This window comes from Rosa chinensis, chromosome 5 (assembly GCF_002994745.2).
Source record: "Rosa chinensis cultivar Old Blush chromosome 5, RchiOBHm-V2, whole genome shotgun sequence".
NCBI lineage: Eukaryota > Viridiplantae > Streptophyta > Magnoliopsida > Rosales > Rosaceae > Rosa > Rosa chinensis.
The window spans coordinates 72,670,995-72,734,280 of record NC_037092.1 but is presented as its reverse complement, the minus strand read 5'-3'; the positions used below and the strand labels follow the sequence as shown (position 1 = coordinate 72,734,280).

At 36.4% G+C, this 63,286-nt stretch overlaps 4 protein-coding genes, 1 long non-coding RNA gene and 1 pseudogene across 8 annotated transcripts; 2 read left to right on the top strand and 4 right to left on the bottom strand.

Annotated features, from left to right (window-relative positions):
* Positions 1 to 12,583: 12,583 nt before the first annotated feature.
* LOC112201411 lies at positions 12,584 to 13,988 on the top strand. The gene is made up of 3 exons (XR_005800752.1): positions 12,584 to 12,762; positions 13,320 to 13,840; positions 13,939 to 13,988. It is a non-coding gene; the product is annotated as an uncharacterized LOC112201411 (long non-coding RNA).
* Positions 13,989 to 21,391: 7,403 nt separating this feature from the next.
* LOC112164001 lies at positions 21,392 to 37,351 on the top strand (annotated as a pseudogene).
* Positions 24,056 to 24,597, bottom strand: LOC112201408. Its single transcript, XM_024342283.2, has 2 exons — positions 24,249 to 24,597; positions 24,056 to 24,151 (listed from the first exon to the last, which is right to left on the bottom strand). Exons 1-2 carry the CDS (start codon positions 24,563 to 24,565, stop codon positions 24,079 to 24,081), a joined length of 390 nt encoding a protein of 129 aa, XP_024198051.1. The 5' UTR covers positions 24,566 to 24,597; the 3' UTR covers positions 24,056 to 24,078.
* Positions 24,834 to 26,483, bottom strand: LOC112201406 (replication protein A 70 kDa DNA-binding subunit B). The gene is made up of 7 exons (XM_040506810.1): positions 26,336 to 26,483; positions 25,964 to 26,237; positions 25,768 to 25,870; positions 25,556 to 25,680; positions 25,322 to 25,403; positions 25,097 to 25,226; positions 24,834 to 24,997 (listed from the first exon to the last, which is right to left on the bottom strand). The coding sequence occupies exons 1-7, from the start codon at positions 26,474 to 26,476 to the stop codon at positions 24,839 to 24,841; spliced, it is 1,014 nt and encodes a 337-aa protein (XP_040362744.1). The 5' UTR covers positions 26,477 to 26,483; the 3' UTR covers positions 24,834 to 24,838.
* On the bottom strand, positions 31,782 to 35,458 carry LOC112201409. 4 transcript variants are annotated; one of them, XM_040506811.1, is made up of 7 exons: positions 35,124 to 35,458; positions 34,166 to 34,285; positions 33,968 to 34,051; positions 32,930 to 33,049; positions 32,750 to 32,833; positions 32,002 to 32,052; positions 31,782 to 31,923 (listed from the first exon to the last, which is right to left on the bottom strand). In XM_040506811.1, exons 2-7 carry the CDS (start codon positions 34,281 to 34,283, stop codon positions 31,874 to 31,876), a joined length of 507 nt encoding a protein of 168 aa, XP_040362745.1. In that variant the 5' UTR covers positions 34,284 to 34,285; positions 35,124 to 35,458; the 3' UTR covers positions 31,782 to 31,873. The 4 variants fall into 4 exon arrangements, 2 of the variants coding, with proteins under 2 accessions (XP_040362745.1, XP_040362746.1); XM_040506812.1 differs by having other exon boundaries at positions 32,774 to 32,833; XR_005800232.1 differs by lacking the exons at positions 31,782 to 31,923; positions 32,002 to 32,052; positions 32,750 to 32,833; ... (1 more) ...; positions 33,968 to 34,051; positions 34,166 to 34,285 and adding an exon at positions 34,538 to 34,606.
* A 1,405-nt stretch (positions 37,352 to 38,756) lies between the features above and the next one.
* LOC112167004 (shikimate O-hydroxycinnamoyltransferase) lies at positions 38,757 to 40,276 on the bottom strand. Its single transcript, XM_024303940.2, has one exon. It carries the CDS (start codon positions 40,166 to 40,168, stop codon positions 38,801 to 38,803), a length of 1,368 nt encoding a protein of 455 aa, XP_024159708.1. The 5' UTR covers positions 40,169 to 40,276; the 3' UTR covers positions 38,757 to 38,800.
* Between the last annotated feature and the right edge of the window lie 23,010 nt (positions 40,277 to 63,286).

The window sequence follows — 63,286 nt, the reverse complement described above, 5'->3', positions numbered from 1 at the left end:
TTCTTTATTTTAAAGGGCCTTGGAGTGTCTATTTACGATTTCATTTTCATTCCATGCATTTAGGGGAAACAAAGAACAATACAGGAATACATACAAACAAAGAAACCTAGTTCCAACTTTCTGTAATCCACAGAAAATTATCAAGATCAAAACCCAATAACTAAATTTGCAAACCACCAAAAAACAAGACCCTTTTGTTTTGTGGAATGTGCAACCTCCTTTTGTTTTGTCATAATGATCTTTTAGGTCTTCCTCAGTTTCCTTTTTGCTAATTTTTTGTTATATTGTTTGTTGTTTCAAGAGAGGTTTCAGTTTGGTTCCCCTCACTTGTTTTTCTCTTTTTCTATAATTAATTCAATTGTGCGTTAGCAAGGTTGCTTCTCTCTTTCAATCATATTTCAGTAAAAAAAATGGGAAGGCACTAGCCAAGAAAATGCCTCATCCTTCCATTATGTTATTATGGCATTACCACAATTGATATTTTTTTTGTTTTTTTTTGTTTTGACAATTTACTACAATTGATTTGTACATATTAAGCTGAATATAAACTGATGTGTCATTGTCTGCATTGATGTGGTAGGATAAGCCTCCTCAGTCCTCACAATTGATTTGTATATGTTAAGCTGAATATGAACTGATGTGTCATTGTCTGCATTGATGTGGTAGGGTAAGCCTCCTCACAATTGATTTGTACATGTTAACATATAAACTGATGTGTCATTGTCTGCATTGATGTGGTAGGATAAGCCTCCTCACAATTGATTAGTACATGTTAAGCTGAATATAAACTGATGTGTCATTATCTACATTGATGTGGTAGGATGAGCCTCTTCACTTCATTCTTGATCAACCAATGTCGGCAAGGCAGAGGTGTATGCTTTTTTTGCAATTAAATAATTGGATTTATTTCATTTTACCTCCCTGGCCTTTACACATTAAATCAGTTGTGCTCCTGTACTTCTAATTTCATCACATGTACCCTTGTTCTCTCCAATTTAATCAATCTTATCTTTTTATTAGTTTTTCCGTCAATTATTTCGTAAATTAAAAACGTGGTTCTATCGGGCTCTTTTGTAGGATGATGATTTACAAACGTTGAATGCAAAATTATATTGTAAGTGAGAAGAATTTCGAAATATATTACACAATAGTTAGCAAAAAAGTTAAGAATTGGACAAGATTGATTGAATTGGTAAGTATCGGGGCAACCATGATGAAATTAAAAGTGCAGGGGCACAAGTGATTTAGGGTATAAAATTCAAGGAGGTAAAAAGAAATTTGTTCTAAATAATTACATAAAAAAAAAATCAGTTTTAAGAAAAGAATAAAATATAATATAAATTTTTGTATATTTCGGTGAAGACCATAAATGTACAATTTTTTAATTTTTTATTCAAGACCATAAAGACACATTGACCAAAACAAATAACTTAAGAGTGTGTTTAGATGAGGGAAAAAATGATGGAATTTAATTGAAAGTGAAGATTTCATGGTTCCTAGAAACCAATTCTCTCATTTGGCATTCTCAGATTGGAAATTTAAATTTCTCTGTGGCAAAAAAACGAAGGAATTCATTCATCTCTTTCGGAAAGCCAAGGTATTGCTCTTACTCTCATCTATTCTAGCTCCAAATTTTCAATGTTCTAAGTTCTAAAAGAAACATTGAAATGTACAGGGAGTACAGTGAGATTATAAGGAATGTTAGTGTTGGAGGTGCACAGAATGAAATAGAACTACCAATCTTTAGTTTAAGGAGTATATTAGCTACTACAAACAATTTCTCTTAAGCTAATGGGAGGATTTGACCCTGTTTATAAGGTGCCATTGACTCTTCATAAATTTGATAACATATTTTACTTATAGATAAGGAAATAGTTCTTTTTGTCACAGATTTACTTTCTTTAATAGGGGATTTTGCCTGAAAATCAAGTAGCCATAAAGAGTCTGTCAAAGAAATCCTAGCAAGGATATAAGGAGTTCATGAATGAGTTAAAACTTATAGCCAAGCTTCAACATACAAATCTTGTTAAGCTCCTGGGTTGCTGTATTGCAGAGGAGGAATTGATTATATTGATCTACGAGTACATGCCCACTCGAAGTTTGGACAAATTTTTGTTTGGCATGTTCTTCTACTGAAGATTAATTTTTGATGATATTGGTGATTTAGTTACGATTGTTAGTCATTCTTCATCGTTTGTCCAATCAGATCCATCTGAAAACACAAGATTGGATTGGAGTAAACATTTTCAAATCATAGAGGGTATTGCTCAAGGGGTACTTTACATCCACAAGCACTCCAGATTGAAAATCATTCATAGGGATCTAAAAGCTAGTAATGTCTTGTTAGATGGAGAAATGAATCCCAAAATTTCCGACTTTGAAATGGCAAAGATATTCGACATGAATCAAATCAAAGCAAACACCAATAGGGTTGTTGGAACAAAGTATGTATTTGTCGCACATGATTTCAATCATTTATATATCATGAAATCACTAATATTTCTCATTTCTCTACCATTGATTCATGTAGCGGTTACATGTCTCATGAGTATGCACGTTATGGCCATTTCTCTGAGAAATTGGATGTGTTCAGCTGTTGGAGATTATAAGTGGAAAAAACAATGGTACTTTCCATCATGTTGAACATTCACCAACTCTTGTTGATTGGGTAAGTGAAATTCTAGTTATTGTTAGACGCTGAAATTAGAAGTTTCACTATGCCAAAAACTGCATCAGACGACATGCCAAAACTGTGGTGTGATTTGGAGTGTCACCGTTGTAGAGCGAGCCGTTGTCTGATGTTTCATCAGACAACGGTGGAACACAGTTGTCTGAGAAACACACAGACAACGGGTATGTGTTATAACTGTTGTGTGATGGATCGGCAGATGCCAGGTGCAGCTGCACAGCAATTGAGGCGCTGCTTTCAGACAATAGAATTTGTTTAAAATCGTTGTTTGTTAAGCCTTGTCAGGCAACGGGGTTCTAGTGCTTTCTGTTGTGTGAGAGTAAATAAGAAGACTTATTTTTTGAAAAAACCATTGTCTGATAAATGAGAAATCTGTTATATGATCATTTAAACATTCATCTTACCTAATGAATAGTAGTGATCAAGTGGAAATAAAATCTGATGCAAACAATCAAATGAACTAATAGTACTCCAACCCATATTTTAAACTTCAAAGTACATTGGATCCACCAAGATACAATTAGTCATTGTTCCACAAAATCATGAATTGGTGACGATTTATTGTTTAACATTGCATCCTTGACAAAGACATTAGTGTGCTAGAAATGGATCATTGTTTATTGGACTATCTATGATTGCTTGCCCACTTCGGCCAAGACTAATGCTTGCTCCTGCTGCTCCTTTTTTTTCCCTTCTGCTTCTGCCACCACATCAACATGTTTCAAGAAGCTGCATACAATACTCCCACATCAAAAGCCACACTACCCATGAGCAACATGACAAAATGACACAAGCAAGAAGCTGCAGAGAAAGACAAAATACAAAGACTTGTATTTACATTTGGTATTGCAAACCCAAGTTTGGAAGACAGGTGATCTTTCAAAACATAACAATATAGTCACGCCTTGACAACATACCTTAATTAATAAGTCAAAATATCCCCGGAGATGTGAAACAAGATTCTGCTTTCCTTTTATACACAAATATATACTAGAAAAATGTTGCTCTTATGAAAGTTTTTGAAAAATGCAGTTAGTAGTTTGCTACACTGCAAGTACTTAGGCATTGCTATTTAGATTTGGCTTGGAATGTAATATAGTCTATTGAATAATAGAAACCTTCCAAAACCATAAGTCATAACAGCAAATTGAGACCTAAAGGGCTACAAAATTCCAGATATAAGAATTCTGAAGAGATGCAATCAAATTCTCACTATCCAATTAGTGGCTTTCCAACCAGATCCGAAGTCAAAGATCACTAAATGCAACCTCAAAAGACCATACTATTAAAATAAAAGCCAGGGTATTTACCGCAGGCACGCCTTTGCTGCTCAGATGTGTGACACGGGCTGCTTAGGATTGAAGTGCGTCGTTCTCAGGTTCAATAGATAAGGCAAACTTAGAGTTACTCTGTCACAAATGGTTGCCTCAAGTCAGTTCCCAGTTCTGAAATTTAAAACATTATATAGCTTACAGAAAACTGAAAAGGTGACATGACTAACCAATGTATATTCATGACCAAAGTATACTTCTGTATCAGCTAGTAAAGACATGATCTTTGTAAGGGAAGACTGCATCTATAACATACAATCAACTGATTAATAAACAGATTTTGAAACACACACATATAGTATATATAAAGTTGAACAAATGTAACAAGATAATCACTACTTCGAAGTGTTCAAAACCAAAGGACCACCTTCACTATTAATTGCTTTGAACGACCATTAGGTTGCAAAGCTTTGCTTTTTATGTTTTATCTCAAGGGCAAGCATTAATCACGTACAGAAGGCAAATGCAACACATAACTACAACATTGTTCTTTAATATTTACTGCAAAATTCTATAGGATAATGATTTCATCTTCAGGCAGTAACCCCTCAAACAAACTTCTGACAAAGAATCTCACTATTTTACAAGATGTTCCCTCCTCGAACTCAAACATAGCACCAGTTTTGACTAATTAAAAAGTAGTAAGGACATAAAACATAGGCCAAGAATTACCTAGTCAGGTGTTCCTTCAAACAACTTGCCACATGATAGGCTGAACAAAGTGTCTCCTGTAAATATTGACCACATAATAGACCTCCATACTGTTTCATGCACATCCAATACCTCAATTCATAATTAAAAAATACAAAACAAAGGAAGGAACATGAGAATATTAGGTGGCGTTCGGTAAGGTTTTCAAGTCATCTTTTTCATTTTATAAAATGAAAATGGCTTGAAAATGCGTTCGTTGGTCTGTTTTCAAAAATGCAGAAAATAATTTTTGAAAATAATTTTTTATTTTACTCGTAAAACAGGAAAACGACAAATAGACGTTTTCACCTTTTCATTCTCATATTTTAGAAAACATGGAGATATATTTTCCAAAACAAAGAAAAAAAAGAATGTGCTCTCTTCTTCCATATTCTCATGTCTCTATCTTCTTCTTAGGTCTTTCTCTCATCTCTAGTCGCAATCTTCTCTCGTTTTTGAAAATTGTTTTCGGAATAAGCTACCGGACACATTTTCTGATCTCAAAAATCCAATCTTGTTTTCTCGTTTTTATTTTCAAAATCGGTTTTTGAAAAATCATTTTTAAAAAGGTTACCGGACAAGCCCTTATAGCGCTTACAATAATATATCGAGTGCATCAACTCTATCTTTGCCAGAGCCACCGCCACCGCCACCGCCACAGGACCTAATAAAAATAAACCAAAAGTTCACTGAAATATCCATCTGAGTATATAACAAATCGAATTGAGGTTAAGCAAGTTGTATCTTTACACCTCGTTCCACTTTCAGTGCCTTTCCTTTGACATTCCACATTGTGACACAGCTAACTAATGTTAACAACATTCACTTTGAACAACTTAAACCAAGTTGTATGAAATAAATATAACTTCCGATTAGTGATGGCATAGCTATAAGGTTAAGCAAGACACATAAAAGTCATTCATAGACATCAGTTATTTGCATGAGCAAGGGACTGTATACCTGAAACGAGCATATGGGAAAGAGTATGAAAAGTCCAATCCTAAGTATGACCTGCAATTTTTCAGCAAAACACAAAGAAAAAAAGTAGTTAAATTTCCACATCCTCACCAAAAGAAAAACCAGATCTAGAGAGGTATTACACCACCAACCCCATAGCACGAAAATCTTAACCTTCTACTCAACATTTACAATAACAGCATAACATTCTCAATTGATCTTTTCATTCAAATGATCGTGCAACCCATCAAAAAGAGCACAGATCAAATTAACCAACCACAATTACACTCCCTGTTAATACAAAGACTGCAATTTACCCTAATCTATTCCCTAAAGTTAATTTTTCAGCAGCAAATCTAAGAACTTAAGCAATAAATCCTTGATTTTGAGATAGAATTGGAATTGATTTAGGGAAAATTAGAGGTTACCAAATGTCTTCGGGGAAGCCATATTTGATGAGCTCCTCGTTCTAGAACTTGTTGAGGCCCATGAAGACAGTGAAATCGCTGACCTTTGAAGTAGAATACCATCTTGTTCTTCTTCTTGGCTTTGGGGCTTTGGAAACTGATGCAACCATAGAGAGTACTAAGAGGAGCTATGAAATCAAGGGTTTCATTCCACCTTAGCAGCTATCGGTTCTTCTTCTTCTTAATTGCTCTCGAAAAAGCTAAGACAAACAAGTGGTTATAAACTTAAGCCAATAGAAAGCTCTTGAGCACCAAACAAACAAAGACAATGAACTTCTTCACAAAATTTAAAACCCAAAGCGGATTTGAGCACCAAACAAAAAAAGACAATGAAGAAGATCAATGAAATCCCAAATTTAACTCACCAATCGAAAGGATTTGAGCACCAATCCCTAAGCCCGTGAAATCCCATTTCCTCATCCTTTAACTCAAACCCAACTCGATTGGTGATAACTCAATCCCCCTTTTCAGCAGAACGAAAAACCCCCAAATCAAACCAAACTCGAACCCTAATCGAGTAGAGCCCAACTCGATTGGTGAGAACCCAATCCCCCTTTTCAGCAGAACGAAAAACCCCAAATCGAACCCTAATCCAGACTTGAAAGATGGTGAGAAGATGGTGAAGAAAAGCTCCAGGTTTGGCTTGAAGCCTTGAAATGAAGAAAAGCTCTTGTTTTTTCTCTCAAACATGAAAAACGGTCAAGGCAAACTTTGTTTGAGTGTGCCCTTGAGTTGCCTAAGACTCTTAAGGCATTAAGCATTAACTCTTTTTTTTTTTTTTTTAACTTACTCAGACAACGTATAGATACATTTACGTTGTCTGAATTGCTAGATAGTTGAGGGAAAAAAGATGGAAATTTCCCGCTTGTGCAATCAAAATGTCAGTTTTGGCGCTTAGGCTAGGCATTTCTCATTCACACAACAGAAATAGTTCATTATGTTGTAGGAACTTGCAAGCATGACAAACCATTGAAGCCGAATTTGCTCCTTTTTTTTTGTGGGGGGGGGGGGAGGGAAATGAATGCCATTTTGGAGACTTCTCCAAATTTGGCCACTCATTTGCACAACGGCACACTAAAAACCATTGTATGATGATTTGCAAGTATACTCCTACAACACAAGTAACTAAACTGTTGTAGAATTTTGTGGCATCTATGGTACAATTTGGAGCCAAATTTGAGTCCATCTAGGAGGGAAATCTGCCGCAATTTTTTTTTTGATTCACACAACAGATTATTCTTGTAACCATTATGCAATGATCTTCCAAATAAAAACTTCAGAATTTTAACCACCTTATACAACGGAAGTTTAGTAAGCATGTTGTCTGATGCACTTTCCTTCATCACACAACACTTTTTTTTTTCGTTGTGCAAAAAGTGTAGTGTGTTAAGGTTTTTGGCATAGTGTTTTAGTTTATTCACGTGTGCCTTAAAAACGAAAAGAAATGAAATTTTCAATTAGAATCTATAAGCAGAGGAAGCTAGTAGTTAGCTTTAATTACCACTACCTTTAACTTATTAGCTTTACCACTTCTCCTCTTCAAAGAACTTGCATATTCAACGGAGACTACTTTTGGTGATGTTGGTTCTTCTCCATCAAATAGAGTCACCATTACTATCTCAGAAGGTCGATAGAGGTTCGATATCTATTGGTGAAACAAGCATTTGGAAAACACACCTTCGGCTTTTCGACAATCTTGCAAGACATAGATCACTAGGCTCAAAATTCTACATATTTTTTCGTCAATCATGTATTTAGAGAGCATATTTTTTGGGTGAGGGTAGCGTTATTATCCATTTATTTTTTGTCACCAAGATGGCCCTTACAAAAAGCATTGTATCTATAATTTTTTTTATGTATTCATTTTTTTCTACTTCTTCTTCTTATTTATTAATTTATTTTATTTCAAAGGGGTGCAACACAATAATTTCATTTCTTTTTAGCATTTGGAGTAATGTGAAACCAAAATCAAATTACATCATTTCAACCATGAATTTGAAATCGTCATGGTGAGGTGTGATATACAAAATTGTGGTCTAAAGTTACCGGGATTATATGTGTTGCAGAAGCCTTTCGAAATTATAGGGGGTGAATGGATGAATGAGTTTTCTGTCAAGTTGGGCATTCGTCAAGTTGTTGAACTTTGGTGACTTCTAAAAGGAATGGTAATGGCTTGGCAGAATGGTAGTTGATTGTTGGAAATAGAAATGGATTCACTTGTTGCGGTAGTTGATTGTTGGAAATGGATGCACTTGTTGCTGTCAAGTTGGTTCTCCTTTGGATTGATCGTTTTTGTCATCTTTATAGTCTTGTGGCACACTGTCAGGAGATTTTGAGTAGGCATTAGAATGTGTCCGTTACCCATGTTTACAGATAGTGTAATTCGCTGGCTTGTTAGCAAATATTGATCATGGTTATGTTATGAGCCTAGCTGCAGATTCTTTAGTTCTTCCTTTGCTGATGTCGTTCCTATTTTGGAATATGATTTATTAGGCTTATGAGTGCTTATTTAAGCTAAGATTAATTGTGATTTAGGTTTCTTGTCCTGTGCCTTCAGAATTCTTTGTAATAATTTTTTTTTAAGGTGAAGCTATTTGCATCCCCCAGATAAGACTCATTACACCAGAATATTAATTTTATTTTCTTTAAATGTATCATCTCGTCTCATTCTATACTTCACAACCTTGAATTTGATACTCATTTTTTGACCTAGCATTGCTCTGCTAGGGTTTACTTTCTAGCGATCTGGAAAGCAAGATTTCTATTGCCAATTTGTCATGGATTTGGATATTCTAAGTTGGAATTGCAGAGGAATCTGCAACGAAACTACTACAAGGGCATTGAAGGATTGGATATCTCAAAATCGTCCTCAAATTATCTTTATCTGCGAAACCAAAATCAGTAATCTGTTTGATTTCAAAGCCTTGCACGCTGCTTTAGGGTTTCCTAATTCCCAGGAGGTTCTAAGTGATGGGCAGTCTGGTGGTTTGGGAATGTTTTGGAGCGATGATGTGAAAGCGAAGATTGGAACTGTTTCAAACCATCACATGGATCTGTTCATTGATGGTGGGATTGGAAACCCTAGATGGAGAATAACAGGGTTTTATGGCTATGCATGTACGGCTGAACATGATCGTTCCTGGCAGCTCTTACGTGATTTGCGAGATCTAGATGCAATGCCATGGGTTGTGATTGGGGATTTCAACGAAATCCTCAATAACAGCGAGAAAATAGATGGTCCGGTGAGGGCAGAACTACAGATGCGAGGTTTTCGTGACGCTTTCGGATATGAAGACTTACTCGATCTAGGGTTTCAGGGATCTCAGTCCACATGGTGGAATTCCACTACCCAACTCCGGCTGGACAGAGCGGTTTGCACACCTTCCTGGTTCGATATCTTTAGCCATGCTAGGTTGCGCCATCTATCGCCAAGTGATTCGGATCATGTCCCCATCCTGCTTCATGCGAGTACTGCACAGAATTATCACAGATTTAAATTTGAGTCGTACTGGCTACAGAATAGAGAATGTGATGATGTGGTGAATGCTGCTTTGGGTACTGATGTAGTTGGTTCTCCTATGTTTCAAGTGACAAAAAAGATCACCTATACTAGGTTGGAGCTCGATAAATGGCAGAAGATGACTTATAAGGGTAGGCAATTGCAAATGCTGGGCATTAGAGAGAGACTGGAGGAGCTTCTGGATGTTCGGTGTTCAGATGTAGTGACAGAAGAGAAGAAACAGTTGATGGAGAATTTGCACCGACTTCTTTCACAAGAGGAGAGCTTTTGGAAACAACGTTCTAAAGTACAGTGGTTAAAGGAAGGGGATCGGAACACAGGCTATTTCCATAGGAAGGCTGCTAATCGGAGAAGGAAAAATACCATTTGTGGGTTATATGATGAAAACAGTAATTGGTGTGATGATGAAAGAGGTATGGAAAATGTAATTACCTCTTATTTCTCTTCTATGTTCACTACAACTGATATTGACAATGAAGCTATGAATACTACCTTGGAAGCCATTCATCCTTGTGTTTCGCATGAAGTGAATCAAAGCTTGTGTGCACAGTATACTCAGGAGGAGGTGAAGTGTGCCCTATTTCAGATGTATCCAACCAAATCACCTGGGCCGGATGGAATGCCTCCCATATTTTTTCAGCATTACTGGGACACCATTGGGGCAGACATAACTGAGGCAGTAAATAATTTTTTACATACAGGTCAGTTACTGAGGCAAATTAATTTTACTCATATCTGCCTTATTCCAAAAGTGGCAAATCCTGAACATATGTCTGATTTGCGGCCAATTGCTTTATGCAATGTGATATATAAGATTTGTTCGATGGTCATTGCAAACAGATTGAAGCTTATTCTTCCTACTTTGATATCTCCGTTTCAAAGTGCTTTTGTTCCTGGAAGACTGATAATTGATAACATTCTGGTTGCTAATGAAGTGGCTCACTTTGTGCATAATAAAAGAGATGGAAATGAGGGTTTTATGGCTTTGAAGCTTGATCTTAGTAAGGCCTATGACAGAATGGATTGGATTTTTCTCCGTAAGGTGATGGAGAGGTTTGGGTTTGCTTCGAGCTGGATTAATATGGTGATGCAATGTGTCAGTTCTGTACGGTACTCTTTCTTGGTTCATGGGAAACCTCAAGGTTTGGTCATACCTAGTAGGGGATTGAGACAAGGTGATCCGTTATCACCGTATCTGTTTCTTATTGTGGCCGAGGGCTTTTCAGCTCTTTTACAACAGAAGCAGGAGTTAGGGTTTCTTGCTGGCATTGAAGTTTGTAATGAAGCCCCAGCCGTTAATCATCTTTTATTTGCAGATGATAGCATGATTTATGCTAATGCCTCTTTGGAGGATTGCTATCATATCCAAGATGTACTTGAGATGTATGGTAGAGCTTCAGGTCAGTTAGTTAACTTTACCAAGAGTTCTATTGTTTTTAGTAAAAATGTTCCAGAATTTATGAGAGAAGAAATTACTAGTTTTCTGGGGGGGGGGGAGAGGAAGTGGAATCTCATGTGAAATATTTGGGATTGCCAACCTATGTTGGAAGGAAGAAAACTTCTACTTTCCAATACATAAAAGATAATTTGGCAAAGAAGCTAGCACTTTGGCAAGGAAAGTTATTAAGCGGTGCTGGAAAGGATATTCTTATCAGGGTGGTTGCTCAAGCATTGCCTACTTATGCAATGAGTGTTTTCCAGCTCACTAAAAATTTTTGTGAGGACCTTGAGCAAATGTGTGCTCGTTTTTGGTGGGGGAGTACTCTTGATAAGAGAAAAATTCATTGGAAAACTTGGAAGGCTTTGTGTAACCCAAAGGAGGAGGGTGGCCTAGGGTTTCGTAGTTTATCAAATTTTAATACTGTAATGCTGGCAAAACAAGCATGGCGGGTGGTGACCAATCCGACTTCGTTAGTGGCTTGGATCTATAAAGCAAAATACTATCCGGATACTACCTTTTGGTTAACTGAGGCTTCTGCTTCTCCTTCTTTTTCTTGGAGAAGCCTGTTTTCTACAAGAGAATTTTTGAGACAAAGCTCATATTGGCAGATCGGTAATAGGTTGTCTGTTGATATTTGGTCGGATTGTTGGGTGCCTGGAGTCCCAGATTACAAGCCGGTTGATAATGGCATATCATCGTTGGAGGTTAGACAAGTTAGTGAGTTGTTGAATCAAGAAGGGAGGTGGAATGAACTATTGATTAGACGAATGTTTCCAATGGAGGAAGCTGAAGCTATTCTGAGTATACCTCTAAGTTCTGGAGTTGTTGACGATAGAGTGGTGTGGCGAATGGAAAAGAATGGTAAATTTACGGTTAAGTCTACATACCGTCAGGATTTTTCTATGTCAAACTCTAGGAGTCCTTTTCAAGTTTCGGTGGGGGTTAACTTTTGGAAGAAGATTTGGAAGCTTGTCATCCCTAATTCTGCCAAGGTTCATATATGGAGGGTTTGCCATAATATTTTACCTTCTCTTGAGAGACTTGCGTCAAAAAGAGTGGTGTTGGAAACATAGGTGTGTGTACTTTGCTCTTCTGCATTGGAGTCCATGTTAAATTTATGCCGAGATTGCTCATTCACAAAACAACTACCATTACAGGAAAACTGATTATTCACGACGCGAGATTTACGGCGTGCATTAAATGCGTGCCATGAATTGGTATCATTTACGACGTGCATTAAATGCATGCCGTAAATCTTGCACTATTTTTACAAAATCAAAGGCGTATTTGCAATGTACGCCGTAAAACTCATAGTTTTAATAGAATTTATGGGGTGCTTGTAGTGCAGCCGTGTGGAAATCCAGTGCGCCCCTTATTTTTAAGACTTCCCCAGTGAAAAATGAAGAGCTAATCGATCTCAAAAGACCTCTGTCTCTCTCAATCCTCCGCTACAAAATTCCAAAACCAATCTCATCAAATTCTCACTTCTCGCTCTTGCTGGTCTAGTCTCAGTCCACGGATTTCAGTCCCGGAGAAAATCAAGGCGAAGAAAAGAAGGAAATCTTCGTCGCCGCCAACTGAAAATCCTATATCTCCGCCAATCCGGAATGAAATCCTCCACCGCCGCTGCCGCCAAGGCCACGCCCAACCTGCTCTGTCTCGCCAAGGTACACTTTTTCTGTACTACTACCTCTCTCTCCTTCCTCCGCGCGTCCGTTAGCTTTTGTAATTTGTTGCTATCTGCTTCGATCATAGTGAATTTTGCTGAAGCTCAGTTAGGGTTTGAGATAGGAGCTGTTTGGTGTGGTTTACGGTGCTCGTTTGTTGTGAATATGCTGAATGTGGTGTTGTTTGGAGTAGATTGGGATTGATGAGTTGATTGTGCCTCAGGGTTTAAGAACCTGATTGGCTGGATTTAGTTTACTGTGTAGTTTGGTAGATTTTTTGTGTTTATCTACTTGTGAATGTGCATTGAGGGATTTTCTTTTAGATTGGTTTACTCACAATGTTCAAGTTGGATTCCTTACTGTGATTGTTGTCCGGCAGAAATTGACCGGAATTAAAGGTTTATCTGAGGCCAAACTTGATAAGATTTGTGACAGTGCCGAGAAGATAGTGGTTGTTGTTCAAACTTGCCACAATCTGAAATGTTCATCTAGATTTTCTGAAGTTTTTTGAATGATAAGTTACTTCTCAGTCTTCATTATCGTTTTTTATTTTTCAGAACTTTGGATATTACTGGAAGTGATGCTCTAACCAGAGTAAGTTTAAAATTTTTTGTGGTTTAAAGTTGCAGTTACCTTGTAAATAAGGGAATTGAATGCAAAGAACTGGTTACATAGATCATCAGGCTGAGTTTGTCGTTACTGTCTTTTGCTATGCTTGTTTCTATGCTGATACTGTTTTATCAGTGACAATGGATATTCTCAATATAATGGTATAATTATGGAAAATAATAAGATAGGAAATAATAATTGTGGGTTGGTGGAATAGGATATCTCAATTTGTTCTCCACAACAATCCCTGGCAAGATTTGGATATGAGAGCTTTTTCTCTCTTCAGCGCCTTCCATTTCCAATATGTTTCTCTTGTATCAACAGCTTAGACTGGTATAAATACTGTATTCCTAACCTTGTACTGCAACTCTATTAATGGGTTAACGGTTTTTCATGCAGGACGATAAGTGTATTGAGTAGTCTAGTTTTGCTTGGAAGAGAATGAGAGCTTGCATTTTGAATTTATGAGGTATTTGATATGATTGCTATTGATCTCTTTTTGTTTTGGCACTGATCCAGCATCTTCATCACATTCGTTCCTTGATATATGTAGTTTCTTAATTTCAGGGGTTACTTTACCTTTCTCATGTGGGATGGAAACAGGTTCAAGATGTCATAGGTATTGTTATCTTACCTTATAAATTAGTTTTACGGTCAAACTATTGATTGTCAATACCGTTTAAAGGTTGCTAAATTGTCTGACTAAAAGAACATTGCTAAATGGAGTTTTCTTATTCTTTTTATTGTTGATTTGGGTGATATGCAATGGTAAGTTTTTGCAGAAGATTCGGAAGTCATGTTTTGCAGGTTGAAGCCCCATTGAGAGGAGTGGCACCAATGTTGACAGCAATAGGTTTGGCTCCATCATTTCTGGCCATAGATTTGAGTTCATATGTTTGTTTTAGTGAATAGGTTGAAAGCTGGAATGCAGTTTTCGGTAGATAAGGATTAATAGGTATTGTTATTATGTATGTATCCTTACACTTCAAATGATTTTGTAATTGAAGGGGATTATTAATATTCAATGAATGGTTCATTTCTTTGTTTTACTCTTAGTTTTGTTATACATGTTTTCTTGGCCAGAAATTAATTGATATATTTTTTTAAAAATCAGAATGACATTTACGGCGTGCAATACGTGACGTAAATTCAGCTTATTTACGACATGCATAATGAACGCCGTAAATTTATGCACATCGTAAATTAAAAGTACCATTTACGACATGGTCTTTAAGGACCTGTTTTCGCACGCCGTAAAAAGTCATTTATGGCATGTTTTGCGCGCCGTAAATGACCTCTTTTCCTGTAGTGTACTTCAAACCAATGGGGTATTATCTCAGGTGTGTTACAATCCTCATGCTGCTCACTTGGATATTCTTGGTTGGTTGAGTCTTTGTGTTGATGCACTTTCAATTAAAGATCTGGGTGAGTTAGTTTATCTATTGTGGGGAATTTGGAAGGAAAGAAACTGTCGGATTTGGGATAATAAGAGTGTCACAACTTCTGAAGTGCTTCTTATGTCCATGACTAGGCTGCATGCCTTTAGATTTCATAACTCAAAATCTCATATTAGAGGTACTGTGAGGATGTCACGTTGGTCTTCTCCTCCTTTGGGATGGTACAAGATTAATGTGGATGGTTCCTACAATTATACTACAAAATGTGGAGGAGTGGGATTTGTAGTCCGGGATAGCTTGGGCAACTTTCTTGCTGGGGGAGGTAGGCCATTGCAGGGGTTATTATGTCCGGAGCATGCTGAGGTACTGGGCTGCAGATTGGTTGCGAACTTTGTTGTGGAGCAGGGGTTTGTTCCTGCTTTATTGGAGCTCGATGCTCAGGTGGTTCAGCAGCAATTGTTGCAGCGAAGTGATCCTAATACTTCGGTGTTGGGGAGAATTTATGATGATCTAAGGCTCTTCCTTGAGAGTCATCTAAACTTGAAGGTTATATGCGTGAATAGGAGTGCTAACAAAGTGGCTCGCCTTATGGCAGCACAAGCTAGTTCTGAAGCACAGGAACACTATTACTTTTCTTCTTCTCCTTCCTTTTTGCCTGCTGCTTCTTTGTTATTTTTCCCATAGTTCAATAAATTTCTGACCTCCTTTCTCTCAAAAAAAAAAAAAAAACCTTGAATTTGATGATAAACAAATACAATAGAAGGTTTGTCAAATTTTCATTAAAGCTATTTGATATAATTTTTTTTTTTTTTGATCGGGTTAGTTGTTAGTAACTCACACACCCATGCAGTGGTATCCCAGCGCCAGGACACCTGCACCGACATTGCGGCGAAAGCCGAGCAAAGCCAGACTAATCCACTGCACCGCAGACGCACGAACCCAAAGGGTCCCTCAAATCTGCTGGCCACGGGATGGAGCTGGGATTCGAACGCTAGATGATATAATTTGATAGATGATTATTGATTTTCAAATCTGAGAAATTATCTTCTTTTTTTTTTTTTGAAAGGAAGATGAGAATTATTTGAAAAAGAGAAATGTGTTTGGGCTGGGAGTCGCTTCATCAAAAAGCCCCTTATTCATTTGGAGTTTTGGACCCTGCTGACCGTTAAAACTTTCAACTCTCTCCGTAGAGTTAAAACTGAGAATCTCTAGAGAACAAGAAGCTTTAGAGAATAAGAAGCTTTTGAGGATTAATTCTCACACACCTTTCATTCAACATACAGAGGCATATTTATACTACCCTAATTCTAGACAAACAAGGAAAGTAATCAAATCACAATTACAATCCCGATTCTATACAATTAGTATAATTCTATTCCTAATAGTAATCCTAAAAAATCTATGACTCACAACACTCCCCCTCAAGTTGGAGCATACACATCTCGAATGCCCAACTTGTCAAGTGAGTCATGAAATGCTTTGACTGACACACCCTTAGTCAGAACATCTGCTAACTGCTCCTCAGTTGGTACAAATGGGAAGGCAATTAGGTTGGCGTCCAACTTCTCCTTGATAAAATGCCGGTCAACTTCCACATGCTTTGTACGATCATGCTGCACCGGGTTATGTGAAATTTCAATAGCTGCTTTGTTATCACAAAACAACTCCATAGCTCTTTTTGGCTTGAACCCCAAATCACGCAATAAATTACGTAACCATAACAACTCACATACTCCATGTGCCATACCTCTATACTCGGCTTCTGCACTAGACCTCGCCACCACCTTTTGTTTTTTACTCTTCCAAGTGACAAGGTTCCCTCCAACAAATGTAAAGTAACCCGAGGTTGACCTCCTATCTGTGATACAACCAGCCCAATCAGCATCCGTATAACCACTCACCTCTAGGTAGTGATGTTTTGAGAACATAAGGCCCTTCCCAGGAGCACGCTTTAGATACCGCAGGATTCGCACGACTGCTTCCATATGGTCTTCACTTGGGTTATGCATGAACTGGCTCACCACACTTACTGCATATGCCAAATCAGGTCTAGTGTGACCCAAATAGATTAATTTGCCAACTAACCTTTGATACCGAGCCCTATCAGTCGGGACTTGATCAGGGTACTCCGCTAACCGATGATTCTGTTCAATTGGTGTATCAGCTGGTCTGCAATCTAACATGCCAGTTTCTGACAGCAAGTCTAAAACATATTTTCGTTGGCACAAGAAGATGCTGCTACTCCCCCTGGCTACCTCTATCCCAAGAAAGTATCTCAAGTCACCAAGGTCTTTCATCTCAAACTCTGAAGCTAACTGCTGCTGCAACCTCCTAATTTCCTCTCGATCATCACCTGTAATTACCATATCATCAACATAGATGATTAACACCGTTACTTTACCCTTTTGATGTTTAAGAAAGAGAGTATGATCCGAGTTGCTTTGTTTGTAACCAAATCGCTTCATTGCCTGAGTAAAGCGCCCAAACCACGCACGGGGGGATTGTTTCAAACCATAGAGTGACTTCTTCAACCTACACACAACATCCGTTTTATTAGTGGTCTCATATCCAGGAGGTAGGCTCATATACACTTCTTCAGCTAAATCTCCATGTAGAAAAGCATTTTTCACATCAAGTTGCTTGAGGGGCCAGTCCAGATTAGCCGCCAAAGAGAGAAGCACTCTGATAGTATTGATCTTGGCTACGGGTGCAAACGTCTCATCATAGTCTACACCATACGTCTGTGTAAACCCTTTTGCTACCAATCTCGCCTTGTACCTACTAACTGAGCCATCTGCATCATGTTTAATTGTGTAGACCCATTTACATCCGACTGTTTTTTTTCCTTTAGGTAACCCTATCAACTCCCAAGTGTTATTCTTCTGTAGAGCTTCCATCTCTTCTTCCATCGCTTTTGACCACTTTGGATCTCTTAGGGCATCCTGCACTTTGTTAGGAATAGATACAGAGGAAATCTGATGCACAAACGACTCATATGACTTGGACAACCTATGTGTAGATACGTAATTAGCAACCGGGTACGTAGACTTAGCTTTAAGACTAGGTTCATATTTCTTTGGTGGTTTACCACGAGTAGAACGAGAAGGTAAAACAGACAAATTGGGTTCAGGTATTACCTCTTGACCTTCAGGACCTTGGAGAATTTGGCTCGAGGGGGGAGATGAAGGAGAGGGAGAAGTTTTGACTTCCAAGTCGGGTTCACTGATGTCTGAAACGACATCGTTCTGTCCTTGATCTGAAACCACATCGTTCTGTCCATAATCCAAAATGGTGGCGTTCTCCAGGTCACCGCAAACGACGTCATCGCCGTTCCCCGTCTCCAGATCGCCGGCGTCGTCCAGTTTGCGCCTGTCTTGAAACGGCGTCGTCCAGTTCACGCCCGTCTCCAGATCGCCGGCGTCGTCCAATGGCGGTCGTTCCTCCATTCCCGGCCGTCCGTCGTTTCCCTTCGCCAGACCACCGACATAGTCGTCGTTCCCCATTCCCAGATTACCGCCGGCGTCCAGTTCACGCCGGTCCTGATTTCGACCCAAAACAGGCAGTTGGTCCCCTTCTGTTTCGGCTCCTCCATCGTTCCTCTCTCTTCTTTCGTTTCTGTCTTTTTCTGTTTCTCTTTCTTTTGCTTTTTCTTCTCTTTCTGTTTCGTTTCTGCCCTTTTTTGTTTCTCTTTCTTTTGCTTTGTCTTCTCTTTCTGTTTCCTTTCTTTCTTTTTCTTTTCCGCTTTCTTGTGCATCTTCTTTTTCTTTAGCTTTTTCGTCTCTTTCTCTTGCTTTGTCCCTTCTTTCTGTTTCTGTTCCATCTCTGTCCTCTATATTGCTACCACTACCACTGACCATCTCTTCGAAATAACCATATTGCTCCCCCTGAAGAGAAGGATGAGTGGGAGAAAAATAACAGGCGTCCTCGAAAAAAGTGACATCCATCGTTACATAGAATTTTTTGGTAGGAGGATGAAAACACTTATAGCCCTTCTGATGTGTCCCAAACCCAACAAAAACACACTTCAAGGCACGAGGATCTAACTTCGAGCGTTGGTTCTTAGGAATATGAACAAAGGCAATGCACCCAAAGACTCGGGCAGGAAGATTATGGAAAGACGGAAGAGATACATGAGACGAGAGGACCTCAACTGGAATCTGATTTTGGAGAACACTAGACGACATCCTATTGATTAGATGAGACGCAGTGAGAACTGCTTCTCCCCACAAATATTTGGGCATATTTGCACTAAAGAGAATTGAACGAGCAACTTCAAGAAGGTGACGATTCTTACGCTCAGAAACACCATTCTGTTCTGGGGTTTGAGGACACGTGGTTTGATGTATTATACCCTGTGTACAAAGATACTCTTGGAACTCATTACTCATATATTCCCCCCCATTGTCAGATCGAAAGAGCTTGATCTGACCATTGTACTGTGTATGAATCATATTTTGAAAATTTTTAAAAGCTGGGAACACAGCATCCTTGGACTTTAGTAAAGCAATCCAAGAAACACGAGTATAATCGTCGATAAAAGATACAAAATAGCGCATACCAGAAGGAGTAGAATCCCGTGAGGGTCCCCATAAATCAGAATGAATCAATTCAAAAGGCACAATACTTTTATTTGAAATTCGCAAAGGGTAGCTAACTCGATGACTTTTGGCCAGAACACAAGTTTCACACTTAAAAGATGACTCTGAAATACCCAAAAACAAAGAGGGCATAGACTTTCTCATATTACTAAAGGAAGGATGACCAAGACGACGATGCCACAACCAGATTTCATTCAACCGCTGCTCAGAACTCGAAATCAAAGCTACTGGGGCCTTCTTCCCTGGTGTTATCCCCGCATACATCCGATCCAGATGAAACAATCTCCCCCTCAAATCCCCTCGGCCAATTATCTCCCTTGTCTGAAGATCCTGAAATACCACATACATGGGAAAAAAGGTCACAGAGCAATGAGATTCAGTATTTAATTGGGGAACAGAGATTAAGTGATGTGACAAATCAGGAACATATAACACATTCCTAAGCTCTAAGTTTGGTGTGACTCTAACAGTTCCTATTCCTAATACAGGGAAGGCTTCACCATTAGCATTAGTAACTTTGGACACTGGTGGGGTTGAGAGAGAGGTAAAAAATGATTTATTGTAAGTCATATGATCAGATGCACCAGAATCAATAATCCAAGTATCTTCCCCAACAAAGTCAGAGACAAATAAAGCCTTACCAAACTTACCTCTTCCAATGAAAGAGACTGAAGCATTACCAGGTTTCTGATAGTTTTCCTCCATACCCTGGTAGTCCGGATTCTGAATTAAATTTGCAGCAGTGGTACGACCATGTTGGTTAGGTCCTGATTTATTCCAGGTATTTTGTTGATGTGGATACCCATTCAATCGATGGCACTTAGTCCTCCAATGCCCATAATTCTTGCAGAAAGTACAATACGGCCGTGTTCCTCCTTGAGAACTTGGTTGTAGTCGAAGTTGTTGAGGCGGTGGTACATACTTTGATGGTGAGGGCTTGGTTTGGACAGTGAGACTTGATAACTCCGAATGGATTGCTTTGGTACTATCAAGTTGAGTCTCATCTTTGCGTATATATGCAAAGGCATCCTCCAGGGTAGGTGGAGTTCCACGTCTGAGCAACTCACCCTTTGCACTAGCATGCTTATCGTCAAGACCATGAAGGAAAATATGCAGCCTCATTAGATCCTTCTCTTCATTGTGTAACTTGATGTCATCAACGTTCTTCATCTTGTTGGGACGCCTTTGATCAATTTCCAGCCATAAACCTTTGAGGGCAGCATAATATACTGCCACAGGCCGCCCATCCTGAGTCATCATGAACGCCTTGGTATGGAGCTCATGTATTTGAGCAAAATCTGAGTCATTCAGATATAATTGCTTCAGAGTACTCCAAATTTCTGCTGCAGTTTCACACCCAATAATCAACTGTACTACATCATCCATCATGGCCTTGTAGAGCACAGACATCACGGCACCATTGTGTGTTTCCCACTTTGCATATCCCACATCTTTTTCATCCGGCGTCTGAATCAATCCATTCACATATCCCATCTTGTCCAAACCGCAAAGATGAGCAGTCATCATCTTCCTCCAAGTACGATAATTCGTGCCATTCAACTTGGCACCCCCAAATCCCCCTCCTGAGGATTCTTGATTCACAGATACCTCCACCTTCTGCACGTCAGAAGTCACAATCTGCTTAGAACTTTCTTCTCCACCCATGATACTTGAACTGCAACAATCTTCTCCTTTTACACTGCGGAAGCAACGAACAAAAAACAAGACCAAAAATCCGAGATCGGATTCTTGGCTCTGATACCAAGTTAAAACTGAGAATCTCTAGAGAACAAGAAACTTTAGAGAATAAGAAGCTTTTGAGGATTAATTCTCACACACCTTTCATTCAACATACAGAGGCATATTTATACTACCCTAATTCTAGACAAACAAGGAAAGTAATCAAATCACAATTACAATCCCGATTCTATACAATTAGTATAATTCTATTCCTAATAGTAATCCTAAAAAATCTATGACTCACAACACGTAGTCTGGAATCGAAACAAACCAAAACAGAGAGCCAGAAACGCCGTGCTGAGGCTGAAGAGGGAAAACCATCCTCCTCAGCCTCGCCTTCGCTCTGCCATGGATTCCCGGCACGCATCTATAGGCCGCCGAACGGTACCGACCTCTTCAGCCTCTGCACATATTGAATTTTGCCTTCTATTATTGCTCATATTGTTCTGTGCACAGATAATGGAGGAATGAGAAAATCGGAGAGCGCGAATCGACTCTCTGAGGTAGGAGAAAAGAACTTTTTTTTTTTTGAAGTTTATATGATTTGATTAACAATTTGTGATCTTTCTGTTCAAATTCTTATAATTTTATTAATGGATTGTGCTTAGTTTCTCAGACAAGAGACTTGGATAGGAAGAATGCAGAACTGGAAGAACAAAACAAAATTTGGCTTCCATGGTACAACTCTTGTTTTTGTGCTTGTTTGTTTCTTTTCCAAGTTTTCACTTTAGGAGGGTTTGGTTGCGGGCAATGGTCAATTTGGTTGTGCCTAATTATATCGTGGTCTTAATGTTTTAGCTTGAAACAGAGGAAGCCGGAAGTAATGTACTGCAGAAACGTTTGAATGATCTGGTAAATTTATCAGCTTTGAACATCTTCACCTTTTAAGGCTGCCCCCGTTTACTTTGCTGTAATTGTAGGAGCAAAATACTGTACCGTCTTTGAGGAAAGCTCTCAAGGATGTCGCAATGGAGAAAGATGCAGCAGTGGTTGCACGGGTAATGATCGTCCATATGTTGATTGGTGCGTTGTACTCACAGTTTGGTTTCCTAGTGTAGGAGGATCTCTCTGCCCAGCTGCGTATGCTCAAGAAACGTCTAAAGGATGCAGAAGAAGAACAGTATCGAGTATGCAATTTGTTTCTCTCCCAGTTCCCTTGGAACAGCTAATAACTATCTTTTCTAACTACTTCTTTGGCAGAACTCAATATGATAGCAACAAACAATGAGTGGCTCACTTGGTGCACTAAACTCAATTGCTAATCCACCTGATCAGATAAATACATTAGAAATTGAGCTAGCTAACATAAACTCTTGAGTTGCAGGTAACAATTCTATTTGTTATTTGATGGCCTTTTGTAGTTTCTGCGGGTGTCTAACCTCAGTGAAAATTTTGTAGCGAGAGTGAATGTTTAGACAGCAAGAATGACAGCAATTAGCAGAGAAGCAGGCTCGAGCATCCGTCCTTACATCTGAGAAGCAAGATTGGAAGAAAAACTTGCAGTTTTGTCTAGAAAGTCTTCAGGTGCCATAGCATATTACAATTCTCAACTAGGAGTGGCTTTTAGATGTTTTGAGCTATATCCATTGCCCTGGATGTGGGTTTTTTATTTTATTTTTTTGGTTCATGCCGCTTACCTATTCTATTTCAAATTTACTTGTGGAGATTATTTTAGTAATTACGATGGGGCAGTAGAGGATGCACATATGGTCCGTCAGTTTTAAGTCTTACCAAAATTCATATTACAACTCCATGAAAATTCCAGATAATCTTTTACTTCAGATAACAAAGGTACAGAAAAGAGGGCCTTCATGATGCCTCTTTTAAATCTGGGTTTCCACCCTCTGATATGTGAAAGAGGCTTAAAATAGTTATACTTAAAAGACCTTTGATCAAGAAAAGTTGAATAAATTGGCGACTTCATTTATCTTGGGAGAGAGTAGAATTTTGGACAGCTGGCATTGTTATTGTTTTTATTGCTCTAATTTGTTTGTACATCTGGTGATACATTCATACCTTCCTCTCTATCTAATATAAGTTTTATTAACTTAGATCCCTTGACCGTTGAGTACTTGGAGTTGCACCTCTTCTGGCTTTTTAGTTCTATGAAGTATTATTATTCTTCGCCTTTGGCTGTGTTACAATAGCCTAGATCCCTTTTATGGTTCTGTCGATTTTGTTGCGTGACCTTTTAGTATGATTAACGTCTTCTATAATAGTCTTTTACAAAAGCGGTAGAGCTTCTGATTGTTGTTTCTATGTTGTTACCCCCTGGTTCTTTTGTTGTTACCCCCTGGTTCTTTTATTGCAGAAGTGTCAGACAAAGTGGCCAGCAAGGGATTTTCATTAGTAAGTTACTAGTAAAAATGCCCGCGCTTTGCTGCGGGATATGAATTGTAACTATAATTGTTTTACTGAAAGAGGTGATTTCTTTGTTTTCTGCTGAAAGATGTGATTTTTTAGTTTCTGCAGTTCCTGTATGAAAATTTCCAGAGAAATAATAAAGTTGGTATTTTTACGATAATATTATATATGATAAAGTTGGTATTAATATGAAAATAATAATATTGTACTGATTAGTTGATTACACAGACATTTGCTGCATGCATCTCTGAACAATAGAGAGTAGATGTGATTAAGAACTACCTTGATATCATTAGATATTATACATAACTGAGACAGTACAATGTTTTGCCTTTTTACATTTTTGATATAGTACATTCAGTGGAGCAAAACTTACTTGAGTAGTACTTCAAAAAATTAATTGCTCCCACTGCTTTGCTGTAGAATCAACTGAAATTCAGTGATCAAAAATGCAGCAGAATTTATCCAAAAAAATAATTGTTCTAGCTGCTTTTCAGTTGATTCGCTGACTACAATTATACAAAAGCAAAAGTAGTCAGCACAGCTGTAACTAAAAGAAATAAGTTAATATAATATATGTTATAAACACAGAGAGATCGGATTCTTATTCAGCGACTTGTTTGTGATTCATGTTGCTCGCTTTGAAGGGATGATGATGTAGTTCCTTGATGCCGGGATTGCCTATGAGGTAATAATAATAAAATTATTGTTAGTAATAAAAATGGATTGATTGGATTTCAGATTTAATGAAAAGATAGAACGGATAAATAAAATTTACCTTTTGGTTTTTTTCTCTTGTTCAGTGGTGAAGAGTGCTTTCTTACTTGTTTCCACTGTTCTTTTTCTTTCTGTGCTAGTATGATCGGGTGTTGCGGTTGTTGGATGTTGTTCTGATGCTGCTACAAAACTTTCTGGATCTGGAGAAATAGATTTCACAATCAGTTCACCATGAGATTTTGGTTGAATCTCGAAGAGGTATTGTTGGCCGATTGTATTTTCAATCTCCTTTGGCAATGCTTGTCTTGTAGGTTCTTGTTGTTTGTTTAGTAATTCTGGACAGGTAATGCCAAAGAGTTGTTCAGCTGCTTCTCCCATTACAATCAGTATGGCTTCATTTTCCCGTCTTCGATTGTTACGTATACTCTGTAACTGCGCATAAAATGGTTATTTATTATTAGTAAAGAAATAGCAATGTATATTTTTGTATTAAGTTATGATTATGTAATAGTTAGAATTGAAATTTAAATATATGTAATAGACTAATAGTTAACAATTTGAGTTGAAGGGTGAATTTAATATTAGGATTATTATACTTCCATAATCCTAATATATATAGATGAAAAGGAACAATATTTTGAAGAGAACTTACTATGGCAAAGGCTGTTGTGTTTTATGTTTAATACAACTCATTTCATTAGAATTTTGTTTCTGTTGAAGCTGCTTGCGGCAGAATGGACAACCGTTATACCACCAGCTATTGTGTGTTGAGAATCTAGCGATTTTAGCCCTGCAGCAAACAGGCTTGTTCTGCGATGTATGCGTGTGTTATTAGACTGTAATTAAAATGAAAAATATTTCTAAAAGAAAGTAATTATTGTATAAAGATGATAATAGAATTGTTCATACGTTGTACAGGCGTGGATTAAGCATGTTCAACTCTGATACTGTTTTTTTTGGTCGATCTTTGAGCTCTTCTTGAGTTGCCTGTTTAAATGGGATAGCAAGAATCTTTACTTTGTCACCTGGCTTGGAGAATCTGCAATATTTAGGTTGTATTGTTGATATTTTATGTCATTATCAGAAGCAATAAATGATAAAATCAATTTTTATTTTGTTATTTAGACAACTTACTCATTTCTGTATTCTTGTCTTTGAGGAATTTGCGGGTCTACAATCATGCAGGTATGATTCGTTCCAGACAATGTGATTCGTTCTGCAAGTTATTAAAAAAATTTGTAAGAAAAGAGTGATTAATATTGATGAGTTTTATATATATATATATATATATATATATATATATAATTTGTAAGAAAAGAGTGATTAATATTGATGAGTTTCATATATATATATAGAAGAAGTACATACGTTGGAATTCAGTAATCCGCAAGCTTGTAAATACTGCTAAGATCGGTGGAGAACGATTTTGAACAGCTTGTACATCAAATTGTCTGGCATTATCGCCCCACAGAGTGATTTTAACATCCTCTCTCCTGTATTTAGGTGAAACAATTGAATTGTTATTGTTTGTGAAAGAAAACATTGTTTTCAAGTTATAAGAATGTTTCAAGATTATGTACCTGAGATTTTCCAAGGTTATTTCACACTTTGATTCCATTTTTTCTTTGTTCCTCACAAAGACCTGGGACTCTGGCATGATTGACTTCACACAACCATAAACATCTTTTATTGAAGGGAAAAAAAAAAAAAAAGAAGATTATTAATTTCAGTTGTCCATAAATTGGAAGATGATTTAAATAAAGTTGAGATACTTACCTATCAGAACTATCTGATCTTCTTTTTTGTCATCTAACTCACTGAACTCAAGGAGGTTGAATGCATATTGTGGAATCGGTGAGGAAGAGTCTTGAACTTGTTTGAACTCTGTCATCCGGTTAAAAGAGAGGTGTGCCTCATGATCAATAACTTTGAATGGAAAGTCATTCTCTCTTGAATGGCAGCGAAATATGTCATAGACCCTGCCTTCCTCCATTTTGTTTGTAACAACTGGATAATGTGATTCATCAATTATAGCATGGATAGCATCGCCCTACATTGAATAAATAGAAGTGAAATCAAGAAATTAAATTTATATGGTCAGTGATTGTAATGTATAAATTTGTATTCTAGGAGTTTCGAAAACATTACCCTTTCATCGATGAGAACATAATGAAGCCCATCATAGATATCAGTATCAAACTTTTTGGGCCTCCATATCCTTGCTACCCGAGCTCTCATTTCTTCAATGAATTGAAAAGGTTCTATATCACGGATAAAGGTGGGAGCCATTCTTTTCTTGATCTGAAACAACAAAGTAAGCATAAATTGTTTTTTTCATACAGTATTTATCATTATTATGTCTTTATGAAGCAAAGATTAAAATCTATTTTTACCTAGTAACAGTTATGATATCTGATTTTTTTTTTTTTTGAGAAACTGATATCTGACTTACATGGAACATAAAAATTACAGATACATTTTATTATAATGACTATTAACTATGGTTACAGGAATTAATTGAATATTGGGAATGCTAACAGGTAAGTGTATTTGTTAATCTGATTAATGTTTGAAAAGTGAAATTACAGAACACTTTAAATTTTTTTTTTTTTTTTTTTTTTGGGTACAACAGAACACTTTAAATTTTCAATAGATAGTAACCGTCATTAATCGAAAGTTGAAGTTTTGAGTTAATCTCTTTGAGATTATGTCTTGTATAATAATGACGAAAGCAAAGAAAAAGCTTATCCTTTGTTATAATTATAAAGAATCAATTTTTGTTTGTTTTTACTTTTTAAAGGTCATGTGTACTCAGGGGACGAAAAAGAGAACCGAAAAAAAAAAAAAAAAAAAAAAGCAAAACAAAAAGAGAGGAAAGAAGAAAGATACCGATTCTTCTGTGGAATTAAATCACACTGTGATTGCTTCCGGTTTAGTTCTCGATTCCTTCTGAATTATTCACCTTTTTTTTGCTGTCAATTTTACATTTTATGCATCAAATATCAGCTTTTTCGATCATGGGAAACAAACTGTAAAGATTATGAATAGAAGCATTCATTGACTAAAAACGAAAGTTTACCCTTGTTTTGATTAAGATGGATCGTGATGGATGGTCCTCGGATGCTCGAAATAGTGAGGGGTGATATTAGTGGAGGCTTCTGGATTGAGGAGGCAACACCATTGGTTTTATATGTGTGTATTCAGGGTAAAAAAGTAATCTTGAAGGTTATATCTTTTTAATACTGTTGGTCTTATTCGGGAAGGTTCTGCATCCTTCTTTTTTGTCTGAATTAATATTTGTGAAAATTTCTATCTACTAATTTATAGAAGTAATTAGAGCCATCTGGAAGCAGTATGTTTTTCGGTATAGATTTTTTTTGAATTCGGCCGTTATGCTTGATACGAAAATGTTCTTAAACCTAGATGTATTTTATTTTTATTTTTATAAATTAAAAATAATGAATTCATTATTTATAAATTTCGTAATATATCTTTGTAAACTATGTTTTTAGTGTATTTATTCGGAATATTGTTGTCATTGTTTATCAATATTTTTAAGCCATTTCTTGCTGTAACTCTTGAAAGCGCTACGTATAGTTGTCCATGAGTAAAAACAGGTTCTGGTAAATATATACCAACATTATTTAATGATTGATCTTGACTTTTATTAATAGTCATAGCGTAACAGGGTTTTATTGGAAATTGTCGTCTTTTAAAAATAAATGGCCATTTACTTTCTGATGCAGTAAGAACAATTCTAGGTATAAGAAATTTTTTGCCTACATTATTTCCTGTTAATATTTGTGTTTCAAGTAGTCGGTCAAATAATTTGGTTATTATTAATCTGGTACCATTACATAAACCGGACATTTGATTTAAATTTCTTAATAGTATAACAGGCATTCCAACTTTTAGAATTAATTCATGCGATGGTAATCCATTAAATTCTAATTTATTCAAAAATTCTATAGGATATAAAACATTAGTATTTTCACTATTTCCAGAATTTAATAAAATACTGTCAAAGCTTAAGTAAGTAGTTTTGTTACCTGGTAATAAATTTATAGCATAATTATTTATCTCTTGAACTGTAGTATTTCGTGGTGTAATAATTGCACGTTCTTTTAGATAATTGAAATCACAATATTTAATCTGAAAATTCGGATAAGTTGTGAGAAAGATTGCCTCTATTGGATTTTTAACGTTATAAATCAGTAAATCATTTGGTATTTCTACCCATGATGTGTCTTCATCATTTTCATAATTAATAGAATGTACACGACCTTCTCCAATTTCTAATAACCAATTCGCAAAATTAGAAATATTTTTTTTATCTTCTTCAGTTAAATCTTTTTTTGATAATCTCATATTTTCTGTTAAATGAAATGTTTTAAATAATGGCCAAAGATATGAACTATTTAATGTAACTTCAATTATTTGTTCTTTAGTTCCTCCTGTAATAACATGTAAAATTTGCCTGAAATCTCCACCTAATAAAATTGGTTTACCACCAAATGGTTTGTCATGTTCGATATTATTTGGATTTGATAAAATATCACGTAAAGATTTGTCTAATGCTTCAAAACAGTGTTTATTACACATTGGAGCTTCATCCCAGATAATTAATTCTGTTTTTTCAATTAATTTTGCAAGTTGGCTTCCTTTTTTTATTGGACATATTGATAAATTATTAATTACTAAAGGTATCTTAAATCGAGAATGAGCAGTGTTTGGAAATAATAATGATGCAATTCCAGATGAAGCAACAGCTAAAACAATTTTTCCTTCTGATCTTAGTTTGTTTATGATTGTGTGCCATAAAAAAGTTTTACCGGTTCCTCCGTAACCATGAACAAAAAAAGTGTTACATGTTCCTTCTTCAATTCCTTTTATAACTTCATTATACACAATTTTTTGATTTGTATTTAATTGAGCAATCATATTTAAATGTTGACGTTTTAATTCAAAACAATCATAATCTAGTTCTTCTCTTAAGAGTCTATCATTTGAATTAAATACTATATTTGAGTCAGGCATTGGCAATTTATAATCTTTTAATGAACTTGATGATTTATTAAATATCTGCTCTAATTCAAATAATACTTTGTTTTTCAGTTCAAGATCAGGTAAAATTAAGTTTGGATTTCCAATGTCAACTCTAGCTTTATATAAAATGTCATCTGACATATTTGACCAATATAAATCTAATAATTTTTGAGGATCTGCAACATCACAGAATAAAATAATTGTAACAAATAATTGTCGTATTTCAGAAGCAGTTGCAGCATGTAAAGAATTTTCTAAAGCTTCTACCCATTCTTTATCATCTCCTAATAAGCCTAATTTTTGGCAGGCTTCTTGATAAGAAGAATATATAATTCCATTAATTGTTTTTATTGAGTCAAAATTAGTGCAACCTTTTTGAATATTTAACAACATTCTCATATAATATAATTCACCTGCTATAGGATATATATATATGTTATTCGGCCAATGGTTTCACATTTTTTTCTTGGTGTCCAACATTTTTTCTGGTCATCCCATACGAATTTACTTGGAAAATTTGTATATGTTAATTCAGTTGCTCCTGGATATATAGTATTTGCTTTAAACCATCCGGTAAGCATAGTATATTCTGTACTTTTTTGCTTTATTATTGATTCAATTGATTGACATTCATTAAAAATTATATTTTGTTCTGAAGGTAAATGAATTTGTAAATGTTGAACGGCAGGATGCCTAGAATGAATTGAATATTCAAATAATCTCCATACAGATTCATGAGGAGTTAAATATCGACAATTAAGATAAGCAGAGATTTCATCTTTTAAATTTTCTTGAAATAAAATTCGAGCTCGATCTGGACCTTTGTTAATATATTTAAATAAATATTTTATTAGCATAGATTGAGAACATAACTCAACATTTATATGAGCGTTATATCTTAATAACAAATTTATATTGTAAGGTACAACAAAATTATTTCCAATGTGAATATCATTTTTTAATATAAACTTTGTTAGATCATCACGACGTCTATATACTGTGGGCATATTTGATTCAAATATAGTATTTAGATTGTATGGTTTTGGAAAAAATTTAGAACACTTTCCATTTCGCATGCAAGGAGATTTTAAATTTAATTCTCCACAGGGTCCATGAATCATAAATTGGCTGACAATTCTGTATAATTCTGGGTTTACATTTTTATCTGGTAATTCTGCTGAAATAATAGAATCAACATCAGCGGCTGTATAACATTTATAATCCTTTTTTAACCAAAATAACATATGAGCATGAGGAAGTCCTCTTTTTTGAAATTCTATTGTATGCACATATGCATCAATTTCTCCAAAAGGTTCTCCAGATTTAATATAAGTCATCATATCTTCTAATTTTATTTTAAAGATTCTTGAAATTATATCTGGTCTATCTTCAATTTTATATTCAGGTTGATTTTGAAAATATCTTTCAATTTCTATCCATTTAACATTGCAAGTAAAAGTAATGAATAAATCAGGATTACCATATTGTCTACAAATTGCCATAGCATCTTGATAATTATTAATCATATCTCTAGGACTTCCAGTATAAGAACTCGGTAGAATTATTTTTTGTCCTAAATTGGATGCTTTATTAATTCCTGCTGTAGCTGAAGTACAAAGTTCTTTATATATTTCACTACGAAAATTCTTTTGATTTCTTCTAATCCAATCTAAACGGTCTTCTTCAACTGTTGCATAAGAATCTACTAAAAATTGTTGAAATAAACGTCCACCTTTTAATAAAGTTTTTACTTCATTATTTCGGTCTTGGATTTGATACGCAATGTATGCTCGCATAGATATTCGTTTTCTTTTTTTTATAGAATTTCCAGGTATTTGCTCTATTGGTAAATTCGGTTTATATCCATCTTCACCATATGGAAAAAGTATTGGATATTGTAATGACATGTATTTTGGATGTATTTTAGAAATACGTTGTAAACAACCACTTTTTGATTCAATAATTAAATCTTTATTTGAATTATGTTGTCCAATATCACCAACAATTAAACCATCGATTTCTTCACTGGTTGGTGTTTCATATTGTTTGCTATCAGTAGGTTGACGATTAAGTATAGTCATATTTAATGTAGGAATGAAACCATTTTCATATCTATCTCTTATAGTCCGAAATTCTTTTACTAATTCATTATTTTGGTCAAACATTTTAATGAGTCCTTCAACTATATTTGATTTGATATTCACATTATTGTGATTCGGATCAATTGCATTAATGCGATTTGAAACTTCATTTTTTGTATCGTATATATATAGTTGAGCATATTTAGGAGATTCTCCATTAGAGGGTAATAAAGAACCCATTAAATGATGTACTTGACCACTAATTTTGAAAACATAAGGACCTAAACCATTATTTATTTTGTAGTCAATATTTGCTCCCATTGATGTGAAAGCAAACATTGAATTATAAATTCTTATGTTTTCTCTGAATGATCTGCTTTCTGAACCATTGTCTGGATTCAATAAATGCTCGAGGAAAGTTGGTGTTGGTTTTGATCTTTCAAGTTTGATTTCGCCTTTCCTACAACAATTTGTATAGATAATTGATGCATTTGAAGTTGATCTTTTAATAGCTTCTCCAAGCCAAAAGCATGCATCACAATGGTTACATGAGTACACATTATCCCCCGAGTCTTCGTATTTCACAGTTAACCCTGCAAACAAAATTTTCTCATTCATTATAACTTTTCATGTGATTTTCTTGATTTTTTTGAAACTTATAATTAAAAGAGATTTCATAAGAATTACCTTGTCTGTTTTGTTGATATGACGCTTGACCAAATAGTCGCGAACGTTGATCTATCAATAATAAAAAATATAAAAAATTAAATTAAATCTTTGAATCAAACTCAAAACAATTAATCTTTAAATCTACCCAATAGATGACAAAGTAACAATAGACTAATAAACAATCTAAAATCAAAATTGTACACACTTGAATGAACGCTATTCCAAATTGTGGTTTTAAGAGTGAACCATTAAAAAAAAAAAAAAAAACCATTACATCTGAATCATCCACCATTCGTAAAACTTTTTTAACCAACCAAACATGCTATGAAAATCTAGTGTGTTATAAATCAATGAGTGACTAATTATGTTCTGATGACATTTTCAAACAGAATCAACTCGATGAAGAAAAATTTTTCACAGAAGAATTTTATTTTGAAAGTTAAATTAGACATCCATTCCTACGGATTCAAATGTTCATTTTTATAAACTCCACTATTTGATGTCGGAACTACTGAATGCTTGCCAAAGTTTTATGCCAAAAACATACAACAAACATAATCTTTACTTAACATGTTTAAGCATTCAACATAGTCCCAAAATGTAAAATCATTGACAGCATTAAATCATTTTTTAACCACTAAAAGAAGAAATGATATAAGAAGACGTCACCATCAGAAGCATTGTTAAGTATTCAATCAACTATTTTCCATGATGATCATATAAAAAATTTACCGTTTTCAATCATAAATAAGATCTTCGTTTATACCTTGAACACTATTTTCAGCATTACCTCTGAATTCGGTCTCACTCTGACATTGATTATCTTTTTCATTAATCTCTCGGCAAAACACTGTCATAAAAGAATCATATAATATGAATTAATTTTTATAAACATGCATAAATACCAATATTTAACAAAGCATAAAAGGCTAAAAGCTATACTTACTTCTTTTCAATCTCTTTGATTTAACATGACTGCATTCAGTTTTTCCTTCATTAATTCTCTTAGTAATAGGTCGTTTTAACAACCTTTTCTTTCCTCTATTGGCATCCTTAGTTGTCATTCCTGTAACTCCACATATACTCGAATTAATATTTTAAATCACTATGTTCACGCATAATAATATCATTAAACTTCAACATAAACACCACATACTACTAAAATAATCGGAATTATACATAAAGACCATAGGACACTGATTCAGTATATTGTAACACAAAATATGAAATTCTGAATTATAAAACTCAATTCATAACTCATATGTTTTGTTTGAGTCCTATATAAAAAAAATAATAATAATGTATATATATATATATATATATATATATATATATAAAATGGCAGGCCTTTGTCAATAGCTTTATCAAACAATATCTGGAGATAACACAATGTTATTTAACAACCATGAAACATTCCGTGTCCAGGTTGCAGATTAATACTAAGAAATGAAAACGTTTAATAAGGGCACCAAATTACATACCCGTCATAGTTGAACACAATTAACTCATTGATATTTCAGCCTTCACACAGTTCATAATTCTCAAGTAACTTCCTCTACTAATTTATAAATCAAGCATGACAGAAAGAAATACAAACCAATATGTATGCTCCAAATTAAAGAACCATAATATACAGTGGTTTTAAAACCATTGTTCCACCAAGCAAATAGCCCTAATAATCAAGGAAAGTCTTTAACTCTGATAGATGAAGAGAAAATAAAGACCAACAACATAAGAACTTAAAATCATGATTGCTGATGTTCCAAACTTTATTATGTGGTAGCCATTAAGCTCAATCTAATTTCAACAAATTACTTTATCAATACTAGCTCCAAAAACTAACACCAACAATAAATACCCACCCCACATACAAAGTAGCCCAAAAATTTTCCATCTTTACCTAAATTTGAATATGGCAATCAAAACTCAATTTCAACAATGAATAAATTAAAAATTCGGCCATAAACAAAAACTTCATTTATACCTTCAGCAGCGTTTTCATCATCACCTTTTAATTGCATTTCATTCCGACATTCATTAGATCCTCCAGCAATTTCTGGATGAAACACTGTGACCAATAATGAAACAAAATGATTTAGTTTACACTTCCACAGATACAATTATTTTTCTTGACACTACGTATAAATATCAATGTTTCAGAAAGCATAAAAGCTATACTCACTTCTTTTCAATCTTTTTGATCTGACATGACCATATTCAGATTTTTCTTGAACAACTCTGTCACCAGTAGATGGTTCTAAGAACCTCTTTATCCCTCTCTTGGCATTTTTAGCTGCCATCTCTGTATTCACAGGTGCAATCCAATGAAAATTTTAGATCATAATAATCCTCACCCACTATAATTTATCAATCAATACACATATAGGAACGTAGGACGATTGTAAAAAGCGATTACTTAGATAAACTGATAGACAGATATATTCAGCTAAATATGTACAAATCCAACATTCACATGACAGCTTAAAGATATGAAGCATAGACAATAGAGATACAATGTTCGATAAGGGATTATACATGGAAAGTAAATTTTCTATATTTGCTTTAGTTTTCTTTTCTCAGATTATCAGCAGAATCTGAGATTGGCAGCTGTTCAAAAGGAAAACTACAAATCAGTAAACCAAATGATCATAAGTATTTGACAAAGAGATTAATCTTTATTGCTTTGTACTGATTGTATTGAGTTAGAATCTTTCTCCGATAGTTTATACCATACTATAGTTCCGCACCATATAATTTTATCAGTGTTGATCTCAGTGACTGACCTTGATAACCTCAGAACACACACAATTATCAACTAATCAATTAAAGAAACACGAACACAATTTTGTCTTCTTCTTCAGCTCAACTTTGATAGAAACACAATCCTTAAACCACCAATTATGCAAAAATTTTGTAAAGTATCCTATCATTCCAATATAGCGATCACCAAATAACAACAAAAAATCAAAACATCAACAAAAACCATCCATTGAAAACCACAGAACAACACCCAAACACATGGAAACCAAAATCAATACCCATAGAAACCAACATCAATTAAAACCCAAGCACAACAAAAATCATCCATTCAAAACCACAAAACTACACATATTGTTAGAACACCATCTCCCATTACGCACCTCTTTCCTTCTTCTTTTGATTCCAAAAATGGAAGATCTACTATTGCAAGACTTCCTATCGCCTTCGTCTCTCTGGTGTTTCTTTCAATCACAACAACAACGCAAGATCTACTGCAAGATTTCCTGAATCTATCTCTCTCTCTCTCTCTCTCCCCTTTTTCTGCTTGACGGGTTTCTGGACTCTCTGTAGCAACCCGAAATTGTCAGATAATTTCGGTATATATAGAGCCTTCTGTCGGTGTAACAGAGGCTTCTAGATCGGGTAGATAGAAGGCTCTTGTCGGTGGAAATTGGTCGGTGCAAATAAAAGCATAGAGATTTCCAGATACAGGATGAGAAGATTTGCAGATAGTCGGTCAATCGGTGTCTATATAATTGGATCGTGGCAACCCGTAATTTTCTAAAAAAATAAGGGCAAAAGCGTCATTCAATTGGGGCTCGAATGAACAGTGACGCCCCAGTGAACAGTCCACGCGCTTTAGATTATAGATAATTTGCCTGATGTTCATCTTTACGGAAATTTTGTACTGTCTTTGTCTATGAATGGGGGAAGGAAAAAAAAGGATGGAATACATAGAGGTTAGAACTCAATGGCGTGTAATCTCAGTCACAATTGATCAAAATGTGAATTGGTTAATGCACAGAACTTTTGAGTGGGTTTCTCAGCATGGTCCTATGGTAGTCCACTTGCTATGACCATAATAAAAGGCATGTTTACTATGAACATAGTATGACTGATTGATTAACTGTACCTTCTCTCGGTTTTGTTGGTCCTATAAAATTATGTTTTGATACATGATTTACTTAATGCATTCATGGCCAGGAAGACAAGGAGATACTCGAGAAGCAGATGCATGACATGGCTGTAGTGATTGAGAAATTGGAAAGCAGTAGACAAAAGCTTTTAATGGAGGTAGTCTTGTCAATTTATTTTTCTATTGGCATTTTTTTTTTGTGTATTTGTTTTCTACTGAAAATTTATTTTTCTATAGACTCCAATGGCATTTTTCTTTCTTTCTTTCTTTGTATATATGCTGTTTCACAACAAACTCAGTTTTTGTAAATGGTGGCAGATTGATTCCCAATCTTCGGAGATAGAAAGGCTTTTTGAGAAAAACTCTAATTTATCTAGTTCTCTTCAGGAGGCTATGAGCATAGCTGTGCACTGGGAGAATCTGGTACTTTTGGTGGCTCAATTGATGAGAATTGACAGAATATAGCTTGTGTTCAAGGAACTCTACTATTGCCTATCTGTGCATCTATCAATTAATTATTTTACTTTTATTTTTTTGTAGTATTATTTGGCGGTTTAGTTTCCCATACACTAGGTTAATAAAATTGTCAGTTGTGCATGAAAATGGGTGACATTGTTTAAGCTGACACTTTTGCTGGAATAGTAGTGAGTCCATGTAATCTGAGCTTGCAGTATGAAACAACGTGCTGATGTGGAATAATTAATGATAAATGCAGAGTCTTCTGTTCCGGGAGTAGAAATCAGTTTTATATACGTGCTTCTCTATTTTGTTTTCCTTATTGCCCCTAATGTAAAATTGCAGGTGAAAGACTGTCTTAAGCAAAATGAAGAGCTCCGAGGAATCTTAGATAAGTTAGAACTGACCAGGCCAAGGGGTTGCTCGACTTCCATAGCAATGGCTCTAACAAGACTGGTTTAGCTGAATATACACCTGAAGTTCTGTCTATCAAGGTTAGTCTGTTGGTTTAGTGTCACATTTGATAATCAATAGAGTTCTCTTGAACTTTCTATTCTATATGGATGTCGGGTTGTTAAGAGGTAGAGAAACAGCAAGTGCAGTATAACGACTTGTTGTAGAATAATCATAAGGAGTTATCTAGGAAAATGATAATTCAATTAGTTTTTCACTTTGTTATTTCTTAGGCTGATATTGCTGATAAGGTGTATCATTGGGGTTGCATTTTCTTTGTAGGATCAACTTGCAAAAGAACAGAGCAAAGCAGAGGCATTATCAGCTGAGGTTTTACAGCTCTTTGCAAGACTCCAACAAACCACTCAAGCATACAATGGGCTTGCATGCCTGTAATTTTTCTCTCCTCCATCTCTCTGTTCATCTTGTTTTTATAAATTCCATGCAAGGCTGCGGTAATAAGATAAATTTCATCTAATGTATGGCAGCTATAAACCGGTGTTGCGAAACATAGAAAGCAGTCTCATTAAGATGAAACAAGATGGCCCTGTTACAGTGCGGTAAATACAAAACTCTTGCACTACCTGTTTTCAGAAAGTTGGTGGAATTAGCACGTTTTTATTCTCTAATTTTTGTAATTGTGCTTGGCATCCTTCATGTACCAAAATGTTCACTAGCCAAAACAAGGTATCCAAATCTTCACTGAATAGCTTTATGTAGAATGATTGTTACGGAAATATAGTGAGAAATGAAAGATCTCTTTACATTTTTTGTTGGAGGAGAAATGAAAAGTCTCTTATACATTATTGTAAATAAAAAATCTCTCTTATACATCGTTCTAAGAGATTAATTGGTACATTGTCTCTGCATTCCGTGACTAAGATGATGATTAGAACTGATGGGACTATTTCAATTGAGGAACTGAAATCTTATTTATAGGCTTGCTCTCGGTATCTTAAACCAAGTGGTTTTTCCGTCAATCAGTCGCCTTTGTTCTTTTATTTATATGCAGGTGAATTATTTACATGCATATGGCATGTAGGATTTTTGGTTTTTGTTTTTTTTTCCTTCCTTTCTTTTAGCCGAGAGCTTGACTTTTAGTTCATGAGGTTTATGATTAAAGCTACAATTAGCTACAATTAAATTTAAGTTACAACTAAGACATTAAAGATGGCAGTAGGAAAGCAAACATATATCAGTATAAATGAAAAACTAATAGGATTTATGACCTTTAATAGATATGAAAGTTTCAGTTAATTATATTCTGGCTGTTCAGCTTTAGTTTAGTTTTTGTCAGTTTATTTAAGAATTAACCGAGAACTGCAGTGCAAGCGTTGGTTTGGTTTTGGTTAAATTTTTATCCACTTGAGTTCAGTTGGATATTGATTGTCCATTCCGCAATGGTTTGGTTTTGGTTAAATTTTTATCCAATTGAGTTCGGTTGGTTATGGGTTATCCATTTTTTGTTTTAAAAAGGGCCACTTCTAGACACAACTACAACACTTAAGTTTTTGGTGCCAATCAGGTATCACCGCGTGTCAAACTGTGTCAGGCAGGAGGCGTTTCATAGTCTTGTTCATCGCAGAGACAATTTTAAGGGACCGATGGACAAATGCATTTTAATTACATGTATTCATTGTTCAATTTAAAAGCTGAAATTTATAATAACTTAAAACTATGCATTTATTTTAAGCCGTCGGATTTGTTTTTCTCTTAGTCCCTTTAAAATTTAAGTGAGCAGGCCTCACGCGTCTCATATCAACTTATCAAGCAATATGAATACTTTTACCTGACTCTTACACTAGCACTTTTAAAATAACAGCCAACTCTTTTACCTGCTCCTATTACCAAACAATCATCCTCTTTCACAACTCATTATTCTCACAGTATAAAATATTTAGTGGTGTTCATTTGGTCAATAACTGACCATGAAAACCATGCTCAATCGCCGTTGGATGTAAATTAAACAGAGGAAAATAAAACAATTCATCTTAAATATTTTCAGCATTGGATTTACATCCGAGGGTGGTTAAGTAAGACGTTCTTGGAAAATGATATCATATGCTGAGATTGCAGACTAATGGATAGTGACAAACTCCCATCATCAGTTGCACTAGGTACCATGTAGCCCTTCCCTACACTTGGAATTTCAGAACGCCCAACGGAAATTGGTCTACCCCACCCAAAATCAGCATCATAGATGGGCAATTTACACCAGCTATTTATCTCAAGATTAGGACACCTATAATGAGTCCCATGAGCAAGGCTTGACAGTTCCTGATGACGCTGCTGAAGTTCCAGGTAGTCGATTGCTGATCGAAGATAATCATCGTCCATACGCACCAAAGCATTGTGAATACAGCGTGCAGCATACCATATTGGTTTCGATATGAGATCCCCTGCTAAGGCTGTTGCTGTGGCTCTGAAAACCACATTGCCGAAGTAACCAGGTGGCAGAGGGGGTTGTAATCTGGACCTTCCATTTACAAAAAGGTATAATATAGTTTCTTGATCATTAGCTAGTTCACGTGCCTTGCAGGCACATCTCCATACATGACCTGCAAACACCTCAAATGAGGTAAACTTGACAGGTAAAGTGTTCATATCATCCCCATCCGCTATAGTCATGGTTGACATAGCTTTCAAGACATTGAGCTGCTCCCTTGTAAATCTAAATTTTGTAACCGTTGTTGCTGAAGTGCGCTCATGCTTATTTCGAGGAGGGTATGCAATGTGGTGAATGTGGTCGGGTAAAGGCCGAGGTGGGTCTCGGGCAAGAAGTATCGTCCGGTCCATGCTTGGCCGAATTGCAACCTCGAGACCACAAGCCATATCAGACCATGTATTTATGAAGTGGAAAGTAGATAATCCATCCGATACACGAGGGTCCACGCGAAGACCAAGTGCCACTCCACCACATTTCAAGTATGTGATCTGAACCAGCAACAAGGGAAAAGAAGATATCCCAGCTGAATAATCAACTATGGGGATGAGCCCTCTCCCGAATTCGGGAGTGGGTGCAAAATCACCAAAATCACTAATGCAAGAGCTGCTATCGGCCACAGCAAACAAGGCTCCCTCTGCATTGCAATCGATTTCGATACGGCCATTCTCTCCTTCGTCCTTTTTCTGCCGTAGGCGACCGGCGAACGGGTAAAAGGGCACAAGGGCCTTGCTGAGCGCGTCCTTCAGCACGTGCATGTCAAAGAAATTGTTGTCCTCGCCTGCACCAGCTATGTTTTTTGGCTTGTAGAAATAAACAAGAGGAGTGTGAGTGTTGGTCTTCACCATGTCTAAGTTTGAGATCCAAAGTGACAGCCCAGGAGTCTCCGCTGCTGGCCTCACCACTGTTGTCTCTCGCATGCTAACGTTGACTGCCATCTTCGATTCCTTGAAATTTATTCCTGCTTTATTATATAGCCAAGCTCCTGCTACCTTCTTGTTTTAGGAATATTGTCTCATTCAATGAACAAGGGGAGAAATTATTGTGATATTTTGAGGAAGAAGGCTGGAATGTTTGTAAGTTGTAACCCCCTACGCAAAACCATTAAAAGATGACTGAAAAGACGATGACTGCTTGAAAGAGCACTTTAGCAATGTGGGGCGTCATTGCTGTACAAGTGATTGGTGTTGGATTGGTTAGGTGATGGCAAATCAGTGGATATAATGGGATCTACTGGTGATGATATGATATGTCGGCATGTCAAACAAGATAGCAATAATTGTGCGTATATATAATTGATTACATGATATGGACTGGTTCACGTTTTGCCTGAGGCTTCATGTAAAACGTGATTGTATAGAAATTAGGAAATGAAGAAAAATTTGAGAAAAAAGTTGAGAAAAGAACGGATCCAGAACGGACAGGTTATAGTAGACTAGTCGTTGGGAGAATGCGTAACTCTCAGTCCAGGAAATGCACCGCAGCCCGACGAACTAGCACTCTGTATTGTACGCCCAATGAACATTGGGTTGCATGCCTAATAATGCTCAATGCTTCTAACTTAAGTGGTCACAGTTTACAGTTTTACACAAGCAGCGAGTATACAGATATTTTCAACGTTTAGCACTTTAGCTGGTGTCTCATTAATTCTACCACCCACTCTTTCATCGGATTCATCCATACGAGGTACTAGATCTGAATTAATGATGAGAATTATTGGTGTATCCCTTTTGGGAATTCGATACAGAGAAAACCCATGTGAGCTCTGAAACAATATGGAAAAGAACGAACTCGCAGGAGGAGAGGGGCAATTAAGTGGGTGTGCCCACCACGTGGAAGGCTTAAAATAAATGTTGATGGGGCCTTCAGGAGTGAGTCTCAAGGGGAATTGGGGTTATAGTGCATGATGAGTTTGGAGCTTTCAGAGGAGCATGGTCCAGCTTTCTGCCCCATGTTAACTCCGTCATTCATTGTGAGGCAGAGGCATGTAGAGCGGGTCTATTGTTGGCTATTCATCAAGGGTGGAAGGAGATCGAATTAGAGAGTGATTCCTCTGTCTTGGTTGCTGCCTTAAACCGTCAAGAGGTGGATTTTTCTGAGGTAAGTCGTATTACAGACAATTGCAAGGATTATTTACGTGAATTTGATATTTCTGTAATTCGGCATATCTATAGATAAGCAAATAGTATGGCGGATAGATTGACCCACTTTGCTAGTCTAGGTCATGTTATTGATCTATCTTTAGAAGAGGCGCCTGGTTTCTTACAGGATGTTCTCTATTAGGATTCTTATAATATGAGTGCTAGGGGTTCAGGTATTACGTCCCCCCCTATGCTACGTATTGAAATAAATAATAATATGGGCGTGGGGATGAGCCTCCCAGCCTGACTAGGTTCCAAACCCTTTTTCAAAAAATTTACCTTAATATCAAATTAAAAGAAATTTTGTGTAATAAAAAAAAATTAAAAGGCATTTTGAGGCGGTTTCTACAAGCTTGATTACGTAATAAGCGGGTGTTGCATTTTTTTTATTTATTTTTATCTAGACCTAAAATCATTTTAACTTTATAAACTGTAGACATAAAATCATTTATCTTTAAGTTTCTAGTTTGATCATATGTGCCATTGTACTCGTCGATTTGATCAATTATAACTAATCAAGTAATCATTATTTCACCCATCAATTTTTCATGAATTGGTTACTTAATGAGCCTATTCAAACTAGTTTGACATTGGGTTAAGAAATACTACATTTTACATGATCAAGGTTAAAAATTAACATGACTAGACTCACCACGTCAACAACTCATGGAGAAATTAACATATATGTGAACAAATTAGAAATTCTAGTGCATAAATAAATTAAGGGTAGGTCACTCCTATGTCAAAGTAAATAGAGTAGTTATTCGTGCACTTTTTGTTAGAATACATAGATTTTGTGGAGAGTCTTTGTATTATTTCTGGATATTCTCTTTATACTTATTGTAATCAGGGGTTCATGCTTTACGTCCCCCCTTGTATTATGCAATTCCATTAATCAAGGTTTGAAGACAGCTACACTACCTCATTTTCAAAAAAAATAAAAATAAATAAATAAAATTAAGGGTAAAATTCAAGAAGATAAAATGAATTTAACCTTCAAATCTATTTGTTCATAAGAAGCAAGACATCCCTTTTTAATTGAAATTAGTCATAAAATACAGCCAGTGGAGTGTACAAGAATTCCAGCACGTCCCATGAAGCTGGGTCGCCCCCACCCAAGATAGAGGGAAAGCGTAAACCAGCTAGTTACCCCAAGATTGGGGCACCTAACATGAGTCCCATGAGAAAGGCATGACAGATCTTGATGACTGTGCTGAAGTTCAAGATAGTCGAGTGCCGATCGAATATAATCATCATCCATATGCTGATATGCACCACAGCATTGTGAATGCAGCTTGTGGCATACAATAATGGTTTTGATATGAGATGATTGAGATCGCCTCCTAAGGCTGTTGTTGCGGCTTTGAAAATCACATTACCAAAATAACCAGGTGGGAGTGGGGGTTGCAATCTGGTCCTTCCGTTATAGCAAAGTATAAGTTGGTTTCTTGATCATTAGCAAGTTCAAGTGCCTTGCAGGCACATCTCCATACATGACCTGAAAAAACTTCAAATGAGGTATAATTGATTAGTAAAGTACTTGTTAATGTTAGAAACCGAAGGCTCTAATTAACTTTAGAAAAGAAAGAGAGAACACGATATATAGTGGTTCGTCTCCCACCATAGCGGGAGACTACATCCACTTGAAATGTTTAACTATTGATTACAAAAGTAAGTTGTAATAGGATGGATGTTTAAGTGGGAGGAATGATCCCTTTTATAAGGAAGGGAGCCACTCTCCTTTACATTTTCTTCAATGTGGGACAAAGAGTCCCACTTCTAGTCTTCAAAGCATGTTGTGGATGCAAGTTGTCATGGTTGGGAAGTTGGCTTCCCGACAAGCTCTTGAGCACTTCTTACTACCACGGCGTAGCTTGGATATCGGGCTACTAGATGCATATCGAGGTTGGGTCCCACCATGGCTTGTGGGCCCCCCAAAGAGGGTGTTACATATGCTTGTGACATAGTTATTTCTCCATATTAATGGAGGTATCTACAAGTCCCCGAAGTCCCCAAGTAAGAAGAGTTTCTTGGTTGGGGAGTTCTAAACATGATGTTATCAAGCATAAGTGACATCCAGGAGGCTCCCAACCCCTACAAGTCCTCGAACTCAGTAAGCAAGAAGGGACTCTTCAACCTGTAAAACAAATATAAGAACATGCGCACGTAGCATGCTTGTTGTTTTGGGCAACGCACGTGAGTTGCATTTATATGCATTGGCATATACGAATGTACGAGGTGCGTGATACATTATGATGTATATATGTGAATGAGGCCGAGTATGATCGATCATGACATATAAACTCGAGAACACATATGGTTGTGTGAACATATCAAGAATAAGCATATGAATTGCATATGATGCGCGTGGTGCTCGCAAGAGAACGAACGAGGTCGAGTTGATGAGGTTACGCTCGGTGTACGTTGCATGAGTGTCATGAAGGTAAGCGTTTGTAATTCGTGAATGATGAATACGCGAACGCTTGTGTTTGTTTGGTTTTTACTCGTATTAATAGAATGCGAAAAAATTCGATTTGTTGCAAACGACAAATGGTAGAAGAATTCAATATTCCATTAATGTGTATTATGCCGAGGAGACGTGATTGTGAAGCTCGGGATTGCCTGGAAGGCAAGAGCGTGAAAGCTCGAGGATGCCAGGGAGGCTTAATCGTGAAGCTCGGGGTTGCCGCAAAGGCGTGAGCGTGAAAGCTTGGATTGCCGCGAAGGCGTGAGTGTAAAAGCTCGGGATTTCTGCGAAGGCACGAGCGTGAATGCTCAGGATCGCCGCGAAGGCTTGAGCGTAAAAGCTCGGGGATGCCATGAGGCATTAACGGATAGCTCGAAGGTGATGCCCTAAGGCATGAACGTAGCCGTTACTGATTATGCTGGGCTGTATGTACAAGTCCCCGAAGTCCCTAGTCAAAGAGGGCTTTCTTGTGGGGTTGATATCAAAGCGTAGCTTTATGCCATATATCGAGTATAATTAGTGTAAGTGCGTCGTCCATCTAGAATTTGTCGAAGAGAACGCTTATGCCCTTTCGGGTGGGCCCCTACTAGGCCCTCTAAGGAGTCCCCCACTCCTGGCTACAGACCTCCATATGGTCGAAAAATTGTTTGATGAGGGGAGCTGCGTTTGAGCAATGGGCGTTAGGTAGCGAACCTAATCTTTGATACCCAAGCGTCGGGGGTTAACAATAGGATCAATGGCTGCAGTAGGTTGCTTTAACCGGTCCCTTTACTCTTTCCCCGAGGAGAAAAGCTTGATTGCAATGCCGCGTAGCGGTCATTGTGTTACGCCCCGAACCAAAATGTCATTTGTTTACTTGTGGAAAAATGAAAGTTAACGATTTCGGTTACATTTTAGTTGTTTCGATAAGTTTGGTGGCCCGAAAAATCGACTTTTTGTTCGGGCCAAAATTTGAAAAACTTTTCTTCATGAAAGTCGTAGAGGACGTTAAACCGAACGTGTGCATACTTGGTTCGTAAAAATCGGAGTTCATATGCGAAAGTTATAAGTGAAATATAAAAGTTACTGTTTATGGTGGATTAGTATAAATTTGAAAAGTTACTGTAGTCGGGTAACTTTTCTTTCTTTTCTCTCTCTTTCCCTATGCTCTCTCTGTCTCTCTTCTGCAACTCTCTCTTTCTCCACCTCTAGGCCACCAAATGGCTAGCTGCGAGCATCGATAGACTCATCTCCTCCTCCTTAACACGCATGTGGGAGTTGTTTACTGCGATTTGGCCGGAAATGTGGATATCGAAGCCAACATTTTTACTGTAGCAAATTGGTCAACGCCGATATCCGGCCACCTCCGGTCATAAACCCATGTCCATTAGAAGTGCCTTGAGCCACTCTTCATGCTCGCCAAGTTTCATAACCCAGATCGAAGCATGGAGGAAGAAAGCATAATTGGAAAATTTCACTGTACATCGGAGTGCTTAATTGTTCGGCCACTTCAAGGTATTTTCTAACTTTGTCACAGTTGAGAAAGTTATTGGAAATGTTGAGATGATGCTGTGGATGAAATTTGGTGGCTGGAGGAGGAGCATGAATAGTGCGGTGTATGAACAATAATTTAAATACTGTTTTTTTTTTTAGTTAGTTAAATCACATAAATATTGCAGAGATTATATGTAAAGTTTGGTGAAGATTGGAGGAGTTTTGAATCGATTATGAATTTCTAAAAATTAAGAGTTTCGGTTATCGATTTACAAGAATCCGACCGTTGGATTTCTTTGGAATTCATCTTAGAATTTGTAAATCGACGAATAGAATTTGTTGGTGAAGTTTGGATTAAATCTCAGGAGAATTGAAGGAGTAGAGATTAAAGGTGACGATTAGAAATTCGTTTTAATTATCGTAAAGTTAATTTCCGTCCTGTAATCATTTTGCTTACGCGCGATTATTTTTGTACAGGACGTGAGAAACCGCCATTTGAGGAAACTTCGAATAAACGACAAGCTTAGCCATATGCTGTGAGTGGACTTTTGTTTTAAATAATGATGCATTCATTTATTTTGAAATTATTGATTAATTTAATTATCATTTTATTTATTGAGCAGAATATTTTGCCTTGGATTATAATTTTGACATTTTTTTTCCATATGAATTTCGGTTACGAATCTATTATGCTCGGATTTGGATTTATGATTTATTTTCGGAAATATGATTTGATTTTCGGAGATTAATTATGAATTATTTTCAATTATGATTCGGAAATGGATTTTGAGCCTTCGATAAGTATCTCCGATATATGGCTTTTATTTGAAATCATGATTTTCGACGAATTATTTTCCGAGGTGATTTCTGGAAATTTATAATGCATTTCTATTCGTCGATATTGAGATTTCTGGAATATTTTTCGAAAATGGGATTTTCGATGGAATTATATTTATTGATTATTTCTCGCCTAATGGTTTATGAATTCGAGATTATTTTGGCGTGCGGGGCCACGTCGTTGGAATATGTCTTTTCTCGTGAGTATTGGGGAAGCCTTACTGATTTTCGAGTTTTCATATGGTTTTAAACCACCATACCTAGGTTGTCATATTTATTGCTAGCTAGCCTATTAGTACTCCTCTCTGCTTACTATGTGTTCGTGGGTGAGTAGAGCAGAGCATGGGATGCTCTAGAGTGTGGGATGCTCCGACCCGAGCCTGGGAGGCTCCCTTATTTGTATGGTGAAAACTTCTTCCCCATATTTGATTGATACCTTCAGCTAGCGGGGCTAGCTCGATTTCTTTTGACCAGCGGGGCTGGAATGTTTTCACGAATTTTTGTGTTGCGAGAAATATGTTTTATCCATGTTACATGCATCAAGGGTTTTTTTAAAAAAGATGAACATATGGGAAAGTATTAAAGCTTTACTTTCATTTGAATGATCTTATTTATTTATTTTTGTCCACTCACTCTAACGTGTTTTAAATTACTTTCCCCTGGGCCCTTCGGTTTCAAATGCCCAGTTTGCAGGCGAATTAGTGGAGGTCGGGCGTACAAGACATTTGAGGCATAGTTGTCGCTACTTCCGCATTGTAGGATCCCTTGATCCTTTACTCTTCTTTTTATATCCTTGTGTATTAGTATTGCTCTGATAACCTTTGGGATTAGTATTGTTAAGTTGAGTTTTGTGTTTTGTGAAAGTGGAGTTGATGGTAAATTGGGAGCAGGGTGGCTCCAGGAGTATAAAGTTGGTTTGCTTGAAGCGTTTTGTGCGTTTTTTAGGTTGTGGGTAGTCCACTTTCGGGGGAAGTTCTGCCAAATTCTTAGTAGAATTCTTTCTAAGGTGGGCCCCGCAGGGCCTCTTCGGGTTTCAGGGTGAAACCCGGGGTGGGTCCTGTCAATTTGGTATCAGAGCATTATGTTGTCAGATTCTATAACTTGTTACCTTTTATGCTTGATGTTACTCAGTACCTCTCGAGTGATGGCCCGACTGCAGCGGTTCCCCATCATATACTCTTTGGTGCTGACGTACTCATCAAGTGTGCAAGGTACATGTCTAGTTGATTTTATTTCAGGTACTATGCCTCATGTACGCCGACCTTATAGGATTTCACGTCGTATCAGATCATTTACCTTACTTCTACCTTTCCATGGTGATGGTAGAGCATGAGTACTCTACATGATTGAGTTGTACTGCGAAATGTGATTCGAGGAAAATTGTGATTAGTTCTCCCCGATGCTAATAAGGCAGGATTTAAGATACAAGACCGCAGTTTGATTTTATGCTTAATTGTTGGACATGAGCAACCATAGTTTTGGGCTATCTCTATATATTATAATTGTTTTGAAATCAGGATTGTTGGTGGAAATAGATTTGGTAATAATGGTGGTTCTGACTTCAAACCAAGGTTCGGAAAATGTGTCTTGTGATGTGATCGGTTGTTAAGTAACATTTGAAAAATTACTGAAATTTGTTGGAGATTCTTTGAGAATCTCAGTGTTGGAAACTATTTGCAGAGAAATTTAGATTGAAACTTTTCCAATTGTACACATTATGACAGGGTCATATACGTATCACTTTCTTGTGGGCAATAGAGAAAACTAAATGAATATTTTAGATTTTTATGACTAGATATTGTGTTTTCAAGTAACTCTGGTCATTGATGGAGGTAAGTGAGAAGTGGAAGTAATGACAGTAAATGAGAGTTGTAAGTAGAATGAAATTTTCAAAATTTGTCATTTTTGGGTCGTTGAACCGACCATGGCATCTAGACGTAGTCGGTTCAGAAGAGATGAAAGTGAGCTTTAAATACTTTGATTTAAATTGTAACGTGCAGAAAGACGGATAAAGAATGAGCTTTTGAAGTTGATATATTAGAAGGATGATTGGAGTCTTGCAATAAAGTTTTGACATTGGTCCAAATTGTTAGTTTGGAGAGTTGATTCCAACTCTCCGTATGCAATTTTGTGTAAGTGAGAGTCTTTGGTTATTCGATTCTGATGTGGTTCAATGAAATTTAAGGGATTGTTGGTTGAGATATCGTTGGTTATCTCTAGTTATTCTAGCGGAATTACTATGCAACATGAAATATGATTCGAGTTCTGAATAGTGGAGCCTTGAAGGTTGAATTGTGATAGGTTCTTGATGTAGCTTTAGCTAGATAGGAGAGTCGTAATCTTATAAGAGTAGTTAGAGGAGTAACTTAACGGAAATAAGTTTTCCAATTGGCTCCGGGAATATTTCAAGTTAAGGCTTGACCAGAACTCTAGTTATATTGGGTGAGACATATTGTTGTTTGTCTTTCGAGTGACGTATTTCAGTGATGATAAATTTGAGAAATTGGATCGTTACATGGTGGGACCAAGTTCGAATTCGGGTGTCACTTTGTGTGAGCCAAGGTGTTGGACGAGTGTCTTTTGTTTCCCTATCAAGGATATTGTTCAATATAAAAAAAATTGGTGAAGGCTGTTTCATTTTGGAATCTGTTTGCATTGTTGTTTGTGTAAAAATACATGTAGTGGGTTGTTTTGAAAAAATTGAGTGAGTTTTACTACCTTGATGTCATTATTGGTAGTAATAGATTAATCTGTTGAGATATTGGTTTTCGCTTTGATCAACATTTTTATAGTATGGTGACACTTGATTGGAAAATACAGGAAGTAGTTAGTGTAATTCATATACGGTCACCGTGACATGCTTACTAGCAAGATGATGTAAATATGATGTTTGAAGTTGGCGTGGAATTATTGGCATGCACAGGGATAGAACTAGGAAATTAAATTGGGTGCTGTGCAATTTTGTGTCAAAGTATCAACTGACTTTGAAAATCTATATCTCTCACCTGAGAAGAGCATAAGCTCTGAAATTTTGTGGGATTGTACTTCTCTATGTCTAGTATTCTCCTGTAAAAGGATTTTGCATTTGGAATGGTAAAAGTTATTGAGTGGAATACTGGAGAGTCAGAGCAGAAAGAAATTACTGTAGGTTGACTTTGGAAATTCATATTTCTTTAACCAGCGGGAGTATGGAGCCTAATTTTTGCAGGAAGTTATGTAAGACCAAATATGGACATAACACATATCATCATAAAGTAATTGATGATTAGCTTAATATCCTAGTTTAACATGGATACAAACTGTAAATCAATACTTGTAACTTAATGAAGCAGTGTATCTATTCATTAAGGTAAGTAATCCTATTCTTAGTCTGCAAGAAAGACTACAATGAAGTGTTACATTAAGAATCTAACTAGGAAACCTAAACTGATATGGATAGCTTTAATGGGAAGCTTCTTGAGAGTTAAGTCTCCTATATATACAGATGAATTGGTCCCTGATTACTACCGACGTTTTGCATATTGTTCTGTCCATTGAGAAGCAAGTTGGTAAGTAACAGAAGACCATATTCAGTGATTGTGTTTGCAGCTGCATAAGATGGAATCCATGCCAATGATTGCTGAAGGTAAGCCTTAATCCCTTTTATGATTGTGTGCATATGTTGTGAGCATGTATATGGTTCTAACAATTGGTATCAGAGCATAGGCTCACAAATATGAATGAACTTTTTGCTTGGCATCAAGATCGTTTTAGGGTTTTGCAAAACAAACACAAAAAAAAAAAAAAAGGGTTTTTGCTTTACGGATCAAGTAACTGGTCAGGTAACTGACCAAGTCACTGATCAGGTAACTGACCATGTCACTGGTCATGTACCTGATCAAAGTAAGTTACATAAGTCGATTGCTGCATCTGGTTAATTATCAAATTCACGCTTCCGCTGTGATTTTAGCAGCAAATTGGGGAAAAAGCAAAAACAGGTTTTTCTATGGAAATTGATTTCGATTCATAGCATGATAATTGAATTTTGATTGTGCTCAAGAACACTAGTTGCATTCCCAGCGTGCGTTAGGTTAGAGTAGATGGTGACCGGATGAAATTTACAATTTCTTGATTGTTCTGTGGTTTCTTGGAATCGAAACAATTTTGATTGTGCTTGAATATGCATGATGAATTGATTGATGATATGGTATTGTATCTGTGATTGTGTAAAATTGCATGAAGAACAAAAATCTCCCAGAATTTGTTTACACAATTAAAATTGACAGATACGAGAGCTTAATTTTCTTACAAGGATGAATCTGGGTAGAATATAAAGTTAAAAGCTCATGAGTTTTGTGGTTTTCTGTTGGCATAAGTGATTATGATGCACAAAGCATTCTTCATTGATGTTGGCAGAAAACAATGATCAGGTCACTGACCATGTAACTGGTCATGTCACTGACCATGTAACTGGTCAGGTCACTGACCACGTAACTGGTCAGGTCACTGACCACGTAACTGGTCAGGTCACTGACCACGTAACTGGTCAGGTCACTGACCACGTAACTGGTCAGGTCACTGACCACGTAACTGATCGAGTAACAAAACTGAAATTGTGTTTTGTGTTTTAAAACTATGCTTCAGTTTTATCTTCCAAAGAAGTGATCAAGTATGGTTTTAGAATACAAAACAGCAATATGCGTGCTTGATGAAAATAAATACGGATACTTAGAAATTTTTCTTCTGTCTAAAGATGTGGATAAATTTCTTTGGATAACTTGTTTTCATTGAACATGGTATATTGATAAAGAACTCCAGGATGTTATGCTTCTGCTCAAAAGTGTTGCTTAACATTATTTTTGGTTATGGACTGATATGAATGCAAGTATGGATTGTTCAGGTTTTCTGTATGTTCTTGTTTTGGTTGCTTAAAGCTAAATAAAACACAGAAAACTTAAAGTTATTTTCTTTACAAATTGAGAACTCACACGAATTTTTGTTTTGCTCCTTAGGTAACTCTTACATGAACTTGAACAGTGTCTTGATGCTAACTGGAACCAACTATAGAGCTTGGCTAGATTCGGTAGAGAACTATATGGGAATGCATGAGAACATAGACTATTGCTTCACTGAGGACAAACCTGCAGAGTTAACTGAAAAGAGCACTAAGAAGGAAACTGATCTTTATAAGAAGTGGCATAGATCCAATAGAATGGCTAAGAACCTCATTCGTACCTCTATGTCCAAGACTGTCAGAGGAAGTATAGAAGAACCTGAGCTAGCATCAGATTTTTTGGAACTCATAGGTGCTAAGTTTAAAGAAAGTGAAAAGGCAGAAGCTGCTAGGCTAACCAATGAGTTTCATGATTTGAAGTACATGGGTTCAGGGGGAGTTAGAGAGCATATTATGAAGATGATCAATATAAATGGCAGACTCAGGGAGCTCTTGATGGGGGTTAGGGATGAGCAGGTAGTGCATTATGCGCTACATTCCTTGCCTAACAGTTTTAGTCATCTTAGGACCAGTTACAACTCTCAAAAGGGAAACTGGACTCTAGATGAACTTATATCCATCTGTGTGGATGAAGAATCTAGGATCAAGGAAGAAAAGGAACCTGCTACAACCATTAACCTCATTGAGAAGCCTAAAAGGAAAAAGCCCCAAAATAAGCTCAAGCCTATCAAAGCCATAACTAAGAGTTCAACAGCTGCAGTGGCCAAGGAAAATAGGCCATTTAGGTTCAAGTGCTACTTTTGCAAAAGAGTAGGACACATGAAAAAGGACTGCACTGGCTATAAAAATTGGTTAGCCAAAAAGGGTAAGATTTTTTCTAATACAGTTTTTTCTTTAGAAATTAATCTTATAAATGTTGAACCACAGTCTTGGTGGATAGATTCAGGCTCACCTATTCATATTACTAATTCTTTGCAGGGATTCATAAGGAGGAGAATCCCAAAAAGTGATGAAGTGAACTTGTGTGTAGGCAATGGCATGAGAGTGGCAGTCAAGGCTATTGGAACCTTAAAGCTCGATTTAGGATTAGGAAAATTGTTAGTTTTGGACAATGTTTTTTATGTACCTTCCATGAGAAGGAATTTGGTTTCAGTTTCTCTTTTAGTAAAATCTGGTTGTAGACTTGTTATTGATAGTAATGGAATTCTTATTTCTAAAAATTCTGTTCAAATTGGTTCTGGTGTTATCTCGAATGATTATTTAAAGTTAAGTTGTTCAATGGCTCAACAAGAAATTTTACTTGTTGAAGATAACACAAACAGTACTAGCACTTTAACAGGTGTTAAGAGAACCAAGCTAAATGAAAAGTCTGCATTTTTATGGCATAGAAGACTCGGCCATGTTTCAAAAGAGAGACTGAAAATATTGGTGAAAAACAAAATCCTAAATGAACTTGATTTTTCTGATCTAACAGATTGTGTGGAATGTTTTAAAGGAAAAATAACCAACACAAGAAAGGAAACTGCATATAGAAGCCAAAATTTATTAGAACTCATACACACTGATATATGTGGACCATTTAGGCATCAAACTATCTGTGGGAATGTGTATTTTATCACATTCATTGATGACTTTTCTAGATACAGTTATATTTATCTACTTTCAGAAAAGGCACAAGCATTGAAAGCCTTTCAAATCTTTAAGTCTGAGGTAGAAAATCAACTAGAAAAGAAAATCAAAACAGTGAGGTCAGATAGAGGGGGAGAGTTCTATGGAAAGTACACTGAATCCGGCCAACAAAAGGGTCCATTTGCCTTGTTTTTGCAAGACAATGGAATTAAAGCTCAATACACAACACCCTATAATCCACAACAGAATGGTGTTGCAGAGAGAAAGAATAGGACTCTTTTGAACATGGTTAGATGCATGATGTGTACGACGGGTTTGCCTAAATTTCTGTGGGGTGAGGCTTTAAAAACTGCAAATTATATTTGCAATAGGACACCTAGCAAAGCCATAGAAAATACTGCTTTTGAGCTTTGGTGTGGCAGAAAACCTAGTCTTCATCACTGTCATGTTTGGGGATGTCATGCAGAAGCTAGGATTTATAATCCAGGCTTGAATAAACTTGACCCCAAAACTGTTAGTTGCTATTTTATAGGTTACCCAGATAAATCTAAAGGCTATAAATTATATTCTGCTCATCATTCACCTAGAATTTTTGAAACACATCAAGTAAGGTTTCTAAGTGAAAAAGTTCACAATACAAATTTTGAGGATTTAACCTCAGATTTTGAGGAAATTGTGTCAGATGAGAATATAAGTGTAGCATTGCCTTTAGAACAAGATGTAACTGATCATGTCACTGGTCATGTAACTGACCAAGTACCTGTCCCTTATTAAGTAACTGACCATGTCACTGACCAAGTCACTATATCTGGTCGAGTAACTGGTCAAGTCACTGCCCATGTCACTGACCATGTAACTGACCATGTCACTGACCAAGTAACTGTACCTGGTCAAGTCACTGCCCATGTCACTGCCCATGTCACTGACCATGTCACTGACCAAGTAACTGTACCTGGTCAAGTCACTGCCCATGTAACTGACCAAGTAACTGTACCTGGTCAAGTAACTGGCCACGTAACTGAACCTCAAAATCCTCCAGTGGCTCTGCCTAGAAGATCACAGAGAGCAAGAAAACCAACTTATGGGGGGGGGAAGAGAGTGACTCCATTGTTTATCTACAAGAAGCAGAAATTGAAATGGATTGTGCAGAGGACAATGATCCAACTACATTTAATCAGGCCATTGAAAGTAGTGAATCTCATCAATGGCAGCAAGCAATGGAAGCAGAAATTAATTCCATGAATCAAAATGCAGTTTGAGAATTAGTTGAACCTGACCCCAACCAGAAGCCTATAGGTTGTAAATGGGTTTTCAAAACCAAAAGAGATGCAAATGGCAATGTAGAGAGACATAAAGCAAGATTAGTTGCCAAAGGTTTTACACAGAAGGAGGGCATTGATTTTACTGAGACTTTTTCTCCAGTTTCTACAAAAGACTCGTTTAGGATAATCATGGCTTTAGTGGCTCATTTTGATATGGAGCTGCACCAGATGGATGTTAAAACAGCTTTCTTAAATGGTGAACTAGATGAAGTGATTTATATGAGGCAGCCAGAAGGGTTTGTACAAGCTGGAAGTGAAAACTTAGTGTGTAAGTTAAGAAAATCAATTTATGGCCTTAAACAAGCTTCTAGACAGTGGTACAAGAAATTTGATTCTGTGATTTCTACTTTTGGATTTACAGAAAATCTTGTTGATGAATGTGTTTATTTGAAGACAGTTGGGAACAATTTTATTTTTCTGGTACTCTATGTAGATGATATACTTTTGGCTAGCAGTAACATTAAACTGCTTAAAGATACCAAGAGTTTTCTGTCAAAGAATTTTGACATGAAAGACTTAGGAGAAGCATCCTATGTACTAGGCATTGAAATTAAAAGAGATAGAGCACAGAGACTACTTGGTTTGTCTCAACAGAATTATGTTACCAAAATTTTAAAGAGATTTGGTATGGAGAAGTGTGCAGCTGGAGAAGTTCCCATGTCCAAAGGAGATAAGTTAACCAAGAAGCAAAGTCCCAATAGTGATGTTGAGAAAGAAAATATGGAGTCAAAGCCTTATGCCAGACTTGTAGGAAGTCTCATGTATGCACAAGTCTGCACTAGGCCGGATTTGTCTTTTGCAGTAGGGATTTTGTCAAGATTCCAATCTAATCCAGGCCATGAACATTGGGTAGCTGGGAAGAAAGTGTTGAGATACCTGCAGAGAACTAAAAACCACATGCTAGTTTATAGGCAAGTGGAGGACCTGAAACTCATTGGATTCTCAGACTCGGATTTTGCAGGAAATTATCCAGACTCCAAGAAGTCGACTTGTGGATATGTATTCATGCTTGCAGGAGGTGCTATTGCTTGGAAAACCATGAAGCAAACTCTTGTTTCAACTTCTACTATGCAAGCCGAATTTATTGCAGTATATGAAACTGTGTATGAAGGACTTTGGATTAGGAATTTTCTCTTGCAAACCAAAGTATTGAGTCACATTGTGGCTGGAACACTTGTGATTTATTGTGACAATGAGGCTGCAGTTTTCTTTAGCAAGAACAGTAAAAGATCAAATAATTCTAAACACATTGATCTAAAGTATTACAGTGTTAGAGAAAGAGTAAAGCATGGTGAAATAGCTGTTTTGAGTATTGACACAAATTCACAGCTAGCAGATCCTTTCACCAAGGCCTTGTCAGTAGCAGCATTCCAGAAGCATACAACAAGCATTGGAGTTTTAGCTAATCTAGATGCTTAGGTTCAGTAGAGTTAGTCCAATTGGAGCAATTTAAAATTTTAAGGTTCTTGAGTTCTTGTATTTTCAGTTGTGATATTTTTGACTTTTGTTTATCACAACTTATTTGTAATGGCAGTTTATTATTATCAATAAAATTTCGAGGTATTTCCAAATATGATTTTGCTGCAGCTTTATTGTTTTGTTTTGGAAATTATCATCTTGTTTTGAATATCATGCTTGCTATCAGATGACTTAAATCATGTATAGCATGATGTTGAGGTTCAAGCAATAATTTTAAGCCATCAGTGTTCAGTAAATTTGCTTGAGTTTCTGGTTTTAGAAACATAAAGTAGGACCTAATATATGTTTACTTGTTGATACACATTAACATATATTGTATCACTTCTGGTTTGACATATGTGGATTGCAGGAGCTTATGTTTGTGGTTTTGAAACTCTGCATTTTTGTTAAAATGTATACTGTTTCTTGCTCTGCATAAGTAACTGTGATCTGACCATGTTGGAATGGATTTTCGATTTGAGTTTGTTATCTGGCGCGCACTTCAGTAAGTTAAGTAGGTTTTGATGTTCTCTGGTGCAAATCATCGAGCATGATATGTGTAAGTCCAAGGGGGAGATTGTAAGATCAAATATGGACATAACACATATCATCATAAAGTAATTGATGATTAGCTTAATATCAATCCTAGTTTAACATGGATACAAACTGTAAATCAATACTTGTAACTTAATGAAGCAGTGTATCTATTCATTAAGGTAAGTAATCCTATTCTTAGTCTGCAAGAAAGACTACAATGAAGTGTTACATTAAGAATCTAACTAGGAAACCTAAACCGATATGGATAGCTTTAATGGGAAGCTTCTTGAGGGTTAAGTCTCCTATATATACAGATGAATTGGTCCCTGATTACTACCGACGTTTTGCATATTGTTCTGTCCATTGAGAAGCAAGTTGGTAAGTAACAGAAGACCATATTCAGTGATTGTGTTTGCAGCTGCATAAGATGGAATCCATGCCAGTGATTGCTGAAGGTAAGCCTTAATCCCTTTTATGATTGTGTGCATATGTTGTGAGCATGTATATGGTTCTAACAAGTTAGACATGCATGTCTCATATATGTCTGAGAAACAATTTTTAATTGGTGCTTTTTAGCTTATACAATAGTTGACGAAGTAAACCAATATAGGAGTTAGCTTACATCAGAATTTGTTTACAAGAAATGTGATTTTGCAGACTTTTAGTTTTCTACTCAGAATTATTTGGAGTGTGGAATTTCTTATGAAGAAGAAGAAATGTGTCTAATTTCTGTTCCAGGTGGTTCCATCATTTTCAATCTCTTCGATTAAGAGGAATAATAGTTTGAGTAATTATAGGTCTGCAGCAGTTTACAGTACAGTTGATCAAATTTGACAAGCTACCATTTTTCTTTAATTGGAAATTGGGCAACCTATTTTGTATGGATGGAAAGCTCGATCTATGAGACCTTTTTATCTCATGTTGTGAGTATTTGAAGAAGAAATGGTCAATGCTAAAATTTTCTGACCTCATTATTTCTGTTGAATTTGAATCTCTTTTCAAAGAAAATTTGGGGGTGAACTGCAACACAACACAATATTCCTAGAGTTCTATGCCTGGACATATACCTATGATTTATTGGAAGTCTAAATGGACAGCATGAGTGTGAATCCTCAGTTTCCCATGGTTTAAATTGTGTGGTTGGTATACTCTTGGCATGATGACGTTTGAGAAATTGTGATGCAATATTTGTTCACGTGGTATGATCATTGAAATTGTTGTTATAGCTGGAATCATATTAAATAAGTGTTGTTTAGATAGCGAATTTTCAATTGCCTTATCCCCAGCTTAGTAAAGGACAAGTGTTGCTTGGGAATGTCGATTTTGAGTCAAGAAAGGAAAAGTTGACTAAAATACTTTGTAGTTTGATATTGATTGTTGGAATATTACAATCATGGAACACGAAGAAAAGAGTGAAACATTATGATAGAAGTACTTGTACAAGAATTTGAGCATGAACAGGTGAGCACTACCGAAGAGTGATGCCTCATGGCAGCCAAAGAAGTTATATAACTAGGAATAGTATATATCGGTTTGATCGAGGTTATCCTCTTGGTCGCAGTGGGACCTTTACGTGAAATGACATTTGCCAGGAATCTAGGTGGGGAAAGGAAGGTGATATTTTGTGGCAGCGAAGGAATTTACTTGCTCTAGACTCGTTGGTAAGTTGTGACCATCTTGTGATATTCTAATAGAGGTTGGGTCACCCCATAAAGGCATATACGAATAGAAAATGTATTAAGTATGGGTTGATATATTATCACCATATTGTTGGTGAACGACAGGTTCCTCACCGTGCGACTTATATGAAACGGTTATGAATGCTATTATTCCAACCGAATGATTTGTGGTGCCGATACCTTGAGTCATCTAAGTTAATAGTTGACACGAATTTTGTAATGCGGAGCTTCATATGCTTGCGAGTATGCAATGCTACATTGCTAAGCAAGACAAGTGTTTCGACTTTGGTGTTGTTAATTTTGAGTTATACGCATGTTTTGATTTGCTTGGGCAGTTAGAATTGTCATAAACTATGTTGGTTGTTAAAGTATTTGACTTGAGGTCGTAAAAGAAAACTTAACCCAAGGATCAGTAGACAGCTTTCATGGGAATAGTGAATGAAATCTTGCTTTGATAAGTCTTTTGAAGACTATGGAAGAGATTCTTCCTGCTTGTGGATGAGTCTTTTGAACTTAATGCTTTGAAAATTTTCTCATTCAGTTGATAAGGACTATCAGTAACGATTGGAAGTAAGTCTATCTCCTGAATTCAACAGGAACACTGAGGGAATCGATCAGATTATGGTGATCAACTAGATGTCACCTTAAGGATTGTTCATTCTAAGTGTTAATCTCTCAGTTTTGAGTAGCCGATTCTTGGATGAGTTTTGAAGCAAATTTGTGCATGTTTTAAACAGATTCACACATCGTTATCCTCACTTTGTTTTATTGGATGCATTTCCTTTACGAGGATATTATATTTTGGATTAGTGTATGTGCTCGACATTTACTTCCGCTGTATGAAATTTCGAGGACGAAATTTTTATAAGGTGGGGAGATTGTTACACCCCGAACCAAAATGTCATTTGTTTACAAAAATGAAAGTTAACGATTTTGGTTACATTTTAGTTGTTTTCGATAAGTTTGGTGGCCCTAAAATCGACTTTTTGTTCGGGCCAAAATTTGAAAAACTTTTCTTCATGAAAGTCGTAGAGGACGTTAAACCGAGCGTGTGCATACTTGGTTTGTAAAAATCGGAGTTCGTATGCGAAAGTTATAAGTGAAATATAAAAATTACTGTTTATGGTGGATTAGTATAAATTTGAAAAGTTACTGTGGCTGGGTAACTTTTCTTTCTTTTCTCTCTCTTTCCCCGTGCTCTCTCTGTCTCTCTTCTGCAACTCTCTCTTTCTCCACCTCTAGGCCACCAAATGGCGAGCTGCGAGCATCGATAGACTCGTCTCCTCCTCCTTGACACGCATGTGGGAGTTGTTTACTGCGATTCGGCCGGAAATGTGGATATCGAAGCCAACATTTTTACTGTATTGGTCAACGCCGATATCCAGCCACCTCCGGTCATAAACCCATGTCCATTAGAAGCGCCTTGAGCCACTCTTCATGCTCGCCAAGTTTCATAACCCAGATCGAAGCATGGAGGAAGAAAGCATAATTGGAAAATTTCACTGCAGATCAGAGTGCTTAATTGTTCGGCCACTTCAAGGTATTTTCTGACTTTGTCACAGTTGAGAAAGTTATTGGAAATGTTGAGATGATGCTGTGGATGAAATTTGGTGGCCGGAGGAGGAGTTGGCCGCCGCATGAACAGTGTCGCCGCATGAATAGTGCGACGATGAATAGTGCGGTGTATGAACAGTGATTTAAATACTGTTTTTTTTTTTAGTTAGTTAAATCACATAAATATTGCAGAGATTATATGTGAAGTTTGGTGAAGATTGGAGGAGTTTTGAATCGATTATGAATTTCTAAAAATTAAGAGTTTCGGTTATCGATTTACGAGAATCCGACCGTCGGATTTCTTTGGAATTCATCTTAGAATTTGTAAATCGACGAATAGAATTTGTTGGTGAAGTTTGGATTAAATCTCAGGAGAATTGAAGGAGTAGAGATTAAAGGAGCGATTAGAAATTCGTTTTAATTATCGTAAAGTTAATTTCCGTCCTGTAATCATTTTGTTTACGCGCGATTATTTTTGTACAGGACGTGAGAAACCGCCATTTGAGGAAACTTCGAATAAACGGCAAGCTTAGCCATATGCTGTGAGTGGACTTTTGTTTTAAATAATGATGCATGCATTTATTTTGAAATTATTGATTAATTTAATTATCATTTTATTTATTGAGCATAATATTTTGCCTTGGATTATAATTTTGACATTTTTTTTCCATATGAATTTCGGTTACGAAACTATTATGCTCGGATTTGGATTTATGATTTATTTTCGGAAATATGATTTAATTTTTGGAGATTAATTATGAATTATTTTCAATTATGATTCAGAAATGGATTTTGAGCCTTCGATAAGTATCTCCGATATATGGCTTTTATTTGAAATCATGATTTTCGACGAATTATTTTCCGAGGTGATTTCCGGAAATTTATAATACATTTCTATTCGTCGATATTGAGATTTCTGGAATATTTTTCGAAAATGGGATTTTCGATGGAATTATATTTATCGATTATTTCTCGCCTAATGGTTTATGAATTCGAGATTATTTTGGCGTGCGGGGCCGCGTCGTTGGAATATGTCTTTTCTCGTGAGTATTGGGGAAGCCTTACTGATTTTCGAGTTTTCATATGGTTTTAAACCACCATACCTAGGTTGTCATATTTATTGCTAGCTAGCCTATTAGTACTCCTCTCACTACTAGAGAAAACCCATTCAAGGACGAAATCATTTTGTCTCCTAAAGCTAAGAATTCGTCCCTAAAAAATATTTGAGACCGAAGCGTTTTGTGGCTAATGTCGTCTCCTAATCCTCGTCCCTAATTGTTTAAGGCAACAACTGATAAATTCCGTCTCCTATTGCATTTGGAGAAGAAATTCAAATGGTCTCCCTATCCAATAAAATTTCATCCCCAATTCTCATTGAGCATTGAGAGATTGGCGGGAAAATTAACTATAAATGGCGCCAATCATAGGAATAAGAAACGAAACTCAATCCGTCTCTTTTATTTTCTAGTTTAAAATTTTTTTTTTCAAATTTAATGGCACCAATAAGATAAATAGGGGAAGAAACTCACTCCATCTCCATTTATTCTAAAATTTTAAATTATTTCCAAAATTAATTTTAATTTTCAGTAAACTATTGAATGACAGTAGGCAAAAAAATTATCAAAAAGTTCAAATTTATTATGAATAATGTAGTGACAAACAAAGCCATAACATCAACTATTTTTCAACTCTAACTAACAAGAACAAATTGAGCTTCATAAGTCTTCAACTAGAAACAAAATCTACAGCAGCTGGAGGACTGTCGTGGCCACTATTCTTTACTTCAACGACATTTTCCAATGACCTCAGCAGCATTCTTTACATCAATGACCTTATCAGCAGCAGCTGCAGCGGTCACAATAAGAAGTTCGTGAAACTATAAGTAAGGGCATAACATATTAGGTTAAGTGCATAAATGACTGAGTACAGTACACATAAGAAAATTGTTTATGACATAACTCCTGTACTTTTCTTGTTTCACAAATTGAAAGCACCATAGTTCTAACTCATTCCCAAATCAAACCCAGCTACATAACCTTATCTTAATCACAAATAGCCAAAGTTTCAATCTTTCCATAAACCGTAAACCATTTGGCAAGAGTGCAATTCTTTCTAAATTATGCATATAAGCGAAGATCAACTCTAGTTTGCTAAAAAAGGATACCAATTCTTTCTAACTTAAATTCTTGACAAGTACCAATGTCTTTTTACTTTTTACATTGATAATATAAATGAGTAACATGTTCTCTATATTTTCTAGCTTGACATTCAACTTTGCAGCAAAATAAAAGGAAATAAGACAAGTCTTTTCCATATTCAAAATTTAGCCAGATCATCTAATATGCATATTTTAGCCAGATCATCTAATATGCATATTTGTAGTACACCTTCACAATAATGTACAGAGAGAAGAAACAGAAAGGAACTGACAAGAGGTAATCAAACCTTCAAGCCAAGATTATATGATCTTGCAGCTGATAATTGAGGCGGCTTGAAATCAATGGTACTGAGTAAGCACCTAGTAAAGTAAAATGGAAACAGGTTATTTCCCATTTTCTAAACATACAAGCTAGAGAATGAAAGAATGAGTAGATCAGATGGATCCCACAAAGTAGATGATACTGTTGGAGGCCTCTGGAACATCTATCTATGTTGGAGTCAGCTCCTCTCCTGCAAGGAAATATCAAGTACAACAAACCTGGTGTAAAAATCAAAGGCATAATGCTTGAATGCTTTAACAAATTATATAGCTTTTTTGGTAAGAAACAGTTACCATTGATATCATCACCACCCAAAAGCTGATGTAAAGATTGCAACTTTCACACTCAAAATGCTCAATCTCCAGCACCCAATTAATCAAGAAACTAAAAGATACTGCTTTTCCCAAATTAAATTGAAGGGTTCTATGAGGCATTTCATCAAACAGGTGGTGCGCATTAGAACAAGAAGACCGCCCTAAACGCAACCCAATTCTCAATTACTGCAGACTTGTATGTACAACAGTAAGATAGCTTACAAAATTGTGTATGCAATTGTTTCTAAATATGCATATAAGCCAAGATCAATTCTTGTTTGCTAACAGAGGATACCACTACTCGACACACACATATATACGACCCAAATTTATATGTACTTCAATTCTAGAAACCGCAAATTTAAAAATGAATCAAAATCTAATTAATCTAACCATATGAAAAGGAAGTATTACCAAATATGACCCAAATCCAATGAAACCACACCATTCTCCATGAACGGCGACGGAAGCTCGTCAATGTTGAAGCCGAGAGGTGGAGGCTGCGCCGGGGCGACCAGAGAAGAAAAGGAAAGCTTGGAAGGGAACTGGGGAGCGGCGTGGCTGCCGAAGGAAGAGCCAGCCATCCGGCCTGAGCACGGCGAAGATCTGGTTAGGGTTTATCCGTCCTGGGCAACGCGAAGATGTTTAGTTCAAAAGAGAACAACCAAAGAACACAAATGACCTTTAATAAAAGATCAAAATATATCTTTTTTTTTTTTTTTAATTACTTGTAATTTTACTTGTTTATCCTTATACATTGATGTGGTTTTCATAGTGTGTATATGAGGGGTAATTACGTAAAAGTAATATTTTGGCTAACAAACACTTAAATTTTAATAGATAAAATAATTAAAATAACTGAATCATGATATACTAAACTCTATTCATATAAAAATGATACAAAATCTAATAGAACTTTTTTGAAAATCCGGATACTTGATCATCTATGATCAAGTATCCGGATTTTCAAAAAAGTTCTATTAGATTCTTAGCAGTAGCCAGCAATGTAATTGTCTTCTAGTCAAGCATCTAACCTTACTATGACATCAACAAACAAAGATTAGCAGTAACAAAACTAAAAAAAGACTGAAATTCTACAACTTAACCCTAATTCAAGATTTAGGGTACTAAACGGGGAGAAGAGAAACTAAGAGGGGAGATAGATGAGAGGGATTGCATGACAGAGACACTGCTGTTGGGAGGTATTGGTGTTCGGAGGTTTGTATGGGGAA

Bases quoted from the DNA above. Each gene is read 5' to 3' on its own strand.
- LOC112201408 (XM_024342283.2), bottom strand. From the start codon at position 24,565: ATGGGAGAAGCAGCTGAACAACTCTTTGGCATTACCTGTCCAGAATTA. The intron at 24,152-24,248 runs GTAAATTTTATT...ATTACCTCATAG, and splicing joins CAAGAGAAAAAAACCAAAAG to GCAATCCCGGCATCAAGGAA.
- LOC112201406 (XM_040506810.1), bottom strand. From the start codon at position 26,476: ATGGCTCCCACCTTTATCCGTGATATAGAACCTTTTCAATTCATTGAA. The intron at 25,404-25,555 runs GTATGTACTTCT...AATAACTTGCAG, and splicing joins GCGGATTACTGAATTCCAAC to AACGAATCACATTGTCTGGA. The intron at 25,227-25,321 runs GTAAGTTGTCTA...TAAATATTGCAG, and splicing joins AGACAAGAATACAGAAATGA to ATTCTCCAAGCCAGGTGACA.
- LOC112201409 (XM_040506811.1), bottom strand. From the start codon at position 34,283: ATGGCAGCTAAAAATGCCAAGAGAGGGATAAAGAGGTTCTTAGAACCA. The intron at 32,053-32,749 runs GTATAAACGAAG...TATTATTGATAG, and splicing joins TGCTGAAAATAGTGTTCAAG to ATCAACGTTCGCGACTATTT. The intron at 31,924-32,001 runs GTAATTCTTATG...ATAATGAATGAG, and splicing joins ATATCAACAAAACAGACAAG to AAAATTTTGTTTGCAGGGTT.
- LOC112167004 (XM_024303940.2), bottom strand. From the start codon at position 40,168: ATGGCAGTCAACGTTAGCATGCGAGAGACAACAGTGGTGAGGCCAGCA.